The following is a 61,636-nucleotide window of genomic DNA, read 5'->3' as shown; positions in this document are numbered from 1 at the left end:
ATCAGTTCAAGATTTCTTTCAAGTTCAACACGAAGACATCAATAAAGAAGTGCTGAAAGCCCTAATTTGATGAGAGAGAGAGAGATGAGAAATGAAGCTTGCAAAAGGGTAATGGAGAGGAACAAAATGTAGTTAAAAGACAAAATGTAATAAATCTCAAATGGAAACTAGTATACATGTACTATATATATAATAAAAAAATTATATATATATATATATATTCCCATTAGAACAGTTGATATAATCCTAAGAATCAATTAGAGCGTGTTTTCGGCCAATGATTCTTAATTTGAGTGGTTAAGCTGAGGCACCTAAAGATTTCATATTAAAATTGAAGGAAAATGTCTTGAATTCAAATCACATGTGACAAAAAATAGGGGTTCCATCATCCATGTTGGGCGAGGGGTTTTCTCGCCCAAACGGTTTCCTCCCGAAGGTGGAACGAAGATGATCGGGTGGATCAGTGGCCTCGTAAGTGATCCAAATGGTCGTTAAAAAATGGAGCATGTTTCGGGAACGATACTTTTATGGTCACAACTAATTTCATTAGTAAGATATGATCGAAAAGTGTGGTCCCAAAAGTCGTTCACAAAGTTATTGTTGGATCTATATATTAAATTTCAATAAATAAAAAGTTTCGATTGCAAACCAGATTAGCCATGTGACACCTTAGGCAAATCTTAAATTGTATTGTTGTGTCCACATGAAAGATATAAGCCATAAGCAACGTCTGCCTCATGTATCACCAACTTGTTTTCATGCAATGGCCGTGAATAAAAGAACTCCACATGTAGTTAAGCTTGCTTAAGTGGGGTAACCCACGAATGAATGACTTTCTGAAAAGTCTCCACCTGAACAACAAACAAATCACTGGGTTCCTTGTAGGCAAAGCGCACAATATTAGTTCCCTATGAGGCGGTCTAGACCCCACTTATAGGCACATTCAAGCTCTTGTACGAGCATAGTTAGGCCCCTCTCATATGAGCACAATTTGGCAGCATCTTTGTTGCGCGTGTCAGTAATTGCAATTACATGTGTGGCTTTGGTCATGACATGGTCAGAATGGTTTGTGTAGTTCGTATGTTTAGATAGACAAGATTTGATTGATTTGCTTTACACACAATAAGGTAGGGTTTTATTTGTGCTTCGGCACATCATATACTATTGTATTTATATAATAATTGTCAAGTAGTAAGCTAGAACTGACTTAACGTGTAGCTGAATTTTGTACACACATAGATCTTGTTAGCAGGTTAAGGAAGGAATGAGAATTTGCTGGAACACCGCGTGTTATCCGGGCAGCTGGTAGCATCCATCAGTTTTGAATTTTGTTATATTTTTTTACAGTTATCATGATTTGATATTGTTTAAGACAAGACGTAAGCTTTTAATTTCATTGCGTTATGATAAATTCGATGTTCAAGAACTATTATGCATGTGTAAACTCAACTTTCGAAACTCCCTAGGTTTCGAGCGTTTAACAAATATGAGATCATGAGTTCAAATCCTTACACCTTAGTTTTCATTGTAACACATTAATTAATAATTCACATTATTCGTAAGTTGAGATATACCTCCATGACACTTGACTTATGAGCAAATATTATATGAATTGATTATTCTTACACGTTTATATAACCCTCAACAAGCACACATATAATATGTATATGCAGTGTACTAGTGTTAGTTCTACAATTTCAAATGCCTAGATGTGAGTTTTTATTGGTGATATCTTCACTGCTACTTAATGCTGATTCGATTGTCATTAAAAGCCTAATGTGTTTAATTTACAAGTAAAAAGTAACGAATATCGTAACTAAAAAGGAATATAAATAAAATCCCCCCATGAGAATCCGTATCGTATCTATATACTAGATATCATTTATATTATGTTTAATTTCCACACGTTGACCATAATACCTTTTATTTTGAAAGGTTATTTAAAGTATTGACGAGACAGTAAGTCAGTGACTCACCCGATCATCTTCATTCCACTTTCAAGAGGGAATTCACCATATGTTAGATAACTTCATAGCTAAATCTAGAACCCCCTTTTATTTGTCACATGTGACTATGTGAAACTAGAACACAAAACCACCTCCTTTTTTAAATGAAGTCCTTGGTAACTCACCCCCAACCACTTTTAGAATCATTGGCCCTTGACCAGAATACCTAGGGTTGGAATTTTCAAACACTATTATATATTTTAAAGTAAATTCATAAAAATAGGCAATTCAGCAGTAGTATTCGTATATTTTTGTTTGGAATAATTCGATCATTATGTTGGATGATGATAAATGCGCCATCTTTCTTTTCCTTCTTTTTTTTTTCTTAACTTATTGTACGGTTTTTAAACTTGTAAATTTATTTCTCTGTTTCTTGTTTTTTTTATCATTACTTACCCAATCATCTACATTTCATTTTTAGAAGAGAATTCACTATCTATTAGAAAACTTCATGGCTCAATCTAGAACACCCTATTATTTGTCATATATGATTACGTGAAACTAGAACACAAAACCTCCCCGTTTTTAAATGAAGTCTTTGGTGATTCACCTTAGCTACTTAAGAATAATTTATTCTTTGACTAGAATACCTAGGGTTGGAATTTTCAAACACTATTTATTTATTTATTTTAAAGTAAATTCCAAAAAGTAGGAGGTCAGCAGTATTTATTATTCGTATATTTTTTTGTTTGGAATAATTCGATCGATATATTGGATGATGATAAATGCGCCGTCTCTTTTCCTTCTTTTTTTTTTACTGTACTCTTTTTTAAACTTGCAAATCTATTCCTCTTTTACTTTCTCTTTTATCATCACTACCAATGTCTTTTCATTCTCTTTTATTTTTAATATTTTTAAACTTCTTTTTATAAAAAAACTTATTTAAAGTTAATGATAATTCCATAAAAAATATGAAAGTTTTTATATAACTTTCTAAAAGATATGACAAGTATTAACTAACTGATTATTAAACATAACTACTTTATAACAATCTTTTATGGGCTGTTTAACAATTTGGTTCTAAATCATTAAAAGGTGGTATCTAAATAATTCAGCATATGTTTTTGAAACTTACGCATTAAGAGACTACATGAACAATTAAGATGTTTCGTTTAATGGATCAAATATATTTTATCTCTGACTAATTCAAAGATAGTCTCTTAATGGAATATACTAAACAGCTCCTTAATTTGTTATCAATCTATAAATTAATAGAATATATATCAATTGATCAAGGGTTAAAAGAGATGGATATAAGATCGTATCAAATCGATATTATTCTCAACACTTTAAATATATGCGGTCAAAAACGTCATATATTAATTTATTTTCTCCTTATTTTTTCCTTTTATTCTATATGTTTTATTATATAGTTATTTTAAGAGATGATTTTAGATGATCATGATCGATAAAAGTTAGCTTGAAACCTATACCTTATATAACATTTTTCTTGATGATTTAAACATCAGATATTGGCTGAAGTAAGTTAATAATTTATGAGTTACAGAAAGGGTATTACATTATTAGCGGCGAAAATTTGTCCTAATTAATAAAGGATTAATTATGACCGATTGTATGTCATAGAAATTTAGCTATAAAATTTTGTATTGAAAGAGGCATGTGGCAAGGGACCTCATAGATTAGCACCATTTCTCTTCATCATTGATATGGAAGCTTTAGGGATTGCCCCATCTAAGGCGTGCGAGCTCGGCATCCTTCACGGTATTAAGACGTACACCAAAGGAGGGTACAAATTTTCTAATTTGTTTTATGCCCAAATGTGCTTTTGTCCTTGCCTAATTTAGCAATAATCCTTCGGTGATTCTGGCTTAAAAGTAAACTTCAACAAAATTAAACTTCTTGGTGTGGGAGTTAATTCTTTTTAGATTAAAAGGATAATTAACCTCTATACTTCATTGTCAACAAGACTCCTTGTTTACATTTTTTAGGTCTCTAGATGAAAATATGAACCTATCAAAACATTGGAGTCCGGTTGTGAAAAGATTAAACGATAAGGTTGTGTGTTGTGGGTGTCGTGGGGGCGGTTTTGGTAAATAACTCTTAGATAATTCTAAAACTTCTATGATATACGTGCGGGTATCTTAATAAAACAAATTAATTCCAAGTATAACCTAGGTAAAAACTTATATTAATCTATTTTATAAAATAAACTTAGAATGGGACATTTGTACCTTTAAAAGGAACTTTCTATTAAAACTTTTAAACTTAGTATGTACTCTCGCATCGTTTCGGATTTTTTTTAACGGTGTGCCTAACTTCAACTCAATACAAAGTGCGTCAAGATCGGTGACGTACATTGCTGCACATATATAATTGATTTTGTTGGACGTATTTACCCCTTACTCCTTGGTATACGTGCCGTTTGTTTGTTTTTTTTCAACTTTTAACTTTTACTGACAATCGGTAAGAGCCGTGAAACAAGTTCCCTCCACAACTCGGAGGAGAGCAACCACGAACACACTACATAAAAATGAACTTAAACCATTTTTGTCAAACACTTGACGTTTTTATTTCACTTCTATATTGAAGTTTAAGTATTTTTTGCAAATGAAATTATCCGGGTCAATAACAAAAGATACAGTACGTATAAACAGTGAAGTTGTGCATGTCGACTGTGTAGGCTGCTAGACTTTTTGGGCCACATTGTAGCAGGTCTTCAGCCTGTAACTGTTTAGGCCCATTTGTCATTTTCTCCAGTTTTATAATTTTTTAAAGTTCTTTGACAATAATGAATTGTGATTTATATAATTCATTTTACAGCTAAAATAGAATAATGACCAAGAAACCATCCAGTTTCTAATTTATGCTACGTTTCATGTTGTTTGAAAAGTAATTAAAGGTTATAAATTTCTATTATAGATTTATACTATTTGAAATGAGAAAACATGTCAAGTTATGAGGTGCCATGGAAACTCAAGCGTTTCAAGGGGTGAACCCATAGACCATGGGGTTCCAAGGAACACGGCTCTGGCGAGGCTCGGGTCCTCAGTGACAGTGCCCCAATGGGTTCCAACGATGTCTAAAGGACTTAGCCTCTCGTGAGAGTCACGTAGAGGTCAATGGGAACTGAGACACCAGCAGATGTTGTCAGGGCTAATTCCGAAATACCCCTAAAAATTCCTGGTGACGACAAAGTATTGTACTATCCTTAAGTACCGTCTCATGATTTTTCTATTTTCGGTTGATGAGATATGTCAAGTTTGTCATAAGGTGTACGTGTTACTCATTTAGGGAGTCTGCGTACATTGTAGAGAGCTCCAGAGGTTCAAGTACCAACACAGTTTGGTTAGGAATGTTCTTTATGAATTTTCCAAACGCACCAGAATAACTGTTAAAAAATAAGCAGCTGTGTGTTTTTTTGAGTGACTCGTTGGAAGGAATGTCAACACTTTGACCAACTGATATTTTGATCTTTGGATAGATGGGAGGGAAACACTTGTGTGTAGATCTAACAAGGTTTACCCCTTGTGCGCTTGGGGAAGTAATGTTTTTTCACAGTGTGTCAAGCTATGTTAAAAGTTGCTTAATGGCCACAAAAGTGAGCAAACTCGAGAGAGCATATATTGACACTCAACACGTGTTTACACCATTGCATTTTATGCTTTAGGTTTCCTTGCGCCTGAGTTTGCAAAACTACTTAATCGAGTCCAACGGGCCATGAGTAATAATGTAATAACTCCAAGCTACTAATGTAACTTTTAATGACTTCAAAGATTAGGACATAACTTGTTACTCATTTGCCTTCTATTTTGATGTAAATACTACTCTTTGATGAAGCTTTAATGAAAGAACAAAAAAAATTCAGTTTACCTCATATGCAAAGAGCTGATCATATAATTACAAAAGTTAATGTTGTTTTCCGATAATTTGTATGTCACAAAGGGTGAAAGACATACTGTATAAAACTAAGATCTCTTTTTAAGCAATAAATAAACACCGTGTTGAAAATATAAGATCCACTGTGGCCAAAGTTCACCTTAATTACTACAAATAAGATATGTAGTTAATTAGTGTTTGACCGTTGAAGGTGACAAATTAGAGTATAGGTGCATGAAGGAAATCATAAGGAGACAAAAAAGAAAAGGAAGATATAAAATAATACTACTCCGGTCTCCGGTAGGTGGCACGTGATGTCCCGGCGGCATGGTGGTGACGGTGTTGGTTATTGAAGTGTGTCTACATGTTTACTCTTCTAGAAAGCCAAAATCTCAAGGAACAAACAACAAATTAAGGAAGACTTGTTTTTCAAGTCAATGGACTGACTAGCTAGTACTTTGATGACCCAAATCTCCTCTAAATTCAGTGGGACCCATCTTGTCAATCACTTCACTTTATCACCACCTGAAGATACATCATTCAATTTAGCGCATCTTGTTATCCGTTTATCTGTCACTTTATTGTAATCGTTTTCTAAAAATGGAAGTTATAAATGACGCTTAAATTTTCAAAAATTAAAAATTAGTGTTCGAACCGAATATAGTATTAGTGATGGATATTGACTTAGGATGACATTGGATAGGATAAGGTGTTCAAGTAATCGAATTTTTAGGCATTTGAGTTAATTGAACTGGATTAATAAAACAAAATAGATTATTGGATTTAAAAAATTTTAACTTTGACCTATTGGACGAGATTAATCACAACTGAAGAAAAGAAATGTTTTTTGACGATCCCAACTTTCAGGTTTTAATCTATTTTCTTCCGGCAACTGAAAAGTAACCTCATTACCTTTTGATTATTAGGTTTTCTAGTACGTCTTCTAGGGCGATTTCAAGACTGAGAGAACGTTGTTGAGAAGTGAAGATGAAAGCCTAGAAGTGTAGTTTTATTATTATAGTTGTTTTCAGAATCAGACGTGAAAAATATTATTTATAAAAATAAAATAAAAATAATTGAATTATATAACCAATTAAAAGTAAATATGTAATAGTGGGAAAAAGCTAATGTAACGCCTGACGAGCATATGTGAAAACTATGAGGAAACTTCCTCCGCTCTTACATATATATCTTTGATAAGGGAGAAAAAAAACAAATGACAAAAAGATGATATGAAAGTTCATGCAAAGATCTTAAACCTTGTACATGCCGACAAATCTTTTTGTCAAATATCATTTGACCAATTGATAATGTCAATCATTGTCACATATTTATACACGGTTTATCTCACACATAATTTATCTTATACAGTTATTTGCTTTTAATTATGAAAAAAAAAAGATTAATTATATTCTCCGATATATATAATTTGGTGTCACAAGAATAGGCACCTACTCAAAACACTAAAGGGCTGTTTGGCAAATGTTGAACCATTAAGTGCTGAACCAATAAGAGGTCTGAATGATTAAGAGACTCTGAATCAGTAAGTGCTGAACCAGCAAGTGTTGTTTGGTTAAACCTCTAAATGATTGTGTAGAATGACTATTTTACCCATCTGAACTATTTCATGTTTAATGAAATATATATATGTTTAGTCAAAACTCTTAATAACCGTCTAGAATACTTTCATTACAACCAATCAAAATACATTTTAAAAATAATGATTTTAAAAATAATGCACCAAGTCAACAAAAATATACCTATATAATAATTTAAGTTAGTAAACAATATGTTGCAGATTAACATAACTGTACCTATATAATAATTTAAGTTCGTAAATAAAAGTAAGATAAGACAACTATGACATTATTAGCACAACTCGTAAAACCTTTATGTCCACTTCAACAAAACTTTTCTTCAACTGAATGATGTGTATTCAAGATGATCCGAGTGCTTGATCTACGACTTCCCTATTTCCATTCTCGAGTTTCACCTAAGGCATGACACCACAATTTATCTTTGAAAACATACTGCGACAACAAATTTAAGACATTAATTTGACATTTTTAGTTGTAGGACATCATAATTCATAACAAATCTACAATTTGGACAGCAAACTGCAGGAACAAGTTTGACATTAATTCAATATTTCAAGTTATAATTCAAGCTAATAAACTTATAGCTTGAACAACAAACAGCAACAGGAAGCTTAACACATTGGTTCAACATTTATAGTTGCAAAACAACATAATAAACTTACATTTTAGACAGCAAACGCAACAACCAACGGGCTTTTTCGATAACTTCAACACTGCGTACGACCAAGGTCCCGATAACATCATCAGCTTCAGCACCAGGAACGTACCTTGATAAATATACATATGATCGATACAAGAAACCATAATTTATACATTCAAATTAAACTATTTATGTTTTCTATTCGTTTACAGTTTACTTAGATTGGGTCAATCCGAATTTTCTTTATATCTCAAATAGGTCGAATAGATATTAGCTAAAAGAAGGATGAATCAAATGGGTTTGAAGTTGACCAAAGTCAATCTTTACGCTTTCATTTCAAATTAATCCCAATAAATTCAAGTATCTTGCCATATCATCAAATGGTTAAAACATCAATTAGTTGTTCGAGATGTAATTTAGCTGGTGAATTAACTACTATAATACTCTTAATAAATGGCGAGCTCACAATTTGGTTCTTCGTATCATATTTGTGACCAATGATTTAATTCGTGTATTGTCAAAGAACTTGGTAATGTATTTCAAAAAAGAAAAGAAGAGAGTGAAGAGGTTCGGTTCTGATTATATATAGGTGTAGAAGATCTTAATCGGGTATATCCTATACCAAAATGCATATGAGTTTGTATCATGAATCCTTTGTTGTACTAGAATGTAAAAGAATTAAATTTGTTTCTAAAAATTTATTTTATGGATTGGGAAAGCTTACCTGCTCGTGTTCTAACTGAAGGCAAGCATATTTAAATGATCAAAAACCATATGTATAAGAAACAATTAAATAAGTTGTTTTTGTAACACAATTTTTTCTACCTTGGAATGAAAAGATAGTAAACTTACTGGTGATTTTAGCATACAAAGCAACAGTTGCACTTAGACATTTTAACAAACATGTGGTGTGCATTTGTTGATAATTGCAAAAAATAACTATTTGATATCCCTTCAGCCCCAAAATCCCTAATCACTAAAACTTCTCATGATGAATCAAATTGTCAATACAAAAGCAAGATCCAACCAAATTGAATATCAATTATCATAAATTAAACATCAATCGAACCCTAGCTTAGCTTCTAGTCCTAGCCCTTTAAACCCTAGAACAGAAATCGAGTAGGTAAACAAAATCATACCTGTTTGTAACTGGAATCGGGCTGAAATCGAGTAAGGATTGTGGTGTTGTGCTTGGTCGCCTGAAGGGAAGAAGAATGAAGGAGTGAGCGATGGTTGTGTGTGGGTAATTTGGTCTCTTTTCCATTCAGCGATATCTCAAATCTGAATCAATAAGAGCCTTGCTGAATCGCTTAGATGTAATCATTTATTGAAACAAACAAACTGAAGTCTGAGTGATTCAGACTTCAGAGCCATTCAGAGGCATTCAGAGATCAAACAAACACACCCTAAATTAAATCTTTCCAAAAAAATTAAACCAAAATGACAGGAGACACTTGCCATCTTAAACAAAAGATTAAGAAAGGTTTATGGAGTCCTGAAGAAGATGAAAAGCTCATCACCTACATTAACAGATTTGGTTTTGGCTCATGGGCTTCTGTTCCTCATCTTGCTGGTCTCTCTTTCTCTGCCTCTAGATATACATGTCATATAGATATGTGTATGTATGTTTTCAAACTTTTGATTTACAACCAGGATTGCAAAGGTGTGGAAAGAGTTGTAGGCTTCGATGGCTGAATTACTTGAGGCCTGGTCTCAAAAGAGGTAGCCTTTCGCAACAAGAACAAGATATCATACTTCTCCTTCATCGACTTCTTGGAAACAGGTATTTAGAAGAACGTTCAATGCATAATCAATTTTAAGTAAAAAGCTATGATAAACGCATAAAAATTTGCACTTGTTTGCTTTTAAGTATGATACATAAAACGGCTATATAACCATTTACCGGCTCCATTTCTCTACCAACAGTTGTGTAGTAAGGTGTTCAATACATTATCAATTTTTAAGAAAGAAATGTGAGAACCACATAAACATTTTTAATTGTTGTTTTAGTTATGACACATAAAGCGTTTATGTAACCATCCAACATAAAATTGGTTTTGATTTGAAAACAAATTTTGTGTTTTTATACTATCTTAAATTCTTGAATCTGAAACCACAGGTGGGCTCAGATTGCTAAAAACTTGCCTGGAAGAATAGACAATGAGAGATCAAAAATTTTTGGCACTCGTGCTTGAAGAAAAAGTTGATTAATCAAGGGTTTGATCCAAACACCCATGAACCAATTCCCATCCCTAAAGAACGTCACAAAAGCATTATCCCGAGTGCAATGACAGTTGAACTACAGGAAGCTATTCATACGAACAACAATGACGAGTTGACATTAGAAGATAATTTCATGAAAAATAACATGTTTTCAGACGAACTTGAGATGGGTATCGATCCAATGTGGTTTGATTGCAATCTTTTTGCTCGATATGGTCAAATGAGTAGTGAAAAATCATCACCAAGTTTTGATTTTTCTGATACTTTGGCTTCATGTACAATGATGGATATAAAAGAGGAATCGAGAGAGAGTTCAAGCTGTACCAACTATTCGAACTTGAAAAACCTTTCTGCAGAAATCTTTAAGCATGACGAATGGAATGCAAATAAATGGCAAGAATTGCAGAAGGTACAAGTTTCTGATACAAGAGATTCGGATACTTTTCTATCAGAAAATCTTTTAGAAGCGTTTTTTACTGATTGATGGATGACAATCACGAGTACAGTAATACTAACAGTTCCTTGATTGACATCAAGATATTAAATAAAACTCGTGTCGATGGGCATGAAGATTCTATAATATGTTTTGAGTGTGTTATTAATATTAACTTTTGATCTTGTTATAGAGCTACAAAAAGGAACTGTGTGTGATTGGTTAAAAGCGTTAGTGTAACATCTTCTTTGAAGGTTATGTATCGACTATGAATAAATATATCTTGATTGGTTCTCTTATAAAATAGTGGTTAAAAGGGGTATTGTAACATAATTGTGTTAAGAAGTATACATGTTTGACAACTTGTAAAGATTGGATGGTAGATTTAGATAATTGCGACAATATTAACGAGGAAAAGATAACGAATGTTATGTAATTGAACCATGATCTTTTAGTATTAGACAAAACTTTTACCTAGTACAGAACAAAGATTAACTGGTTTCCTGTTCAAATTCATCTCCTTCAGACTCTTCTGCATTATCAGCATCATCGTCATCCGCTTCATCATCAAAGTCTTCTTTGTCATTCTCAACTGTTGGAAACAGGTATTTAGAAGAACGTTCAATGCATAATCAATTTTAAGTAAAAAGCTATGATAAACGCATAAAAATTTGCACTTGTTTGCTTTTAAGTATGATACATAAAACGGCTATATAACCATTTACCGGCTCCATTTCTCTACCAACACTTGTGTAGTAAGGTGTTCAATACATTATCAATTTTTAAGAAAGAAATGTGAGAACCACATAAACATTTTTAATTGTTGTTTTAGTTATGACACATAAAGCGTTTATGTAACCATCCAACATAAAATTGGTTTTGATTTGAAAACAAATTTTGTGTTTTTATACTATCTTAAATTCTTGAATCTGAAACCACAGGTGGGCTCAGATTGCTAAAAACTTGCCTGGAAGAACAGACAATGAGAGATCAAAAATTTTTGGCACTCGTGCTTGAAGAAAAAGTTGATTAATCAAGGGTTTGATCCAAACACCCATGAACCAATTCCCATCCCTAAAGAACGTCACAAAAGCATTATCCCGAGTGCAATGACAGTTGAACTACAGGAAGCTATTCATACGAACAACAATGACGAGTTGACATTAGAAGATAATTTCATGAAAAATAACATGTTTTCAGACGAACTTGAGATGGGTATCGATCCAATGTGGTTTGATTGCAATCTTTTTGCTCGATATGGTCAAATGAGTAGTGAAAAATCATCACCAAGTTTTGATTTTTCTGATACTTTGGCTTCATGTACAATGATGGATATAAAAGAGGAATCGAGAGAGAGTTCAAGCTGTACCAACTATTCGAACTTGAAAAACCTTTCTGCAGAAATCTTTAAGCATGACGAATGGAATGCAAATAAATGGCAAGAATTGCAGAAGGTACAAGTTTCTGATACAAGAGATTCGGATACTTTTCTATCAGAAAATCTTTTAGAAGCGTTTTTTACTGATTGATGGATGACAATCACGAGTACAGTAATACTAACAGTTCCTCGATTGACATCAAGATATTAAATAAAACTCGTGTCGATGGGCATGAAGATTCTATAATATGTTTTGAGTGTGTTATTAATATTAACTTTTGATCTTGTTATAGAGCTACAAAAAGGAATTGTGTGTGATTGGTTAAAAGCGTTAGTGTAACATCTTCTTTGAAGGTTATGTATCGACTATGAATAAATATATCTTGATTGGTTCTCTTATAAAATAGTGGTTAAAAGGGGTATTGTAACATAATTGTGTTAAGAAGTATACATGTTTGACAACTTGTAAAGATTGGATGGTAGATTTAGATAATTGCGACAATATTAACGAGGAAAAGATAACGAATGTTATGTAATTGAACCATGATCTTTTAGTATTAGACAAAACTTTTACCTAGTACAGAACAAAGATTAACCGGTTTCCTGTTCAAATTCATCTCCTTCAGACTCTTCTGCATTATCAGCATCATCGTCATCCGCTTCATCATCAAAGTCTTCTTTGTCATTCTCAACTGTTGTTTTCCCAATCACAATATGGTTGTTGTTTATCTTCCTGATGTCATTGTACTGCAATAATAAATTCATCACACATATTATTAGTAATATTATACGTGTGACTGATCTAAACACAAGGCCGATTTGAGGCATCCTCAAGTTATCATTTTGATTAACTGCGCACTGCGAACAATTATGAGTTATTTGACTTATTTAACAGATGATTCAAATTTACTCTTGAAACACATTATGATTTAACTCTATTATCAGCAACCAGGATTCAAAAACCTACTACATGATTATCTGAAACGGGGAGGTAAACAAGTCGAGCCACCATGGGTTTGAGCTTGGGCTCAAAATTAAACAAGGCAGCTTGGCTCAGCTCTAGCTCAAGCTAGGAGTCAAACGAGCCTAAGACCGAGCCACGAGCCAAACTTGGCTCGAGCTCGGTCCTGTTACAAATGAGGCGGCTCAGTTTAGATCGTTTCAAATCAAGTTTTTTTAGCTAGCTTTATTCAAGATTTTATCAAACGAGCTACGAGCCGCGAGTTTTTTGAGCAGCCCTAAATTCTGAAACCTAACTAAAAATACAAGTATGTTATATACATACATATTAATCCAATACCAATTTCAACATACTGATTACTCAATTAGGTTATTGCACATTAAATTGAATCAACACTTGCCTAAACCCTAAGTCATAAAATAACAAAATTTATCAGATAAACACACTCATTATACTAGTAATTCACTAGAAACCTGTTATTAAACCTAGATATGGTCAATCTGGACTTCAATTTCGCTTTCAATAACAGTTCAAAACACAATTAGGTTTTCGCACATGAAACCGAATCATGATGATACAGCAATTGAACTAAAGGAAGATCGAATTCATATCTAAAATTCAGGAAATCGGCAACTTATAACACGACATATACATGACTGATTGAATTTAAGAAATTAGACGGTTAAGATGTACGGATGGACCTTTTCTTCGAGTTCAGATTCTTCAATAGCAAGGAGTAGTTCTTCACTGTGTGGTTTAGGCCACTGCGGCGTAAGGAGGTGCGACGTCGGAATGATCCTCGTCGCCGTCGGAAACTGCAGCATCTTCAGTGGGTTACGGTAGAATGGTAGAATGAATAGGGGTGATTCAAATTTCAAAGGCACATAATATATAATTTTATGTTTATTTAGAATGACTAAATTTTTTTGATTTAAAATGAGACGAAAACACGGGTGGACGTATGATTTGAACTAAAAATTTTATAAGATTTAGCTCAAATCCTTTATTGGTATAATCCACCAAAAGTCACACAGATGAAATCGAACTTCTCCATAGGAATACCCGAGTTTTCCTATCACTAGACCACAGGTTATGGATTATATATAATTTTATGTTGCTTGTTAAAATAATTATTATTAACCTGTTTTTTGATAAACTAATAACATACCGAGACAACTTGTTATTTGTTACCGATAGATAAAGCTTTTACAGTTGAACTAACTTGTTATTGACCTTCAGTGACTTGGTTTCTAACAAACCTGTAGAACTAGCTATATCGATCAATAGCAATTCGCTATTTATTTCCAGTCACTTTTAAAGATCATTTCCCGTGCAACGTTTAGTCATTCATGCCCTACCCCCAACCACTTTTGAAGATCATTTTCAATTCTTGCCGATCAACGTGGCCTCAACCAAGGGCGTTTGCTCACATGGACTCCACGAGGGGCCAACCTCTTGAACCCGTCAAAGTGGTGCCCCTTAGAACGGCCGTAGTTTAGACGCTTCACCTTTTATAACCTTAGAAGTTCCTTAGCATCAAAATCATAAAAAGTATTGAACGTAGCGTTTATTTCACACATGCTAACTTGTGGCAAATGTTTATTATGATTTATTTATTTGATTTACAAATAAATCTCGATTACCTAAAGTAGCTAGCTTGAAGACACTAAATTTAATTTTTTCAAAAGCATAACTTGATTTCCACTGTCTCATTTTCTCTCGACCTCAATCCCTCACGGATTTATAATTTTATAGTAACTCATCTGGCCGTCTCAGTTCTTATCTTTCTGTACTACTCGTTCTAGGTCCCCATGCAACTTTAGAGAGCTTCATCGTGTCATTAGCCACTTTTATTTGTAAGCACTCGTAGTTTAATCGATTCATGTAATTAACAATACTTAAACGGATCCCATGTACACTTTTATTGTTCAAACTTGGTAGTAAACCTTGTGTCCTTGTCCAAAAATCTTTATAGTTCTCAATAGTCATATATCCCATCCGGTAAAGTAACCTATCAATATGTCTCCTAACCGCGTTCATCACAGAATCATCACCAACTCTAATATGTAAATTTCATGTAATTAATATGTATTGAAATCTATAAATATATATGGTTATTCGACGGCCTATCCCGACTCCATTTATTATCTGACCCGAGCCTATCCCGACTCTACACAAGAAACTTAACACGCATGAAACGTTTTCACATAAAAAATAAAAATATGATCATTCCATAAAAAGATTCTAATATATATATATATATATATATATATATATATATATATATATATATATATATTTTCTATACATTCATAAAGATACTTTATACTTTAATTAAGAGAAATTCATTAAACAAATGAAGTTGATTGTGTTATTGCCAACCAGTCCATGTGCAAATAACCCTCTAGCACATGCATTCCAATTCCCACATCATTCATCGTCCAAAGGATCAAAACCAATAATATTCTCCCATTTGAACAATATGATCATATCAATAACCAATGCATCATGCTTGCTCTTGATGCTTCTTTCATGGTTCATGTCTTATGACAACCACCACATGTGGTCTGTCATTCGGGTTCTTGGGATAGTGTTAATTTTAGGTTTGGTGGTGGTTATGGTGCTAACCACCATTGTCACATATATCATGGTGTTGGTGATGCTGGCCATCGCAGGGAAGCGCCGCCGTGTGCTGGTGATGGAAGGGGGGAAGATCACCGGAGATGTGGCGATGCATTTGTTGAAGGTTATGCTTAAAGAAAGAAGTGTTGTTGCGGTTGCTTGTGCTACTGTTTTTAGCTCGGTAGCCATGGTTTGGGTTGCTTAAAAGTTAACTGTTAAACCATAAGTTAACAAATTTATACTTCTGTTCATATATATTTGAGATTGTAATTTTGTATTGTTTTCAGAGTAAACCATCAAAATCATCCTTGTGCTTTAGTCACTTTTGTCATCTCTGTCTAAAAAGTTTTCGTTTACCATTTCCGTCATCGTGGTTTCATTTTCTTGTTATTTCAATTCAATTCACTAACTCCGTTAATTACTTTTGTTAAGTTAACGTAAAAACTACCAAAATCATCCATGTGGTTTGAACCCTTTTGCCATTCACTTTTGATCACTTTAACTATTAGTATTAGTTTAATTATTAATATTAATATATATTAATGTATTAAAAAAGTGAATGGTGTATGATATGTATAACATAGATTGAGAGGGTGAGATGAAAAATGGAGAAGGTTGTGATGTCATGAGGTGTAAGCGAATTGAGAATGATGAATGGCATATATAACACATAGCCTAATACTAGCTACTGTTGTAGTAATCATTAGTCGGGTGGTAGGTTGAGGACTAACGATTAATCAATGCATAGTCGAGATTTTTACAACCATACTAAGCCAACCAACCCAATAGCATTTCACCTAGATCTAACATGAATAGCGACGACATATTAGCACCCCTAACCAACTTAATTACGTACATTTGGCCTAGATCTAATTAACAATAATACTAACACATCGGAATGGGACTGACAAGAAACCTAACGAGGCAAAGCATGTCCGGGCTTAGTCAAGATTTTCTTCATGTTCTCGGTTTCAGAATATATCATTTTGATTATTCATAGCATTCTTCTTATATGGATAACGTATCATGTCTTTTGTCAATATCAATTCTTCTTTTAGACAAAATTCAAACTTTGAGACTTATTCATCATTTTAAAACCACGAATGTCTTAAACACAGGTTCTTGTACATATCATTAAAATTGAACTAATCATTAAATTTTCACTTACTTTGGATATTTAGTTCATTTGCCTTTGATAAATGACACTACCTAGCTAGCATCTAATCACCATTGCCTTTTGTTTTGTTGGACTCAACTGCATTAGATGCCAGAAAACATGTCAATATTACTTAAGACCCACTTTCCAAAACTGTTTAGAATGATCAGAATATTAATATTTAATAATAATTGAAATAAAACTTGTGATACTCAGTTATCTTAAAAAGTCAAAATAGTGGGACTTTGTTACATATTTGTTGGTTACAACTTACAACGTGTGTATAGTTTGCAACTTTGCATGAATAGTTACACACATCAATATACAAAGTAAAAATCAAACAAACACTTCAACCCTCGTGGGCGTAGGCTAATCCGTCCTTGTATTCTAGAAGAACGTGAGACCCGTAAAATGGAAAAGATGTCACCTTATATGATTACCTAATTTAGACATCTAATTAACATGTTTTCTTATAGAGAAAACTAGTTCAACACCTAACTCGTTCACTTTTACATGCCTCGTGCTAAACATACATGACGCATTTATACTTAACGGCATAACTTATTGTAATCATTATGAATTGGTCGTTTAATGTAGAAACGATTACCAATCCATCTTTCAGTTATGACCATTACAAAGTGATTATTGGTTAATAACTACTATCAACCGATCATTTAGTCAATCATTTCATCGCTAAGAGAGTGATTAGTGGTCAGAAGAGATTAGAAGTTATGATTTTAACTGTTAAGAAATGTTGTTAGAGAAACTTTTGAGTAAACTTTGGATATGAAAAGGTTATATATATTATTATATCCTTGGTTTGTTGGTTATGTTGACGGAATGACGGGTCAGTGTAGAAAAGGTCCACTTGATTTTTCTTTATGGGCCCTCGTTATTTTTGGCCCACGTTTCCTAAAAGTTTTAGGTCCCAAGGCGTGCTGTTTGCTTATATGTGTAGTGCCTTTCATGCTACGTGGAAACTTTTGATTGGGCCAGACTCTTAAAATGACTAAGAAAAAGTCAAAGATAGTGTACCCTTTTTGCCTTTTGATATCTTAACATAAGTATTATGTTTTTCTTTAATACATGAGATCATGATACTAAAATTAAAAAGAAAATGCATGCTAACGTCATGTTAATCAACAAGATCATGTAATATAGTTTGTGTTAAATAATTTATTTTTGACGGGTTATAATGGAAAAACAATATTACAAGATTCAAACATAAAACGTTTGCTAAATAGAACTATGATGTTTATCAGCACATCACTTCTTAGAGTTTATTCTGTTTATTTTGTTTATGTATACAATTTCGTAATATAAATTTATATAAACTAGTTTCTATTATACAAGGAATGAAACTGCTTATCGTTTTTCTCTTTTTTTTAAAGACTCCTAAATCCTAATCCTAATTAAATCTTGATAATCATAAATCATTAATATTTGAGACTTGCAAATCCTCTGCTTTTAGAATAAAGGGAATGTACCTTAGCATCAGAATATCCTATGCATATTAAGGTAAAATACAAAATGATATACCATACCCACCTATAGTTTACACGTACTGAAGCATAGACTGACTTGTGATGTTAATTTACAATTAATTTTGAATCAGATTTTGATGTTTCATCTTTTCAAGCTATTTGGTGAAATAGTTGTCAAATATGTTGATTGTGACAAAGGTCGAGGCATATTATGTAGAATGGTTTACACGTAAAGATAGAGACAACAAATAAATCATGTCATTGATAATGAAGTACTTGTTTTATTTTCTGTATGATAGATCAGTTTCTGCATTATTGATGGTAAAAGGGAACATAAATAGATCCTTATAATTAAGGAGTCTTCTTCTTTTATCCGTGTTTTTCAATACATAAACGTGTAAGTACATTTGAAAACATAAAGTACTTACAAGTTAAAATTTGGTATAAATATAAAGTACAAAATTTGTAATTTATTCATTATTTTAGATTGAACATAATAGCAACTTAACTTTACTTTTTTAATAATGCAAAAAAAAGGTATACGGGAAAGAACATGTGTAAAAGTAATTAGTTGACTTATATGCCAAAAGATGATTAACCCTTGAGAGATCTGCCCAATCTTTGTCTATACTAACATGAACAATATTAACACCCTTTTTACAAAGTTAAAAGCCTAAAAATACATGAAGTACTACTTTAAACAAGTTGTAACTTTGGTCAAAAAGAACTTTATTTTTTTCAAATTATTTGCCATTGTTCCAATGCCACATATTTTCAATATATACTGACTTTCTAAATTCATCAAACGAAAATTTCTAAATTCGTCAGTGTGTTTAATACAGACACTAATTATATTTCGGTACTTTGGTTATAATTATTAAAAAAACATAACTAACTTACAAGCTTAAAAAACACAGACACACACATATCCACAAAGATACCCTTCATATTGTTTGTTCTTAAAAAGAAAAGAGTCACAGCTTTAGGGTACCATGCTTTCACCTCAGCGTGTGTTTTCTTTTCTTTCTCCTCTTTTCACTTTCACTGTCACTCTTAAGAACGTGCACAGAAAGCTCACTGTTGCACTTGCATGCGGGAATATAAATATATATGTACATATGCATACATATCATATATATAATATACACATTTACACATATATGTTATATATATATATATATTAACATTCTCTCTCTATAGACTACTGCTATATATATGCACACACGCATATATAACATAAGCCAGCTACACATTCCAAATGCCTTTGTTTGAAGATCATAAGATGTGGTTATTCAATGTTATGAAACTTTACATTCATGGGATGATCGGTCGATGCTATGATCGCAGTGACAAGGCTTGGAGATCGCATGTACGCGTGATAATATGAAAACGGGTATACTTTATCATGTATCCGAGATGGGGAATCAAGCGTTGCTGGTCCGATTATTACCCACCTTTCTAATATTATTGTTGTTATTGTTTTTATTACGTACTATATATAGAGGAATTAACACTTTTTTATCACGTGTTTTAGTTAGGGAGTTTGTGTTGCAATTTGCTTGTGTGAGGTGTTTTTTTGGTAATTATATGATGTAATAACTTTGTTTAATCGAAATAAATATATTTGATCTTGTGTATTCATTATATTTTCAGTTTGAGGTTGTCACTTTTCAAGCTAGCTACTTGTGATTAGTGAACCGTTACATATGAAAATAAATGGTTAGAGTTACTAGGTTACTTCTATAAGTAATTAAGTTTGCTGATTATGTGCCATGTTCTAAACTAATTAATTAGCCCATAAGCGAGCCAATGTGACAACAAGTTTTAATCATTTGGTAAATGTTTGTTTGCTTATATGGTCCTAAATCTAATATATACATCAACGATTGTTAACAAGAAATGGATCGAAGCCACGAGTATTGAAAAATTATTAGGGTTTCCGAGAAAAAGATATTTATATATGTGCCTTAATTGTTTTGCTTTGATTGCTTGATTTGTTGATATGTTTTGACTTGTGAGTAATACGTTGTTGAATTATATGCTTTAGATAAATTGTTGTAAAATGTAGTAAGTATCAATGTGTTACTCACCAGTCAAAACATATAAACAAATAGGTTAAATAGGTTAACACAAGAATGAGAGGATATTGTTTCTTTGTTTTGTTCACGTCACACAAAAATATTAAGAGGTCATATTCATAGGCTAAGATCATAACCGCTACTGACAAACTTACAAAACTAGTTCGAAAAACTAACCTACTTAACTAACTTGTAGTTATAGCACACGTGACATAATTCACTGATGGTTAGCTTCGACATCTTAATGGTTCCCCGCACAGTGCCGGCCCTATAGTGTAATGGGGTGAAGCTTGGGCTTAGGGCCACCCAAAAAATTAGGGCCACATTTTACTAATTTTTTATGATATATATCCAATTAAACTGTTGGGAACTTGCAAAATTAAAGGAAACACCTTAGAAAATGGAAAAAAAAATAGTGTTGTTCTTTTTGCAAATCAAAGCGTTAATACCAATTAGAATCGTAGCAGGCCCATGAATCTGTGCTTAATAATTAAATGAACTAATTGAATAACGAAAGGTATCAATTAGTATAGTGATATTTGCTTATCAGGAAATGTTTTTTTTTTACTTTAATATGTTTGTTTCTAAGCATATATCATGTTATCTTGATTAAAATTTTGCATGCCTTGGAGTAACTAAATAAACTAAGCACACTAATGTTAGCCATCCTTTAATCTACCTATTTTTCTTCATGATGCAATGCAAAACAACTTTTTTGCAAACATATATCAACATTAAAAGGTATTGTTTACATTGAAAAAAACGGACAACTTATTATATATTATTATTATTTTCTTGAAAGGCCCTAAATTTATCATCCGCTTTAGGCCTCCGTAAAGCTTGGGCCGGCCTTGTCCCCGCAAGCTCAGAGGCAAGATCGGTGTGTAGCTTGGACTAAATATAGGCAGATTTCGTAGAATTCAACCCCTTTGTCAGAATATATGCAAGTTGATTGGTTGTAGATACATAACCAAGCTTGAGATTATGAGTCAAGACCATGTCTCTAATGAAGTGTAGATCAATGTCAATATGCATTGTGCATTGATAAAGTAGCTCTAGTATTGTCACACTAAATATCAACATCAACATGATCTGAGACATGATCTGAATATCAACATCAACATGAGCTAGAGCAAGATACTCTCGATCAAACAACGATCATAAGGATTAAGGACAAACAACCCAATTAGCATTGAATATCCATGAAGAGTAGTAGATGAGCGACAAGTTGTCAACCCATAGGTTTCTAAGCAAAAGATGTTTACGAGCCACTGGTTTGCTTCGATTGCTTGATTTACTTAATATGCCTCGACTTGTCAGTAACGAATTGGTATACTGTATGCTTTGGATTAATAACTTCAAAACTAATCAACATCCTATATTCGCAAAAATCAATATTAATATCTTAGCAACGCAAAACCAAACAATCAAATGAAAATAAATTTTGGCAACCACCACAAACTGATAGAATAGCTCGAGTTGCCTAATATCTACAGAGTCCTTCAAATTTCATAACTAAACTCAGCTATCCAAAACATAAAATCAAACCTGTAATTGTTAACAAATAATCATAATCTACTCTTATATACATGCATTCACTCCAACTCTCTCCAAAACTACACGAAATATGCAATGGTTTCTATTTGAAACGCCTTTGAATGTCATGAACCCACACCATCATTTCCCAAAATTACAGCAATGCCCATGTTTGGCGTTGTATAATTGATCCCGGTTTTGAACTTGTGCTTGAATATTTTTCCAAGGTCGTCATGGTTTTCTGCTTCAGGTTGTTTATCTTCATCCTTCATAACAGTGTGCATGTCTTCGGCTTTTCTGGGAACAATTTGAAATCATTTAGCATTTATCATGAATGGGTCAATTTGGGTATGCAACTCACAACTTAAATGGATCAAATGGCACCGATAAAATGGATAGCCAAAATGGGGAACTTAAATGGATCAAATGGCACCGATAAAATGGATAGCCAAAATGGGAACTTAAATGGATCAAATGGCACCGATAAAATGGATAGCTAAAACGGGGAACATACTAGTACAAAATATTTGGATTATTACTATAAATGTAGTCGTGTACTCGTGTGATTACAAGTAAAGTATTAATAATGTTCTTTAAAATGCATAAAAGCACCACGCAAGTGGCCTTCATAGGATCAAGGAAGGAATTAAAAAACAAGTAGAAGTTGGATTCGAACATGAGACCTTTGCTAAAGAGAAATTCGTAGGGGTGTAAATGAGCCAAGCCGCTCGTGAGCTACTTGAGATCGGCTCACTAAAAGCTCGATTGTGCTGAGCTTAAATGAGCCCTAGCTCAAGTCTGAAAATAAGCTTTTTTAATAAATGAGTCCCATCAAGAGCTTCACTTATTGAGCTCAAGCTGGCTCGCGAACCTAAACGAGCTTATTATTAATATAACTTTTATTTGATGTATGGACTATAAAAAATTATGATAATATAACTAAATAATATAGTATACTATTAAGCTATATATAAACATAAAATAAAATAAAAATTATATAAATTAATAAATAGTTAAAAAAACGAGCCGAATCCGAGCATAGTCGAGCTAAGGCTTACCCCCCCCCCCCCCCCCTTCAGGCAGCGTTGACACGTGCCAAAGATAAACCATTTTAACCCAAACCCGTTCTGAGCCATGACCCAACCCGTCAATCTCAAGATTGAAAAAAACGAAAAACTTACGAGTCAAAAGAAGAGTCAACATCTGTACAATACATATCCAAGATGCACGCTTTCAAGATCTCAACTTTGTATGCGTTAAGAACTTCTTTTCGAGTTTCGGGAGGAAGCTCCATCAAAATATCATGTACTCTTAATCCATGTTGTTTCTTAAGTTCATCCAACTCTTTCTTCTGCTCCGTCATAATATTTTCAAGTTTCTCCATGATAATATCCACATCATCATTATCATCATGTCTCAAGATTTCTTCCATTTCTTCACTCGGGACACCATGGCTCGAGCCCTGGTCTTCGCGTGTGGTCTCGAGTGTCAAGCCATCGTTTTTGGGTGCAGCATTCCAATATTTTCGACCTGAAGGAAATTGTTCAAGGGATAAAGATCCATGAGAGTTGACTTTGTGATCTGTTGCTGACCAATCAGGAAAACATGATTGAATTTCTGATTCAATCATTTCAGAAATTGCAGTTACATCTTGATCTGTTAAATCCAGTTCTTGGACCATTTCTTTAGCAACTGCGGTTGGAGTATCGAGTTTGATATCAAATGGGAAATGAATCGTCCGAGCATGGCCTGGCCCACAAAACAAAATCTAAACTTTTATAATTGTAGAATCGGTAAAATAAGAAGGATGTGGTCAAACAGGCCGGATCAACCCGTTACTAAAAGATATAGGCAGATGACCTGTTGTATCTTCCATATGTAATTTCAAGAAAACTGTATTCGGGTCTCCCATTTGACCCTTGACCGTGAAATCCCGAGCAATGTCAAGATTCTCAATTTCATCATCTAGAAAATACATTAAAGAAATATCAAATAAAAAAAAAATCTTGGAGGTGGCTTGAAGATATTAATTACCTAGATATTCCGTGCAGAAACGGATCCATCAATAGATCCTTAGCGCTTAATCTATCCGAAACGTTGCAAATACATTTTTCAATTAATGATTTGACTTCAGGATCATTTACTTTTTCTAACGAAGCTGGTTTCACACCCTAACAGGATAGAAGCAAATTTTATTAAATAATCCAAGAAATTAGTTATCCAATACTTCACAAGCTTGTAATTTGTAAATTGCTTTTAGGCATATAAGGCATATAGACATATATCTCGCTAATTGTTGAATATAATATATGAGAAACAGAATAAAAGGAAAGAACAGCTAGCATAAATCACTTACTGATGTCACTTTCTTATATATTTGACCAGCATTTGCACATTCGACATATGGATACTCAAATGTAACCAATTCAAGTAGGCACATCCCAAAGGCATATATATCTACAAGTTCATTATAATCTTCTTCATGAAGCTCAGGTGCCATGAACTCTGGGGTTCCTAGATATACAAAACAACCATGGATGAGGTCGCAGGTTGGATAGCGCAGACATTTTTAAAAGCATAAACTCACCAATCACACTATGAGCAGAATGAGCTTGGCGAAGAATGGCAGCTAATCCAAGATCACCAATCTTTACCTCACCTTGGTTCCCGTTAACAAAAATATTGTCACATTTGAGGTCACGATGAATAACTGGAGGGTCATGACTATGAAGATACACTAATCCCTCCAAAATTTGTTTAGACCATTTCTTCAATGCCCGCAAATCTACATGTTTATGCTTCTTCCGGTACCTACCATATCTCTAACATGGTCTTTAAATATACAATTATAAATTCCTTAATGACTTTAGAGGTGTTCGGATTTTGTGGTATCTGATCATTTAAAGGTCAATTTCATACTAGCTGCAACAAAACTGATTCTCAAAAAGCAAAGTAAAAGAAACCTAATTTCATAATAGAAATTTACTTCCATCTCAAGACTCGTCTCGTTTTTCACAAGAACTTCCTTTTTGGTTATTATTACAACTGGTTATTCAAAATCACACGCAAAACGCACATCCAAACACCCCCTTTGTAACAAAACAGACGGTTGGAAGTAAATGAAACATACTGTCGTAATGTGCCAGATGTGAAAACCTCGGTGATAAAGTTGATATGCTCGTTCGTTGTATCGACCCAAGAATTGTAGAACTTGATAATATTCTTGTGCTTGAGTGTTTTGAGCAAATGAACTTCAGAGTATAAACGATCCAATTCCTCGGGGTTCCTCAAGAAATTAGAAAACTTTATTTGATTCCAAGCCACTTCAATTCCTTCCAGTTCATCAAACGCTCTGTATCTAAAATACGTGACATGTAATTAAGGATTTGATAACACTATCAATCTATTTTACAGTTCTCCTATTCTGTTACAACCAATAAAAGAAACAATTCAATTTGCATTTGCTAGCTTCATTTTTCACATTTCTACGATTTGGCCAAAATTGCTGTTATGTCGCGAACTATAATGTCCTATTTATGGTACTTTACCTAAAAATAGGTACTTGGCAGCAATAACCAAGTGTGAATGGTTCAAAATTTGATTTAATTAACTATGAACGTGAATGCACTGGTCTATGACAAGGCCACTTTGCAGAGAGGGGGGGGGGGAGACCGATCACCCCAATAGGCCCGAATATCTTTTTAAAAACTTATATATATATATATATATACATATACATATATATATATATATATATATATATATATATATATATATATTTGAAAAAAAACACACATTTTCTTAATGTTTAAACCCAATTACCCAATTCATTAAGCTCATTTTTAATAAAAATAATAATAAATAAATAAAAATTGCACAACCCATATCATAACCAGTAAGCTCATTTAAAAGTTTAATTGTTCTAAGACTTTAAGCCCAATAAAAAAGATTTTACTAAAACCAAATATTTTTTCGCCTTTCGGCCCAAAATTTTTTAACGATTCTCGGGGACGGTACTGCACCCAATGAAATTCAACTCAGGGGGTGTTTGGGTGAGCTTTTAAAACTTGCTTATTTGCTATTTATTTGTTGAAAAGCAAAAAGTGTTTGGAAAAGCAAATCTAAAAGCTTCAAAATGGAACTTTTGAAAAGTTGTTTTTTTTCAAAAAGCAAATAAGCATATAAGCAATTTAAAAAGCTCATCCAAACACCCCCTCAGTTTGCAATATTCCTTGTAAAAATGTGTAGAAATCATATCAATGATAATGTTAACTAGTAACTAACAATAACCAAGTGTGAATGATTCAAATTTTGTTTTACCTAACTATTAATTTTCCTCAATTAACCTAAAATTAATGAGATAAACTATAAATTTAGATGCACTGGTTTGAAATTATGAAATTCAGCTTAATTTGCAATAACATATCATGTTGAATTGTATAGAAATCATATCAATAATAATAAACGTCAACATATAAAAGGATACACTGTTTTGCAAACCCCCTTCCCCAACACTTCTTTATACTGCAAATCATACAAATACATTCATCCAAATAACAACAAATTAAGCTAATTAAATCAAAATATATATAAAATCGTATGAACATATAATTTGAAGTGTGTGAGATTCTAACCCGTCCGTAACGACCGGATGGATCGATCTCAACGAACTCGGGATCGGAATTATCGTCCGAGTCGTGGTCTGACGACGATTCCAGTGACATTTCGGTGTTGATCAAATCCAAATCGATGTGAATCGGGATGATTGATAATTGTCTCCGGAGAAGAGTTGCCGGACTCCGGTGACCGGAATATTATTATTCTGTTAGGGTTTTGAAGATGGTGGAATGCATGCGTGCGTGTGTGTGTATATAGACGTGGCGTCAAGAGGTTGAACACAAAATGTTTTTTTTATTATTTTTATGTAATAATACAATTTATAAATTATAATGACATCATGTTTTTATATAATATTGGGTTGATTAGATTGAGTAAACATATTAAAAATATATAAATTGCAACATCAAAGTTTAGTTTTGAAAGGTATTAAACTGAAATTGAAATATTTTAAGGATGGGGGGGGGGGGGGGTGGGTGGGTTGTGGACTTGTGGCATGTGGGACCACCCTTTTCATTTCCGGTTTCAATTTTCTATTGACATCAAACAAATATAGTCATCATTTCCAATTTGATAAATTCTTTGGGGGTGATGAAAAAAGTGATGTTACCCTTTAGGATAGCGTAGGGTAGTATAAAGTAATTTTAAGTAGTCATAATGTAAATGGTTAGGATAATCTGTTAATTTGGCTTTGTGCCCTCACCACCCTAACATGATATAAATTATTATTATTATTTCGTGAAGAGGTCGGAGAGGAAGAAGCATACATTTTTTTATTTTTAATATAAGAAAGTTTATAATGGCATAGATGGAGAAAACATACATTAAAATATAGTTTGAGCATCAATTTTTAGTTTTTGAAAAGTATTAAACTAAATTTATGAATATTATACGACATGATCTATTAGTATTATTATTCTTATTCTTATAATAATGTCTATAATAATATTGGGTGCAAAATGAGGGATTTGAAAAATGCTTTTCATAGCCATTTGCTTGATATATTGTGTTTTAAATTATGATTATTTTTGTAGCATTTTGACTTTTTATGTATCAACTTGTCCATGACTTTCTTAAAATAGGAAGAATATCTTGGGCGTATTCATCTCATACATGAAGCCTTGAAGTGCACGTAAATGAATCAAACAAGCAAACGTGATTACGTGAAGAAGTTGTTAGGATCGTTTAGTTGAATTAATTGGGAACACAAACAAACATATTGTTTGTTCATTTACATCCATAAACATTTGAAAAAGCTTGTATACGTATATTATACATAAAATATTTTATTGGTGTATATATTTAAACGAACAAAAATACAAGAACACAAAAATTATGTTTACTTAAGATCAAATACTATTCATGCTATATCGTGAAAATTTTCCAAGTATGCTCATTTATCTATAAAATTATGACTGCAAACAAAAAAAGTTTTTTTTAGTATCTGTGTCAGCATAAAAACCCACCTTGCATGTTACCCAAACCTAACACAAAGACCAATTGATCCAACAGTAGTTTCATGACTTTTCTCATGACATGTTGTGAGTAAAATAATTTGTTCTACTTCATTCCCAATGGTGGGTTTTATATATGTAGTATATGGATATGGATTAAAAAAAACCTTTTTCCTAAAAAGCATTACTCTTTAAATATATGTTATCTTTTCCGTACATATTATAAACAATTATAGATTTTGAGAGAAATTTAGTAGACTAAATCTTTATTATATACAAATGACCTTTGGTTAAAATCAATAGATACGTACTCATTCTAAAGTTTTTATTTATTAGTTTATTGCATAAAAGTAAAACAAGATGTCACGGAGATGTGCACGCCTCTTTTCTTCTTTTCGAAAAGCCTAAAGGGTGTTTTGTCAAACCGAAAAATTATATTAATTTGGTTAAGAAAGTAAAATAAGAGTATGCAGACTAATTGAACAATGAATTATTATATTAATACTTAACCGACCAATACATTCATTTTAAATAATTATTCAATTTTACCGTATCATATAAAAAAGAAGTACTATCTACAAATGTATAATAACCCAAATTGTGTATAAGATAAATATTTAAAATCTTTAGATTAATTCAACAATTATATCGTTAGCTCGTTTATAAGATAATAATAATTATAAGATAACAATGATAATCTCTAAGTTTAATAGAGATTGTATTTGAAATGTTAACATCATCATCATATTGTTAGTTATTAAGTCATATAAATAAACATATTCTAAAATTGATAAAATAAAGTATGCAAAGCAAATAGTATTATAGGATCAACACGTTTCTTTTATTCAAATCCTTAGCCGTCATCTACTGTTATAACAAACTTAACGGATCAGATGGAGATCCGAAGCCTTCGTTCATCGATCGCGATCGCTATTATAAACCCCTAAATCTGCAAATAAACTTCATAAAACCTTGCTGCGTAATCTCACTTCATCCTACCGCTCCGCGTGTGACGACTCGGTCCTGCTACAAGTTGGTCGCCGCAACTCTAGTGCCGACAACCACCACGACTCTATGGTAAACAGCTTCTGACCTCCTAGCAATCTGAGTTGTTTCGTCATATTAGTTTTACAACGTTCAGTTCAAATCCCGACGATCGTCACCACCGTCGAGTACCGTGCACCACCATCGTTCTGCAAACTTCCGGTAATACACCGCCGCTGCATCGATCCCCCCCGATTTAGTAAGAGACAGGTACTAACTCGAGTCAGTTTCATTCTTTTAATATCATATTTACGTGACAAAGTAGTAACTCATTCGGTTAAATACGCAGTCACCGTCACGCGTCCGGTTACTTCCACCGCCCTCGCTTTTAGATACGTTCAGTTTTGTTCGGCTCCGGAGGTAATAATTATGCTCTTGTTCACCTTTCATGTTCTTGTATAATCTTGAGTTCCGATTCGATTCCGGCGACTAAGAATACATGAATTATTATTTGGAATCACTATTATAATTTAATGGACTATGGAGACTTTATGGGTTTTTCTTTTCTTTTTGTTGACTTCACAGTTCATCGAAATCATATTATTATGATTATTATTATTTAATAAATATCTATATAAAGTTACTAAAGGTTTACGTCCATTTTTAATAAGCTAAAGTAATGACCCATGTTATTAACAAATAGTTATTATATCTACCCTATAGTTTTGTTATATATATTTTACAAGTGAAATTAGTTATGTTTTATGTATTTTAATGGAATACTAATACAAAGTCCATAAGACGTTAAGAGTCTAATACTAGTCAACAAATCCTAAAAATTCTTGTCGCCGGAAATTATTTAACCAACGGATCTAAGTTTGTAAAGTTTAATGGAGAAATAAATAAAATGTAGGTGTTAGTACAACTTAAAGCAACTTGATTTTACTTGCTTGCCCCTCGACTATTAAGGTAAGGTTCCTGGTTTCTGTCACTCATAGCATAATTTATATTCCGTTACTTCGTTACCATTTCCTTTTTCGGTTACTTATAGTATTGACTCTACTCCGTTACTTTGTAGTACGGAGTTTCGTTACGTGTCAGTTATATTTTGAGTTAAGTTGTTTTATATAATATATAGCATGCAATAGATTATTTATTTGTACTCTTTAGTACATGTTCCGTTTTAAATATATTTAGTTATATGCTTTTAGCTTTTGTACTCTGTCACCCGAGCATGTCTGAAATGTCGTATGGGCGTCAACGGCATACACTTATCGTGACAGTGTGTGATAAAAGTTCACGGCGTCTCTAGCTTGTGCTTTCGTAGCACTTTGGCCCCTAGAGGCGTATAGATCGATCTTAGCTCTGAGTTTGCGTTTGTTGTGTTGAGATGGAATAATGGGTGTACTGACACTCACCGTATCATAGGTGCATGGACTAGCTAGCTGTGTACCAGTCTGTTCTGTTTTGGCTTGTGGGTGCTACCGTTTCACGTGACTTTGAGTTTTTTTTATGTGTAGTCACGTGGTTTGATGTGTGTATATGTTATAATATGTTTCTGATATGTTTCCGTATGCGTTTGATTATGTTCTGGCCAAGTGTCGGATCATACCTCCGAATTTTATTAAGTATATGTTTTCGGTAAAAAAAGTTGGTTTCGATTTTGAATTGAAGTTCGTATATTTATTTTCTTACGTCTGTCCTTACTTTTACTATTGTTCTTTCCGTTACTGGGCAATTTTTGGCTCAACCGTATTTTCTTGTTTTGTTTTTCTTATTTTGTTTTCAGGTAATCTGGGACTCGGGAATACTAGTGATGAGAGAGAATAATGAAGTTCAAGTTTTTAAAAGTTAATTAATTTTGGTTTAATAATATGTGACATAGGTTGGATTGATTTTTGTTGTATTTTAGATTGTAGCGTTGATTAGATATCTGTAATAGTGACACGTCAGTCCGTTCTGGATTGAGGTGTTACAAAATGTGACTAAGATAAATGCCCATAAAACAAGCAAATCACTTTATGTTAAAATTTCACCAAATCATCTTGTTAAATCGTCCGTTTATTATGATAATGGTAATAATATCATTTAAGCAAGCATGATATACATAAGCAAGTCAGCCTAGAGTTGTGTGTATCGTTTAAGCAACCACTCCTTATTTAGCATTTTGTCTCGTCATCTTCATCTTTACGTCTTTTTTTCTGTATTTCTCATCGAAATCGGGAGGCTAGCCGATAATACTCACTCAAGGGAGAATACATACTAGTTACATTATATATGACCTCTCATGACAAGTCTTAACAACATTATTTTCTTTCAAAACTGATGAAATAAGATTCCATGACTATAAACGATGACTAAATGTTGTTATAACAATACCGAGAAAAAACTGGCAGTAATCTTGTTATCGCAGGGCCGGCCATAAGGTGTGGCCGGGTGGTCGTCGGCCACAGGCCCGACACCCCGTTGGCCCGATTTTTTATTTTTTTTAAAATTATATGTATCTAAATGTTGTTATAATAATACCGAGAAAAAACTGGCAGTAATCTTGTTATCGCAGGGCCGGCCATAAGGTGTGGCCGGGTGGTCGTCGGCCACAGGCCCGACACCCCGTTGGCCCGATTTTTTTTTTTAAATTATATGTATTTTTATTAAAACAATATGTAATTTAGTGTTTAAACACATTTACATAACCATTAGTTTGGTCTAGTGTCAAAGGGGTATTACTCCCAACTCAAAGGTTGCGGGTTCTACTCTAATTTCAGGCATGTTTATTCTTTTTTTATACAAAAGTTTTTTACACAACTCAATTATAACCAAATAAACCCATATAAAAATTAAATTGTTTATTCCCAACAAAATACTCCTTTATTTAAGGCCCCCAAAAATAAATTGGTTGTGACTCAATGGTAGAGCACTCACTTTACAAGTGAGAGGTAGGGGGATCAAACTCACTATCACCAACTTATATGGGAGATATGAGGGATGACCCTGGTTTGCCAGGGTTCGAGTCCTGATCTCAGCCGGTTTTACCGGCTCCTCGCTGTCGTGCCGTTTGGCGGGCGTGGGGGTCGGGTTTTATCCGGTGAATTCCTCAACAGGTGGACCGCTAGGGGCTCCGTCCGTCCGGACTAGTGGCCGGCTCGGGCTACCTTTAGCCATTGGGGGCCGCGTACGGGGTACCCGGCGTTACTTAGTTGGCCGTTCAAAAAAAAAAAAATTTAAGGCCCAAAAAAAATTTCGCCTTGGCAATGTGTTATCATAATGCTAACTGCTAATGAATCGTATTAAATGACGTTCTACCCTCGAAATCACTCTTGTTTGGTTCGACACTTCTGCATTATGCTTTGTTAGCAAGCAAACATGCACAAACTGACGACAACCAAGTCAGCAACGTTTGTATATAGATCACATTCAAGAATTTCAACAAATTTGTGACTCGATCAAGATATTATTCATAAATACAACAAAATGAGCTATAAACGACTTGATTCTGTATTCAATCAGGATGAAAAAGGTTACAACAAAAGAGCATACACTCGAACCACATTAATCAAAAAGTTCCACCTAATAACGCTTAAAATGATCTCTAGTGAAAAACAGATGTCTTAAAGCTTCTCGTGCTGTTAACCTATCCAAAGGATCATATCTCAAAAGACCTTGTAATAAATGAATAAGAATATGGAGATGATTAAGTTCTGCAAAATAAAAATAATAGTTAGGATAATGTGAAGTGTATGATAGCAGTATATGGAGATGATTACGGAGGAATTAAAATTTAAAACCTGAAGCCGAGGTAGCTTTTGAACAGCTTTAATACTTTCTCGTGAGGTATCACCCTCGGGCCAGTCCAACCTACCTTTTCTAATGTACTTATCTGCATGTCGACTGATGAGACGGTAACATTAATATGTTGTCAAATGGGTCAAAATCAAAAGTCAAAACGAGCCAATCAATTGTACTCACTCTGCTTTTCTCAACATGTGTTGAGGTAAAAAGCCTAGAACTCTTTCCATCATAGCAAGATGTTCGAGATTCTCATGTGTTTGGAATAAAGCTTCACCCTGTTATACACATGTACCAGTTAAATAAGGATCCTGACAAATGATAAGTTTACCCTTATGGTGCAAGGCTAAAAATGTCCACTTACAGAGCATAGCTCCACTAGGATGCAACCAACACTCCATATATCACAAGGGTAGCTCCATCCCAATCCTAAAAGAAACAATTGTAGTAAATAAACATGTGACTTTTATGGCATAAAAGTACTTATATAAAGTGATTACCTAATATAACTTCGGGCGCACGATAATGACGAGTTGATACTATATAATTCTGATCGGGACGATCATACGTAGTGCTACCGAAATCAATAACTTTGATTGCACTGCATTTTGGTATTCTTTTGGAGTATGAACTGTCTTTTGGTGACCTAGATGAGCCCAAAAACATCATATTGGAAACAAAAACCGTTAGCCATCATATAAACTAAATGTGGCAATTTTGATCATTGGTTTGGAACCGCCAAAACCAAGATCGAGTAGCCATCTTTGCAGGAACCAGAACCGACCAGAATAACAGCTTTACGGGTCGGTTACATATGGGTTCTCATGGTTCTGGTTAAAAAAAATACAGTTACTTCAACTGGGTCATCAAAAATTGTTCAAACCTTGTAATCAGGCACTTTGATGTATTCCGAGGACACAAGAAGCATGTTCTCGGGCTTCAAATCCGTGTGTATTAAACGCAGATCATGCATAACTGCAACATATTTAACAAACACTTGTTAACACTTTAACAGATTAATCATTTATTATCAACAGCAACAAGAGTCAAACATGGTCAACTTCCAAATCACACACATAGAACTAAACTACCCAAATAATATAAAAATAGCATCAAGTAATTACTACACACATGCTATACATTCCAAGAGTTGTCTTCCAATCTCACGAACTAGATCTATAGGAAATGAACGATAATTGTTTTTGCGAAGAAAATCATATAAACTTGGTCCAAGCTTCTCAAAAACCTGAATCCATCAAATAGTCTTAACCAAAAACATTTGATAAACTGGGGAATAAATCCACCATATCAGTTGTACTAAACTTACAATACAGATATTGTTACGATAAGTTCCTTATTTGTACACAACTGCAAGAAATAAACCATTTTAACAACGGACACAACCACGTTACTCACATATAAAATTGTTACTCACCGATTGCCGCCTTTATCATGTTTACCGAGTTGTTGAAGCACATCAATCTCGATCATGGCTGCCTCACGGTACTTCTTTACACCACGAACAATTTTAATCGCCACCATTTCCTTCCGTTCTTTATCCCAGCATTCCAATACTTGACCAAATGTACCTAAAATAAACAAGTATACATAATTATACTATATACCTCCATTATCAACAAGGGTTTGGATCTTTTAGAACTCCAAAAAATTCAAAAACTTCAAGTAGCCGATCATTTCTTTTTATCTATTTTATATCTTTAATATTATGTGAGGAGTTCTTGTCATTTATCATATGTAACTTTGTGCTTGCATACATGTGATGGTGACTTTACATATGTGTAAAAACTAATTTACATATATATAATCATAAAACTACATATGACAAATGACAAAACCACACTCAAATAATATTAAATATATAAAATTAATAAATAAATGATTGGTTGTTAAGAGCTCTTAAAGTTGTTAAATTATTTAAAAGTTCTGAAATATACCAATCCATATAATTAGTTAATTATTTATAAGCAGTTGTTTGGTAGATAATTCTTACCTTCACCCATTTTGCCATGGATCTTATCTGCAAGAAAGAAAAAGAAAGATATATCAGTACCATACAAGCATGATAGTACAAACATCAAGAAGCTATAAGCAAACTTTTTTTTTCACCAACACAGTATACAAACAGAGCAAAACAACCAACTTTTGATGTTTTAAAATTGTTTCATACTACAATACTACATTACCAAAAGATTTTGTAACCTATTAAGATTTCTAGATAGCAGAACCCAATAATATGTGCAAGGATAACATGGCGTGTTAAGTTATTTGTATGAAAAGTTTTAAAAACAATAAATAAAGATATGTTTCAACTAGGATACTATAATACAAAATTGACATAAAAAATCTATTTGATGGTGGTAAAGGGTAGTTACAGCGTGAAGTTAAATTATCTCCAACTGCAAACATATAATGCCCATCTTTATCATCTTCACGCCATGGTGGAGAACCATCGTGAGCCACACGCTTAAGATGAGATGAATTAGTATGGTCTTGGGGAGCCCCCGAAGGTGCATAGCTGGTTACATTTCCTACATCTTGTCCACAAAATAATGATAGCTGAGCCTACACACAGGCATCCATTCATGTTTCTTTCAAATAGAGATCATTAAATCTCCTTGAATTATTATATATCATAAATTTCAAAAACTTGTGAATATAGTCAGAAAAATAACCATGACATGGAAAATATGATCCCGGTAGTTACAACAAAAATAACCAGGATCAAATTCTTCTTTATTTAAGAATACAATAACCAATTAATTAAAATCCAGATCAAAATTCCATGATCACATATTATAATTCTTACCATGCCTTCTCCGGTTTACAGCAAATTATAAGATTAACCAAATAAATGATCTGTATTCTAGCCAAAATTTGCTTAAAATCTATAAAAAAAATATTAAGATTTTACATCAAATTCCAACACAGCTTTTCAACTAAATAGAATCATAACCAACTTGTTAAGTCTTAAATTAGGGTTTCACACATGTAGTATCAACCAAAATTGCTTAAAACTATAAAAAAAAAAATAAAAAAAAAAAGTTATCATCCATAATTATTTACCGCCAAAACATCATTTGTTATCCAATTAAACCAAAAAGTCATCTAATCCGCTAATTAGATCCATAATCAATTGTATGCAATCAAATCAAAAACACAAGTAATCGGCTAATTAGATCCATAACCAGTTATCAAATCAGAACAAATTAGAAAACCTAATTTCAATTTTACCTGGTCAACGATTCAGAAATCAATTAGATCTAGCAAAACAAAACTCAGAAAAACAACAAATTAGATAAATAGATACAAAACGAAGCAGATCTAATACCTTCTGTGGCGTATGAACAGCCTCCCAGCCAATTCTCTGCCGCTTTCTCGGTCCGATATCAACGTTACTCATCGGAAACTCGGTAACACGCTCCATCTCCATGATCTGATGCACAATTTCACGAATCTACGGTTGAATTTTTTGCTGATTATTATTGTTATTGTTACGATGAAGAGAATGAATAAACGATTTTTTGTGATGAGAAATAATATAATACCTAATCCTGATTTCTAACGCAAACCAGATATCCACCGGTGAGTTATGCAATGTGATGATCGGGCCGTACACGTGGTGTGTTTTTGGTGATGGTGATGTGCATTATCTGGTGGCATATTCCTGGAGGGTTAACCGTGGTTGGGTGATTGGAGTTGGTTGTTGACCGTGGTTAGGTTAGTGTGGGTGGCGTGGTGCTTTTTATAAAATAAAGAATTATTAGTGTATATTAAAGTTTAACTGGGTCCCATGCAGTTTGACTTCAAAGTTCAAACTTTAGTATTTTACTGTTTACACTTTAGGAATTAGGATTACCAATTTTGTGAAATAACTTTCTATGATATGTAACTTAGGGGTGTTTATTGTTTGGTTCGAAACCATAAAACCGTCTAAACCGGTTATTGGTTTGGTTTCACGGTTGGTTTTCTTTCTTAACTTTCGGTCGGTTGGTTTGAAGATTTTCAAACCGTAGCGAACGGTTTGGTTTACGGTTTGTATCAAAAACCAACCGTATAAAACCGGACCGAACCAATGATTTAATTATATGTATTTTGAAGTATTATATATTATATATGTATACAAATATATTACCAGAATTAAATAAAGTTCGTTTAATATACATATTAAATACCAAGTAAACTTAAAAAGGATGGGCTCATGGGCTGAGCCCAAGTCCAAAACACAAAAATGTTAAGTGGCCTTTCAAATTTCAGTTGAGAGCTCAAAATCGAAGTGTTTGTTGAACTTTGTAAATTATAATGAGTGACATATAATAAAATCTATAATATATATAAACGAAAACATAAAAATCCTATGCGTCGTGATGTGGTCGTTCCTCTTTTTTTGGAGTCACCAAATTTGCTTGATTTTTAAATGGAGGTTTCTCATACATTTGACCCGAATTCACGGATATGGGTCTTACCAAACCCATATATTTCTTAAACGAGTTATAACATCTCATTACATTAAAAATTATTCTCATCAAATTATTAATGTGAAAATCCTATAAAATAGGATATACTAAAATTTATTATATGATTTTTTAAAAGATATATATAATTAAGAAATAATTTTATAGTAAAAAAATAAGCAGGTCTTGGGTCTCACAAATTCCAAGTAACTTTTAAACCAGATTATAATTTTTAAAACCATTTTATCATCAAATTTTAAGTATAATATAAAATTTTTTACAATAAATAAAATTAAACTAAAAAAAGTGTCTTTTTCATCTAAAACCCATCAAAACAACTTCGTCATTTCTCATCCACCGGTCCTCAAATCAAGTACTCATCTTCCTTTTCTGCCGTCATTCTCCGACCTATGTCGACGGCGATCGCTGTCAGTTTACGCTGGTCTTGGTGTGTTTTGCTTCTTTTAATTTTTAGGGTTCTAAAATTTATTACTTGGGGTTCTTTTCTTCTTCCTTATGGCTTTTTGGATTTTTGGTTTTCTCAACAACATCGACTTGCGCAAGGCATCTGCACCTTCGGTATATATGCATTCTTATTATCTGTTAATCTTTATTTTTACATACTCATAATTGTTGTTTATGTTTTAACTTCATTTACAACGGTGTTCAAAGTGTTGTTTTTGTGTTTTTTTGCAGGTGGAATGTTCGTACGAGGTAACGGTTTTGTCTTCAGCTGTTACTGATTGTGATTGTGATTGTGATTGTGATTGTGATGCATACTGCAGGTTAGGCGTTGAAGACCTCTTTTGATTTTGACCTTTTGGATCAAGCGGATTCACTTTCGAGAGCTTGCAATATCTGAGTCTGACTTTTTGTTCGGTTTGTTGGGTGTATTCCGTTGAATACTCAACTGTTTGCTTTGAACCTTACTGACTTCGGTTAGTTCCGGTCTCCGGTTCCCCCAAATAGGTATTACAGCCTGAACAACTTATTTCGGTCTACTTTATTTTCCAAGCCTATTACTTTTATGAGCCTTCAAATGCTTATATTGTTTCGTTATATTTTCCTTTTAGTTTAGCTTGGTGTTTATTCGTTTGAAGATAATTAATTAGATAATTAGTTTATATGGAATAAGATGACCCAAAAATCTTGGAGAACTACATATATCATATCTCAGGGAACAATCTACATTAGATGTTTGGATATTGAGCCTGTAATTATTCTGCATAATAAATAGGTACATCCACATTAAACTTTTTAAAAATGTTGCGCTCATACATAAGCATATTTGAGGCCAACACGATTTCTTAAAACTTTATGTTCAAATCTCATTTCCTAAATAAACTTAACTTTAATTATTGGTATAATCAAATTTTAAATATGCTGTTATTTTCTTTTGCAGACTAAGACTTACTTTTGTTTGCTGAGATTATATAATATAGTTAGAAATGGTCTTAAGTTCGTTCACCGCAATACAGGGAAAAGGTCAGGTCCAATTCGATTTAATTGTTTAATATATTCATTTTGTGTGTTCTGTATTATTAGAATTTAAAACTAAATATAAGCTATTTTCTTCTAAAATTTATAGACTTTGTGTATAAGTTGGGCCTTATTTAGCGTGTAATCGGCTTCTAGGAAGGGTGTAAAGATCGGAGTTAAATTAAGGCGATCGGTGATCGAACTATAGAAGCACAGGGGCAAAGTAAACTTCAATAATCCTCATTTATATCATTGACCAAGAAATATGGTTACCTCACTGGTTTGAAGAGTTGTGGTATGTACTGCAACATGGTTTGGGAAAGTGAGGTTAAATGACAACAAGGAAATTGTTGTGTTGTAATTTGATTGTGAACATTGGTGTTTATTGGTTCGGATTTGGTTTTCTAATTGGTCGGGATTTGTAACTGTAGAGTGACAAGAATGTGTAAATTCGTTTTGAATTATAGTACCATTGCCGAAATTACATCTTCTAAATAATTATCATTGCAGTGGTGTATTAAGATCCGGATAACACAAAATAGCACCGCACACATCAACGCGCGGGTAAATAAACTTGTTATAAATTATTTTGGACTTTTTTTATAAAACACCAACGCGGTCAAACCGTGAAACCAAACTGTTACTAACGGTTCGGTTTGGTTTGGTTTGGTTTAAGAGTTCAACGGTTTGGTTTTGGTTTATGAAAATCAAAAACCGTTATAACGGTTCGGTTCACGGTTTGACCTAAAAACCGCGAAAACCGGACCATGAACACCCCTAATGTAACTTTCTTTGTGATTTGAAATATGGAGGGCAAGAAATAATAAGGTTTTCAAGATTACTTCAAGTTCGATCGATAAAGTGGTGAATAATCTAAATGCTATGTCATTTTATGGGTGAAGAATAGTGTCAAAAACAAACTTGGATTGAAAAGATTAGTGTTTGTTTAATTTGATGAATTATATATATATTAAAATGTAAGATTTTTGTCTTCTCACATTTGTTCACCCGTAGCATTTTTAATACATCATGTACAAACTTGTAATGCACAATAAGTTGGAGACGTTGTGTAACCCCATCTTTGATTCTCTACTTTCTCAATTATTGATGTTGACATATAAAGATATTTGATATCAACAACCTGCGTGTATTTGGCCTACAATCAACAACGGCCTAATTCACTGAATGGGTAAGAATTGCTTCCATATTTTCCTACATTTCTTCTTCGTTTGATTGATTAGGATGTGTGTATTTATCTGGCTGTTCATATGTATTTTGAACTTCGATAACCAACACAGTTTTTTCTATCCTTTTTTTTTACTTTGATTGTCATGAGTCGGTCAGAAAAATCAATCGCTAACAGAATCGAAGCTAGCATGTATGGTGTTAGCAGACCGGAGCTATTCTGATTGCCCATTTGACACCAACACAGACATCACCCATATTCTGATTTGGTTCCATTTTGACACCAACACAGGCATCACCCATTTTCTGATTTGGTGGTAGTTTTAACTATACTTATGACCCTAGCATAGTTTATTTAACCATTAATTTTTCTCGATTTACGGTTTTTTATATGCTTTATAATTCATCAATTTAACATTCAACACATATGCTTACTGTTTTAGGGTGTAACTTTGTTACCTTTGAAAGTCCCACTATTAATTATGTGAAGGAAGGGAAGAGGAAAGTTAAGCATCAAATAATATAACATAATTACTATAATTACTAGTTGAAGTTATATAATGTTTTGCTATATTCCTTGCTTCATAAAATGATTATGTTACATTATGGTATTCATTTACTTTAATAATAATCTATATTTATTTTATATATACTTAACATGCTCGTTTTCTCTTGTAGAGTAGCGACCTTATTGTTTTGCACTTTTGCCTTGTCTGTTTTTATTCATCTTGCAGCTTGTAAGTTGCTTCGATTTTTAGTATTGACATTTGGCCTTTCAAATAAACTCTTTCTTTTATTTTATTTATTCATAGTAAATGGATGTTCGGTTTTTAATATATATGCATCATGTTGGCTTGGTAGGAGGTGCTCTAAAGACTAAAGGGGTGAAGAAACACTAAAAGACCCCGGCAGATTATGGATAATCTGGGTAGCCTGCGGAAGCCTGTACAAGCGCTAAGACTAATTTTTCCAGGGTAGGGTACCGGGTTTCTACGTCTGTCAAGACGCGGCTAACATAGTAGATAGGCATCTGGATGCCTTTTCGTTCTACTAGTAGGACTGCCCCGGTTGCTCTGTCTGTGGCGGAGAGGTAGAGAATTAATTCCTCCCCCACTTCTGGTGCTGTAAGTGTTGGGAGTTCGATCAAGCGTGACCGAATCTCTTGAAAAGTTGCTTCCGCTTCTGGTGTCCAGCGGAAGTGCGTTTTCTTTAAGCAATTTCTCAATGTTGACACGAATGGGAACGACCTATCCGCATGGTTTGCCAGAAAGCGGTTAAGTGCGACTAGTCGTCCATTCATTGTCTGAGCTTGTTTAATGGTAGTAGGTGATTCCATTTTCATAATGGCTTCGACCTTTTCAGGGTTCGCTCTGAAGCCATCTTTGGTAACGATGACTCCTAAGAACTTCCCTTCTTCCATCTCAAAAGAACACTTGCTCGGGTTAAGCTTCATGTTTATCTTTTTGAGCGTGTTGAAAGTTTATTCGATGTCGTTCAACATCGCTTCTGGCTCAAGGCTTTTGATGACCAAGTCATCCATGTAAACTTCCAAGTTCCTCCCAATTTGGGCATGAAAGTCTTTGTCCATCAGGAGTTGGTATGTGGACCCGGCATTCTTAAGTCCGAATGGCATCATTTGATAACAAAATGTGCCATCGGGCGTCCGAAATGCGGTTTTGTCCTGATCGTCAACGGCCATGTGGATTTGATGGTACCCTTTATACGCATCAAGGAAGCATTTAAGGCGAAACGGTGCTAACGAATCTACCTTAAGGTCAATTTCGGGTAACGGGTAACAATCCCTGGGGCATGTTTTGTTTAGGTCTTTAAAATCTATGCACATGCGCCACTGTTTGTTGGATTTCGGTACCATGACGGGATTGGCAACCCATGTTTGATATTTACTAACGCGTACGATGCCTGCGTTAAGGAGTTCCTTGACTTGGGTTCTACACGCGTTAGCCTGTTCCGCACCCATTACGCGACGCTTTTGTATGACCGGCGTAAAAGCCGGGTCACACTTGAGCTTATGCTCCGCCTTACTTCGGGGTACACCAGTCATGTCAGCTGGTGTCCACGCGAAGATGTCAGCATTTTTTTGCAATAAGCGTTTGAGTAAGGTGCGTGTGGGATTAGTGATTGTTGGGCCAATGGTAACGGCCTGGTCAGGGTATTTGCCATTGAAGGCCCATTCTTCTGGCTCGGTAATGGTCGGTTTAGCCATCTTTGGTTTGGGTTTAGATGAGACAGATGCGATGCATACCTGGGGAATACCCGTGATCATCGCGACACCCTTAGCTGTTGGCCATCCCATCATGCCATGGACCGAAGACACCACGGCATTAAATCTTGTCATCCCATCTCTCCCGAAGAGAATGTCGTATGTGTGGTGTGGCTTCCTCATTAAGACGAAGTCCACGTCTTCTGTGCGTGAGTACTTCCCGTCCGTGAGAGTGACGGGGAATGATAGGATACCCAAGGGGGTGTTTGTGATGCCGTCAAACCCTTCCATCGAGGGGTAAACCGTTTCTAGGCGTTCTTTGTCTTCGTCGTCTAGCTTGTCGAAGAACTGCCAATACATGACCGTTGACGAAGCGCCGTTATCAGCAAGAGAGCGAGAGGTGATGTAGTGCCCCAGCTGGCTTTTGATGACTATGTGCCTTCTTTGTTGGGCCCCCCTGGCACACGCGGGAAGCGCACTTCAGCTTCCTTCCACGCACTTGGCTCTGTTCGTTGCTTTCTTCCTCTAACGTTGCCATGAACCATGTGAATGCTGATGTCGACGGGCTTTCGTCCGTTGCCCTTGTACCGATTGTCATTCCTCCCTCCGTTCTTGATTGACGCCACGAGGTGTGTAAGTTTTCCATCTTTGACGAATGTTTCGACAATATCCTTCAAAGATGTACATTCCTCTGTGGTGTGACCTTTTTGTAACACCCCGACCGATGGCGGATTATACATCGGGGCGCCACATATTGTTTCATTACTCGTGACACTATTTGGTGTCAATATTTATTAATACACATTTATCGCGCACGCGCAACGCAATCACAAGATAACATAAATCAATATATTAAAATTCAAAATATTCAATTAACATAAACTTGTCTCGTTACATTTTAATCTAGGTCCAAAATAAAAGCAAACATCCTATGTGTCCTCAAGCTCCGAATGCAGCTACTGCGAACCTGAACATGTGTTAAAATAAAACGTCAACACTTGCGTGTCGGTGAGAAATCAAGTTTAATAGATAATAATAGATAACAATAATCACTGCGCGCAACACGTGTATGTCTGGTGTTTAACAAGGGTGTAATCAGATTGTGATCAAGCCTAAATAGATCATAGTTCATAGTTCAATCCGTGCTCCCAAATGAGCACAAAAACAAGAAAACATCTGTGCAAGTGTAAACAAAAGAAAACCGTAAACGATAGGTCTCCCGTGTTCATCTAATGGATCCATGAAAACTTCGGAATAGGCCGAACAAAGCGGTTAATGATTCACACATACAAATAAACAGCCAAGTAAACGTCCTCAACACATGGGATACTGCGCGACTAAAGTTCATAAACAAGTTTAAGACTCAGGTTTGTACGAACACATGAACATCCCAAAACATTAAAAATAAAAAGGGATTAGGTACGAGATTACTCACTTGATAAACGGTGCGATGAAAGATTCAACTCTTAAACAAGCAAAGTTAACCTATAATTAAGATTATTGGTTTAACGATTGGTTTTAAGTCTTGAATATATGTAACCATTATTAATATGTAAATCAAATTATTATATATTATATGTTACCGGAAATCTGGGCAGAAGAGAGGAGAAGACGGGGGCAGAGAGAGGAGGCGGCTGAGGACAACGGCAGAGAGCAAAGAAAGATAATAAGTGTTTGTGTGTGTAGTGTTAAGAAAATAGCATTATTATTTATAGGGAAACCCTAAGGAACACAATCCCTAGAAAAGGGGGGATAAGATCTCCAAAAAGATTCCAAAAGCAAAAGATATCAAAAGATATGGCAGCTGCAGGGGACAAAGGAAAAGCTGACAGGGAACAGAAAACAGGCATGGGGGGGGGGGGTCAGATAAAGGTACTGGTCAAGCATGGAAAAGCAGATCTCAAAAGATAATGTCAGTCACTTTTTCTGTCAACCAATGGGGTTGGTGCGCATGCTGCGCCAAAAGTGGCTTTTCAGACAAGATAGGTCAGGTCAAAAGCTCAGAAGATAAGACATCACAAAAGTAAACGGCTGGATTAAACAGAAGAAAAGACTCAAAAGGGTTTAGCGCGAGAAGGCTCGAGCGCGAAGGCAGACACAGAAGGTCAAGAGTGCGCGAGCGCGAAGGCAGACAGAACCAACCTTAGCGCGCCGCGGGAAGAACCACAATCCTTAGCGCGCCGCGGGAAGAACTATATCTCTTAGCGCGTCGCGGGAAGAACTATAATCAGCGCGCTGCGGGGACAGTTCGCCTCGCGTGTCGCAGCAACAGATGGTCTTCACGCAGGCTTCCTTGTAAGGAGTCTGGCGCGTGGAACTGCGCAGACATCCTTAGGCGGGAAGAAACAAAGGACAAACAAAAAGTGTTCAAGGCTTAAGGGTTAAGCAGAGGGGCGGGACGGCGACAAGAGGGACAAGGAGGCGGAAAGAAAGAGAGAGAAAGGGGCGGGAAGGAAAATATTATTATTATTAAAAAGTAAAATATAAGTATAAATAAATATTAAATCATAACAGAAAGAGATCGGATCAGAAAATGGGTACCTGGGTCGGGTCGGATGGGGCAGATGTCACACTTTTGTCTCGTGGAAGTCACAGGATTTGCTCTGATCAACGTTATGGCGCTATCGGATTATTGGAGCCTTTGGCCATGGGAGTTTCTCGGTGGCAAATATCTCGGTGACGCTTTTGGTGAGCGGCGTCCATCTGGGATTCCGGTTCGACGAGTGTGTGTTGTCCCTTCCGCCTAATAGAGGGCGAGAGCTGGATGAAGTGTCAAAGTTTATCCTTGACTGCCAAATACCAAGCTTCCTCTTTTTATTTTGTCAGGCGGTACGGACGTTATTTTCTCTTGTCCTCTACGTGTAGAGGTTTGTGCTCTGGGGAAGATTTCTACCCAGTTGCTTCTCCGTCTCGGCGAAGCGTTTAGCTGCCGTCATGATGGCATCCCATGTGGATGGCATGCCATCTTTACCCGTCAACGTGCGGATGAGCTCTGGGTACTCGGCGCCCTGGATGAAAGCGGCGCGAACAAGATCTTCACTAATGGTGCCCAGACTTAGCTTCTTTGAGTTGAAGCGAGTGATGAAGTCTAGCAAAGACTCGTCTTCCTCTCTGACGCAGTTGAGGATCGTCCACTGCTCTTCAGTATATTTTCTTTGTTGACTGAAGTGCTGGCTGAACTTGTGCTGGAAGTCTGCCCAATCATAGATGTGGTGGACCGGTAGACGATCAAACCACGCTCTGGCTGCCCCGACGAGCGTCATCTGGAACATGTAGCACCATGTGGGTTCCGTCCAATTGCTGCCGGTTGCCCCCGCTATAAATCTGTTCAAGTGATCGTTCGGGTCAGATACGTCATCGTAAGTGCCTATGTTGGACATCTGTTTGGCACTCTTTGGAGCAATTGCTTCCGCAATGTCTCTTGCAAACTTGGACGTTCCCGCATTTGCAACAGTCGGTCTGCTTCTTTACGCTTCGCTTTCGCCTTATGACGAGGGTTTGCGTCACTGTCAGATTCTTCCCAATCATCATCCGAATACTCGCAATCATTGCTCATGTTGAGCTGTTGTCGAGTGCTTCCGAATTCGTCATTGGCCTGTTGGAGTGAACGTAAACGTTCATCCAACTCAGCTTGGAATTCTTTCTGACGTGCTTCCGCCCAAGCTTTAACTTGATCTAGTGTTTGGCGGGGAAGCCTCGTCTGCTGCTTTTCTACCTGGGTATCAATGAATCCCAGGGGAGGATTGTTTACTGCACTTGCCCCGGCTTGGGTAACCGGGGTAGTGTTCGTAAAAATCGTGTATTCACCGGTGTTCCCCCCGGTAGCTGGGGTTGTGGTTACCGGAGTTTCTTGGTCACTCGGTGGCCTCGGTATCGGAGTGACCTTAACCATCATTCCAGAAGTTTGAAAAAACTGAGAAAAAGAATTAGTTCTAGCTTAATGCACGGATGGCGCCAATGAAGAAACACTAAAAGACCCCGGCAGATTATGGATAATCTGGGGGTTAAGTAGATGTTTTCCACGAGGGTTAGGTCCGGCAAAGATGGTTATTCTTCTCGACCTGCAAAACAGACACCGTAAGCTCGTCACAAGGAGGAACCACGTCACTGAGAAGGGGAGGTTCCTCCTTGTGACCACCCTCCAGCGTGAGAATCAGACTAGATTGCTCTGAATATAAGTGTATATTGAGAGAAATAGCTAGAGAAGATAAGATGATATGAGATGATCATACCGTTCCAAGGTGTTGGGGTATTTATAGCCGAAGGTAGGTTTCCAAGCAGGTACGGCCAGCTGTATAATATTCCTTTTCCACCAACTATGGGCTATGTTCGTGCCACGATGGGAGTTGGTGGGTAGGCAGCGGCTGATAGTGACATTTTGTACTGGAGCGTGCTGCTCCTCGTACTATTGTCGGTGAGCTGTCACCCTGTGATTGGTTCATGGGTCGCTTTTACTAGATCTTGTCTATTTGTCCATACCTTGGTAGGTATAGTACAAAAGATATTCTGGAAGCGTACGGACTGGCTCTTTTGGGCGGGAATATTCCCGCCGTGCTCATTCTTTCTTCAGGTGACATTGCTGAAGTATAAGAGTTAGTGCCTTAAGCGTGTAGCTTTACTGTTAGTGCAGGTAGCCTTCCTTGGTTTGTATCCATAGCTGCGGGAACAGGCAGGGTACTGTACCAAGGGAGGCTTTCCTGCGGGAACAGCTGGCTTACTGCGTGTAAGGTCTTCATCTCTGAGCATGGTGGGTCCTGCGGATCCAGTTGGTCTTTGCGCAGACGTACCTCTTTAAGGTGAGTTGCGGGTCCAACTGGGCTTTGCTGGGACCTACCTCTTCAGGGGGTGTTATGGGCTTTGTTGGGGCTCTATGTGAAATGTTGTATTTATCATTTACGATTGGTTGGACTTAAAAAAATAAACACACAAACACATAATCTGCCCCCCACGCACTTCACTCACCCTCCGCTCTTTAGGCTAAAGCCCCTTCCAAGTCCCTATTTTTTTTCTAGTGTTGGGGCGCTAAAGTCTGATGTGGCATGTGGGGCGTTGTGGGCTAAAGCCACGTAACAAATAGCCTAAGAGTTAATTACACAATGGTTTGACAATTGTGGGACTAATTTAGAAGGTAGAGGTGCAAGCCTTTTAGGTGGGAAGTCTTAAACTCAATCCCAAAAGTAGTTTACATTTATTTTGGTGTAATTTGGGATCTAGTAGAGGTAGAGTAATATTCGTTGTTAAACAAAATTACACAATGGTTTGTGGTTTGCTCGGTTTAAGATGGTCTTGAAGTGTAAGCTTGCCTTTGTTAAAAAGTCCACTGAATTTTTATGAAAAGTCTATTGTTATAGGTCACCGGGATCTATAGCATGCTACCAAACTGAAACCGCGTAACCCGAAACACACGCCAAAGAGGTAGAAGGGCAAGCACGGGGCCATAATTGAACTATTTATTTCCTGTGCAGGAGCATGAGCAGAACAAAACGATATCGAGTCTAAGAAGTACGAGTAAGAATGATAAGATTTTAACTCGTTGCATTTTGTATCCAAAACAAATGCGCTACATCCCTAATCCCTCCCACCTTTTATGGCATGGGTATGATTCAAGCTAATACATACACACATCTTTTAAGCATACCCAACGGGTATGTGTCACTAATAATAAATATTTGTATGGAAAAATATTGGTTTACGTTCTGTCAGTTACAAACTTCACAAGTCATCTTTATCACACACTTCTTGAACTTTAAATTGTAACCCGTCTAAAGTAATTAAAACATGATATTTTGGTGGATAAGCATTAGAATATTTCATATCTTATAAATATATAAAAATTAAAGTATGAGAAGCCAATTTTAGCACGTCCATAGTTCCATGTTAAAATCAAGTGTTTTATCTGTTTTAGAAACAAGAATGTTATAACATGTTGGTTTGATAAAAGCAAAACAATTTCTATAAGAAACAAATTATGAAAGTTCTATTATATAAGTATAATAAAGTAACCATCTTATCTTTGTAGTTTTGCTCTAATATGAAATAATTTGATTACTTGAGAGCAGAGATGTTCAACGAAACCGGTTCCTGGACCCGAACCGGTGGACCCGAACCGGTTCCTACCCGTTTTTTGTAGGAGCCGGACCCTATCTGATTCAACCCGATGATCCGTGACCGGTTCTTGCATTTCTGAGTGGGGGCGGGTAGGAACCGGAACTGGTTCCTAACCGGTTCTAGCCGTTGGATCGAATATAGCCGTTGGAAATCGTTTTTTTTGGCCGTTTTTTGACCGTTGGGGTCAAAAATAGCCGTTGGATCGAACAGGAACCGGGTTAGGAACCGGTAAGAACCGGTTAGATAGGTTAGGGGTCCGAGGGTGGGAGAACCGGTTCGGTTCCCTAACCGGTTCGAGCCTGGAACCGGTTTAAAAGGGGGTTTTGAATATAGGAACCGGTTAGGAACCGGTTCCGGTTCCTAGTCCCAAACCGTTTTGAACATGCCTACTTGAGAGTCTCTATGCAGAATATATACGGGGCCATCTTTTCTGTAGAACTTTTAGTAGTGCTTTGCAAGTCCTCAAAGTCTAGTTTTGACAAAATATCTTCTTTTTTTTTCAAACGACAAATTTCATTAAAACGCATATTTCATTAAAACACAAGGGCTAAACAACCCGATAACAAGAAGCAATAAGGAGCTAGCGGATGAGGCTCAACAACCAAACACAACCCAAAACAAAACAACTACAAATCAAATTTCCTCCATCTATCCCAATCTATAGGCCAGCTCTTCAATCTGTTTTTGAGCCAAAGAAAAGCCATGGATTTGATCTTCACCAATAATCTTTTCGATCTTAATAGGAGTATTAGAAAATATTAGCTCATTAAGAGCACGCCATAAACTCCAGCACCCAACCAAAACAATAGATTGCATCACCTTTTTCCTAAAAGAGTGGCCCAGAATATGCATGTGAATGTTGGCAGATCAACTATGGAGAAAACAAAGGAGAAATTTTACACCAATGACTTAAATCTTACCATAACACCAATGAAACATAACATACCGTAAACAAGTGATCCATAGATTTCGCAGCAGATTCGCATATGCAGCAAATGTTTTTTTTTTTTTTTTTTTTTTTTGGGGGGGGGTGTGGGGTGTTAAAATTTTTCGTTCAATTAGGGCATCAAAACTTGGTAAACGGGATGATATAGCTCTCCACCCAAAAGTAACTTCAAAGGTAGCCAAGAATTCCACTCCAATATATTCTAGCCGGAACAGGGTCAACAAGATAAAGAAGTCTTTTGACCGACGCCACCGAAAACCAGCCAGCATTGACAAAATACCGTTACTAACAATAAATAACCCATACCTTAAAAAAAAATAGATAAAAGTGTGTTATCAGCTAAACAGGATCAATCACATACCTAAGTTTCAATATTTTCATCAATGATAACAAGTTACAACAAATTAAACATATATACATACAGTTTAGAGTTCACAACAAGAAACAAAGATTTCATCATATCATATCACAACCAAAGTTAAAATAACTTACTTTGAACACAATGTCTCACAAGAATTCCTAACATTCCCAGCCTCATATTGCTTCAGGTACTTCATCAATTAACACGGTTTTCAATCGTTTCGACACCATCGGGTAACATTTTCGTGACCCTTTCACGTTAAAAAAGCCCGTCTGCTTAGCAGGAACAGTTTTCAAACCATCCTCACCCGTAAAAACATCCAAACCGCAATCTTTACAAAAAGATACCACATCAGATTCCTCCATAAACAACCGTTTTGACACATCCACAACCGTATATGGGCAAAACTTATACCCTCCATAATTCAAACACGCCAACGCCAACACCCGAACCTCACAAAGGAACGGTTCAACAACATAATACTGTAAACGAGATGCTTCCGAATCTACGGTTTCAAAAAACCGTTTATAATTCCCGACACGTGAGTACCTTAAAAGCTTCCGTGAAAACGTCATTTCCTTTGATTTCATGACCGAAAACGGAACCTTCCTGAACCATAGAGATAACGACTCGCCCATTTGTTGGTGATCGGACCCGAGACGAAGAAGCACGTAAAACGAATAAAACTCGGGATTCGGTTTACGTGTTTGGTCGTATAGGTGATATAAAGATGATAATGCCTTTGTAAGTTGTTCCATGTTAAGGTGAAGCATTGGAGACACACTTGTATTTGAACTCATATTATTCCTTTGAAGTTTATAATCAGAAATAATATGAAACTTTACAATTCTTTCATATATTTGTATAACTTGATCTGTTATTACACCTTGCATACTTAAGTCTTGTCGTATAGACCGTGTTCGGTCAAACACGAAGTCATGGATAACATCAAAGTGTTGACTTTTTGACCCGAAAATGGTTAAAAGGTGATTCAACGTGTCTTCTAGCACACAAACGGGGCGTAAGTCAACGTCTCGCACGTCTTCCGTGGATATCGTTCTGCAAAACTTTTTAACCGCGAGCGTGGATGATGATTGAGAGGGGTTTCCGTTTAATCGTTCGAAAACAGCTAGATCGCGTAGTCGTTCGCGGCGTGTTCGTTCGTCAACTGGGCACATGTACGGGCATGATCCGGCTAAGTTGGGGAGGTTTTCGGGGTCGTTATTGTCTTGTTTGTTGTTAGTATTAGAACTGGTGTGATTTAAGGTTGTTTTTCTAGTGTTTGGATGGTTAAAGTTGTTTGAAGGTTTAAGGTTGTTTGGTTGAGTGTGAGATGAAGATGAATAAGTTAGTTTGCCTCTTCCTCTCCCTCTTCTTGGTTGCCATCTCTCCATAATAATATAAGATCTCTAAAAATAAAATTGTGACAAATACAGATTAATAATATTCATTTCTATTTAGGGGTGTGTTTGGGATTGCTAATTAAATTGGATTATTGAGATTTGGATAGAGGTTTCGATCGTGCCTGGTTAAATTGTTCAGTCCGAACATATTTAAAATCATGTAACCTGAACAAGACTTATTATCCTGTTTATAAAAATGTAGCAAACGGGGCCAACCCAACTCCTCGTGTTTGTGTTGGAAATTGCCACCCTTAGTTCCTTACATGACACCGAACATAACACGGATAATCAGGCTTTGGTTGTAATGTCTGGCCCGTTTTAAAAATAAGTCATGTTTGAGGTTGACCCGTTTAACCAGCTTTGTTAAATAGGTTGTGATCGGGTTAACCTGTATAATCAAACACGTTGACCCGTTTATATAAATTTTAAAAGGTCAACCCTCCAGCCCGTTTACGAAGCTTTTTACAACCCACTAACCCGTTTGACTTGTTTAGATAAATCAACAGGTTAAACGAATTTAAATCAGTCTGCATTCAAGTATTCAACACGAGCAATTAACATATGGTCTTGTTCAGGTTCATCAACTCAACCCGAAACCTGCCTCAATTGCCACTATTAGCTTTGGCACAATAGATAATCTGATTTGAGTGTTTGGATAGGGGCTAACTGATTTATGATTATCCAATTATTAGAGGTGGAAACAATCAGCTTCTAATAATCTGCCCGCAGTTGCTTACTCAAGCTAATAATCTAATCTAATCTAATTAGCTGAAGAGTATGAAATAAACTTACATGTATTTATTTATTTATAAATAATCCAGTTACTGAACCCGCCTTCTGATCACCAAATTAGCATCGATTGGCTTGAAATCTGGATCTCGTCAAGTGATTACTTTATTGAATTCAATAGAATAAAAGATCAATCATTCAATCGTGATAATTTTATTTTATAAAATTGTTTCTGAATTTTAAGGGTTTATTCTTCGTGGATCCCAGGTTTCTTTAGCCCGTTGACTGGGTGGTGAAGTAGACTACTAGCTATGTGTCTGTTAGCTTATTGGGCTCAAACCCTGTTTTATTGGTCTGGCCCAAATGACATGAGCTTCTCACAGTTTAAATTAGAGGTGTAAAAAAGAAAAACCGGTTTGGGACCGGTTCTATGCAAACCGGTTTGACAAAAACACCGGTTTCACCAAACCGCCGCTCTGGAACCGATTCCCCTTATGATATACTAAACCGGTTTTAAAACCGGACCGGATTGAGAAAAACCGGTTTAAACCGTTTCTAAACCGAACTGGTCTGGATCTGGATCAGGTCGACCTCTCTTGCTTCTAAACCGAACCGGTTTAGATCAAATCGGTTTTGACCAGGCTTTGACCAAACCGGTTCGGTTTGGGAAAAATACCGCTTTTGTGTGTGTATGTAAGTTTTTTAGAGTGTCTTACCTGGGGGATGTCAGACTCATGCTATGGTCATGTGAGTTTTTCAGAGTGTCTTACTAGTACCACTATGAAAAATGGATTTTCTTTATTGTAATTATTTCCTTATATGTGTGTGTATTCGCACTAATAAAAAAATAATAAAAACGCTATTCACTGACAACGCCATTTACTAACAACTAGGTGGAGTGGCGGCGCGTTGTGACGGTGAATTTGTTTTGGTCAGAATACGTTCGGTTCGTCATAATACATGTATGATAGCAGCACTCGTATAGCTTATTATAACTAAGTGGAGAGGTTGCGTGTTGCGATGTTGAAATTGAAGTGAGTCAGATTCGTCACGATACCACACTCAACATATACTATTGATGGTTTATATTTTGTGTGGCTGTGTGTGCATATATGTATTATTAAGCTTTTTAATCAATTTATGTGCTTCGCTTTCATAAGAAAAAGGATTCATCCAAATAAAGAAAATCGTTATTGAAATATCAAATTTAGATATTGTTCATGATGGAAAGTAATGTGTGTGACATCCTACCAACTACACATACCCATTCATATATAGCAACATTTTCATTTGCATTCATAAAAAAAATGGTGTATGATAGTAACTAATATAGCATAAACAAAACAAGATATGTTGACGCACAACTATTAGTAAATATATAGCAACACTATCATTTGCACGTTATCATACAAATTACAAGTTGTATTTATGCACAACTATAAATATATCATGCTTGTGAAGTTGTGATTGCAACAACTTAATTAAGCATTAAGCAATTCTCAGTAAAAAGAAGTTACAAAAAATTATATCAATGTTACACTCCATACAGACACCCCTCCTTGGTTTCACATTATCCATTTTGATGATTCCCATATTCTTTAAACAAATGTCGTCCAGAATAGCGCCCTGCCACCATCTCCGTCCAATTGATAAACCTCCACCAGCTAGGATGAAGCTTGTTCATGTTAGTAACACGAGTCTCTTCTGCTGATTGCTGAAGTAGCTCAAATATGATTTTGTGGATTTTGTATTTTGAAAGAGACTTTTATAAAAGAATCTTAACACCAATTTTGAAACAAGTCAACAACTATATTGATATATGTATATTGAACACACATTATTTATCGTTATATTAATAATCTTAATTGGGCTTAATCTAAGTTAAATTAAAGAGTTGTTTGATGACTTTGAGAACTCCCAATATCTTTTCCATTGAGGTCGTATTTCAGTGTTCAAATATCTCATTACTCGACATTTGAATTTTCAATTCAGGTTAGATCAGATCGCATAAAATATTATTAACTTGTCGTTTCAACCAGTAAACTTAAGAGTTAGAATAGACTTTTTTTAATATTAATCACCACTTAAAGATAATACACCATTCAAATCATTAAGAGAGAGTAATCGAAATTCTTAATTGATTTCCACGTTTTTTTTCGTTTTCACTTTGTTTTTAAAATATAACATATATAGATTATCTTTTTGAAAGCAAGCTAAAAAAAATCCTGGGACCAACATTAAAATATCTCAGAGTTTTGGTCCAATAAGCTATAACACATGTTATATATTAAGAAAACCACAAGGTCATGCAAGCTCCTCCTCCCCTCCCAGGCTCTGTTTAATTTGGATGTAAGGTTTTTGTTTTTATAATGCATTGTCAAAATTAGTACAAACGTTTGACATCATGTTTCACAAATATTCACTCGGGTATTGAGGATAGTTACAAACGCTGTTAAAAAAAGGATTGCTAAAGGTTGAGGATTAGACAAAAGAAGAATTAAATCATTAATCGTATAAAAAAAATAAAAGCATTACTGAAAAATCAAGTATTAGATTTTGTTCATTTAACTGACCATATCTATTATTATTTGCATATATACTTTTTATATAGTAATTTAGTAACGTTACCATTTTAATTTTATTAAAAAAAGTATCTAAAATAGTAACAAAGATTGCATGAAAGCAAACATGTTGCATTGATACACAACAACTATAAATACATGTATCTCCTACTTGTGATTGCAATAAACCAAACAATTCCCATTCCAAAAAAAGAGAGCACGTTACAACAATGACACACTCATTACAAACACCCATCTTTGTTTTAGCATTATCTATATTCTTGATTTTCATTTTCCTTAAATGGATTTCATCTAGTCCAAGAATCAAGAAAAACTTACCACCATCTCCTAGGAAGCTCCCGTTCATCGGAAACCTCCACCAGATTGGATCGAGCCCCCAACACGCTCTTTTGGACATGGCCAAAAAACACGGTCCACTCATGCTTGTCCACATTGGTAGCGTACCCATGCTTGTAGCCTCGACTGCTGAAGTAGCTCAAAAAATCTTGAAAACCCCATGATTTAGTGTTTTGTAACCGACCTATATTAAAAATCGCCAATACAATCTTGTATGGCTCCAAGGACATAGCATTTTGTCCGTATGGTGAACATTGGAGGCAGATGAAGAGCATTGCAGTGCTCCATCTTTTAAGTAATAGGCGTGTTCAATCATTTCAACACGTAAGGGAAGAAGAGACGGCTCTTATGATTAATAAGATTGGAGAAAGTAATGGCTCGTTAGTTAACTTAAGCGAAATGTTTGTGTCACTAACGAATAATGTAGTTTGTAGGGTGGCATTAGGAAAGACATACCGTGGTTTAAGGTTTAAGAACTTGTTGGAAAGGTTAATGGATATTTTAGGCGCTCTAAGCGTTGGGAGTTATATTCCATGGCTATCATGGGTGGACCGTGTGAGTGGTTTACAACGGACAACAGATGAAGTTGCTAGAGAATTTGATGAGCTTCTCGAGGGCGTCTTGAAGAACATATTGAGAAGAAAAGAGTGGCGGATGGTGGTGGCGGCGGATGTGATAAAGCCCAGGATTTGGTGGAATCTTGCTCGATGTTCAAAGAGAAAAAGCAGGAGGATTTATCATAGACAAGGATACCATTAAAGCAGTCATCTTGGTAAGATTTACAATACTACATTACACTTTGTTTTGAAACTACACACCAACTAATATTAGAAAAAAAATATAGGTTCTTTTTGAAACCCATAGGCCACAATAACAATTGTTATTTTCTTTAATTGATTTCTAAACTAGAAATCAAGCATCAAAAGCTACTATTATGGTTTTAAAAAAGGGATAATTACACAATATAGTAATCAAATTTTGAAAGTGTTCCAATTTGATCATTTAATACATCAAATACATTTAAAACTTGTTACTATTCTAAAAAACAACCCATCTTAGAAAACCCTCGTACATCAATATATCAACTTATTTATATTCTGGTAATTTTAGTGTTGTCGTGTCCTATTAATTTACTTGGATTTACTTGAATGCAAAGTGGAGTTATAACCAGGGCCGGCTTAACGAATGTGGGGGCCTAAATCAAAACAAGATTTTGGGGCATTTTCATAACAATTGTTAAGAAAAATAAATTGATTATTACACGTTTTGAACTTATAAGCTATACTTTAGTATCAACCAACCTACCACCACACCAATACATTAATTTGAGTTCACTATACTCATTATAATATATCTATATATAATGTTTTTTTTTAGATTTGGAGGCCTTAATTGAGTGTTGGCTTAAAGCCCTAACTTGTTTTTGCTGTCCCACGAGCCACCCCTGGTTATAACAAACAATGATATTATGAGAGTTACACTTATTCAAAACTATTATGACTTTTACCATCAACAAAACCCCCTCATGACGAGGGGTTACGAGGAGGCATCACCCTTTAGCATGGACTAATTGGGGCAACATCCGGGTGGGTCAAGGGACATATTTGCATGGGTACAAGGGCAATGCACCAAGCGGAGTCAATGAGAAAAATAAATAAGTCATTAGAAGTGGCGTCGAATTTGAATGATACATGTAAAGTTGCATGAATATTGATCGTTGTTAGGAAATGATTATGAGTGGTAACAAGTCATTACCGGCCGTCCAATTGGAAACTGGTCGTAAGTAGTAACCATGATAATAAATAACTTGTTCATTAGTGGCAGTTACGCTATCAATAGAAACCACTAACAATACTAACTGATACTAGCGGCAACAACTTGCGATCAACAGTCACTTGGTCATCAGGGCCGTCTCTGAGAATCCTTAAAAATTCGAGGGCCTGGGGCGAATTGGAAAATAGGCCCAAAAATAAAATTTCAATAATTTGTATATAAAAAGCAGACATTACAACGCTAATTCTGATAACAATTACCAAAAGAAATTTATTCTATCAACGATCTATTTGAATACTTAAAAGAATCATGAGTCTCTTCAAACATTTTTTGTTTTAAATAAAAAGTATTTTTGATCTTTAAATATAAAAAATTTAATAATATGACAAAGAAAAAACATTAACAAAACATGAAACTCATTAGATGAAAAGGAGGGGAGCTTAACATGAAACTCATTAGATGAAATGCAAGGTTCGAACTTGAGCATTTTTTTTGGTGTAAAAGTAAACTACCAGTGGAACCAACTTCCTTTTAGTTAATTAAGTATGCTTTCTCTATTATTAATAAATGCCAGAATAATATTATGGGCCCTAAAAATCGATGGGCCTTGGGCTGTAGCCCTCCCTGTCCACCCTATGGGCCGGGCCTGTTGGTCATTGTTGGCATGCTAATCATTAGCGGTAACTCAGTTAAATCAAAAGGAGTTTCTATTGAATGTTTTCTATTGATATAACTGAAAAACTGTCAATAAGTTTAACGTTAACTAACACTCTTTCACGAAGAATTGTGAAATTTCAGCAAAACACTGTGATTGTTTCATAACTATATAACTAAAAGGTCTTTGGTCATTAAAAATTAACAAACTTATATGAATCGGGTACACATTTTTTAAACAGGAAAATATACTCATTTTTGTTACTTGTTGATTAAAGATTTAGAGACCACCAAAATACTTAATTATGAAAGTCATCAATAGACGATTCTAAGGTATATATATCCATGCCATTTTCAAACTACACGTACATGATATGTATGCACACACTCATTGCGGACAACATTTTTTTTACTATAATTTGAAGACTCTTTAAACTTTTACCTTTTCTTCTAGGACATTTTTGCTGCAGGAACAGATTACAACATCCACAAGCATAGAGTGGGCGGTTAGCGAGCTGGTAAAACATCCACATGTAATGAAAAAGCTACAACAAGAAGCAACATCAATAGCAAATGGAAGATCCATGATCAACGAGGACGACTTGGAGAAAATGAAATATCTAAAGGCAATCATCAAGGAGGCTCTACGACTTCATATTCCACTTCCACTACTTGTTCAACGAGAATCGACACAAGATATCAATCTACTGGGGTATGACATTCCGAAAGGCACACGAGTGGTTATGAATGCTTGGGCACTAGGACGAGATCCATCATTGTGGGAAGAACCTGATGAGTTTAAACCAGAGAGGTTCTTGAATAGTTCAGTTGACTACAAAGGGTTTCATTACCAGTTCATCCCCTTCGGTGCTGGTCGAAGAGAGTGTCCGGGAATTCAATTTGCTATGGTGATTAATGAGCTCGCGATTGCGAATTTAGTTTACAAATATGATTTGGCATTGCCAGATGGAAAAGGAGGTGAAGAATTAGATATGAGTGAAGTCACGGGGCTTACCACACATAGGAAGTCCCCGTTACTTCTTATGGCGTCTCCTCGAATTTAGTTATTGCTTATAAGTTATAATAATTTGATATAACCTCACTTATCGTAAAAGTGTGTTATATATGATGTTGGCTTACTAAACAGGTAATACTATATGTAATTATGTAATAACGGGACAGTGTTCTAAAATAGATTATTAAATAAACTTCTTTTTGCTTGAAGTTATACTTACAAAAATATTGCCACATCACCCTACTTTTCACTTTCTTCCCTTTTTAAGATGACCAGTTTTAACATAAAACTCATTTTACTCAAAACTTATATTCCCGTCGCTCAAGCCCACATGTCCCACAAACTTTAACGGGTTTAGTTAAATCAGAATAGAAAGCACCACGAGTTTATTTAAAAATTTCGCATCTTAAAACTTATCATATTTACAATACTAACCCATGCGCTTTCATGTACCCGTTGATGCCATTATTCCGCGAGAAAAATAAATTTTTATGAAAATAATAGTAATAGTAGTAATAATAATAATAATAATAATAATAATAATAATAAACTACAAATGTATACTTTATATCAATATTTGTTGTCAAAATGTAAAAGACCCAAAAACGAATCTTTAAGATAACGACGTTGGATCCACCACTTATTTCAATATGATACCGTTTTGACTCGAACAAAATTTAAACTCTTTTAAAAGGACCCTTTTTGAGATGTACTTATTTTACTTAGAACATGTTTTGACCTGAACCAAATTAACATTTTTTTAAAAAATAATCAACTTTAATATAAACTCATTTTACTTAAAACTCGTTCGGATTACTAACCCATTTAGACACGCCACCCAAAGTTGCACGCCCCACAAACTTTAACATGTATAGTTAAATTTGCATAAAAACACGAGTTTATTAAAAAATTCACATCTTAAAACTTATCGTGTTTATAATATTTACCGCATTTTCATGGTCCCGTTGATGCTATTATCCTGCAAGAAAAACAGATTTCAGTGAAAAATCATAATAATAACAAACCACAAATAAATAAATATAACTAATTTTCCATGCTGCATTTTAAAAATGCGCATATTAAAATCCCTAACCAAACATGTACGCACTATACAATTCATACGTGAGCTAACATCTATCAAGGGTAACAATGTATAATACCACTTTGTGTATATTTGTAAGTTTGTAAAACTTTATATTTTAAAATTAAAAAAGAAAAATTAAATATGAGTAAAATTAAATTATATTATATTATATACAAAAATTTCAAACTTTAATATGGGAAATCGTTCGTCAACGCAAAGGTTGAGTTCAAATAGGCCGGGGTCGACTTCTTTTCTTCAGATGGACTTAAAATGGTCGGTATAGACATAGTTTAATTTTATTTAAACTTGTTCAGGTTTCTCAGAGTTTTTACACGTAGAAACTTATTAAAGGTTAAAACCGTCGGCACGATTTCAAAGTTGTCGCCCTCTTCCATTTTCAAAAAAAACAATTGTGGAATATTTAAATAAATTGGGTTTTCTCTCTCCTATTTTGGTTATTTTAGGAATTTGCCATAGATTGTTTCCTGTTTAAGTCGTATAAAAGTTGGTGAATTCTAATATTTTCAACAATTTCTTCCTAACATGCATCATTTTCTTCGTATTGGTATCGATCTTAGAAAATATCATAACCAAAAACATGATCTTAACTTATTGCAAACACATACTACGAACAAAAAACCATCTATCAGAAAATATATGATCATAACCAGCTTACATATATAAGATGACACACAAGATAACCTTAAGTTGCATTCGGGTTATTTCCGATTCGCGATATAGTTAAGCATGCAAGTGAAGAGGAACATTAACTAACATAACCACATATATATAGTTCGTTTGGGTGGTTCAATTAACATATGGAGTTGCCACCACTCATAAAGGCAATTTCTTATGAATTGTGATCCCAGTAGTCTCACTCATATCTAAATCCTCAACCTTTTGTCCACCAGGCAACTTGAAATCAAACTTATGCACCAAACTAGCCAGCACAAGCTCATTAACACTCATAGCAAACTGTATTCCCTGGGCATTTCCTTCGTCCCGCACCAAACGGTGTCAACTCAAAATGAAGCCCTCTATAATCAACCGAACTATCCAAAAACCTTTCAGGCCGAAACTCATCAGGGTCCTCCCATAACGAGGAGTCTCGACCAACTGCCCACGCGTTGATCAGGACTTGTGTCCCAGCTGCGATATCGTGGTCACTACAAATAAAAGGCCATTTAGTGGCACACGTTTTTAATGACATTTAGCTCTTGTGCCACTAATTTAGGTTTTTAATGGCACTTGGTGTATGTCATCTTTGCTTATAACACATTTTTAGTGGCACTTAGTTTTAGTGCCACTAATTTATGATTTTAGTGGCACTTTACGTATGCCACTAAAAACCAATCACACACGTTTTTAATGGCATTTAGCTCTTGTGCCACTAACTTAGGTTTTTAATGGCACTTGGTGTATGCTGTCTTTGCTTATATCACATTTTTAGTGGCACTTAGTTTTAGTGCCACTAATTTATGATTTTAGTGGCACTTTGCGTTTGCCACTAAAAAACCAGTCACACACATTTTTAATGACATTTAGCTCCTGTGCCACTAATTTAGGTTTTTAATGGCACTTTGTGTATGCCGTCTTTGCTTATAACACATTTTTAGTGGCACTTAGTTTTAGTGCCACTAATTTATGGATTTAGTGGCAATTTGCGTATGCCACTAAAATAACTGTCACACATGTTTTTTTAATGGCATTTAGCTCTTGTTCCACTAATTTAGGTTTCTAATGGCACTTGGTGTATGCCGTCTTTGCTTATAACACATTTTTAGTGGCACTTAGCTTTAGTGCCACTAATTTATGATTTTAGTGGCACTTTGCGTCTGCCACTAAAAAAACTAGTCACACGCGTTTTTAATGGCATTTAGCTCCTGTGTCACTAATTTAGGTTTTTAATGGCACTTGGTGTATTTGCTTATAACACATTTTAGTGGCACAGTGCCACAAATTTATGATTTTAGAGGCACTCTACACATGTCACTAAAAATCTAGTGTCACGTTATTACTGGTATTTAGCTCTTATGCCACTAATTTAGATTTTTAATGGCACTTTACATATGCCATCTCACTACTAGAAAACTGAGCAATTGCCACCAAAATTTGCTAAAAAAAAATGGTAGCAAATTTTGCGATTGATTTAGCAAATTTGCTACAGAAAGAGAGAATTACTTGACATGGTGGCTAAGCGGCCGAGCTTTGGTTGAGAAGATCGTTTGTGCTCGTAGAACCTCAATAACTGTAGTGTAAAGCTTGAGCTTTAGAAATGCGCTCAAAATGAGTCATGCTCGAGCCAAGTCACGGTTCGGCTACACCACTACTCTTGTCCAGAATCCAGATCTGCTGGGTTTTTGACTTATCAGATTAGGTTACAATATCTGCTAAAAAATTAGAACGTCTGATGCTGCTAATAGGACTCGAGCACAGGTGCTAACCGCTAAGGCCTACAGAACGGGGAAGTGACAAGTACGCCACAGCAAATGAAT

At 35.2% G+C, this 61,636-nt stretch overlaps 1 long non-coding RNA gene and 6 pseudogenes across 6 annotated transcripts; 2 read left to right on the top strand and 5 right to left on the bottom strand.

Moving 5' to 3' along the window:
- Window positions 1-9,511: 9,511 nt before the first annotated feature.
- Window positions 9,512-10,788, top strand: LOC143554178 (transcription factor MYB8-like; annotated as a pseudogene).
- Window positions 10,789-12,569: 1,781 nt separating this feature from the next.
- LOC143554177 (uncharacterized) lies at window positions 12,570-13,976 on the bottom strand. Its single transcript, XR_013138947.1, has 2 exons — window positions 13,778-13,976; window positions 12,570-12,862 (listed from the first exon to the last, which is right to left on the bottom strand). It is a non-coding gene; the product is annotated as an uncharacterized LOC143554177 (long non-coding RNA).
- A 7,897-nt stretch (window positions 13,977-21,873) lies between these two features.
- LOC143554204 (putative serine/threonine-protein kinase WNK3) lies at window positions 21,874-26,818 on the bottom strand (annotated as a pseudogene). Its single transcript, XR_013138957.1, has 8 exons — window positions 26,587-26,818; window positions 26,439-26,476; window positions 25,083-25,310; window positions 24,540-24,763; window positions 24,309-24,466; window positions 23,813-24,123; window positions 23,134-23,701; window positions 21,874-22,249 (listed from the first exon to the last, which is right to left on the bottom strand). The product of XR_013138957.1 is annotated as a putative serine/threonine-protein kinase WNK3 (transcript).
- A 5,624-nt stretch (window positions 26,819-32,442) lies between these two features.
- On the bottom strand, window positions 32,443-36,505 carry LOC143554203 (serine/threonine-protein kinase AFC2-like; annotated as a pseudogene). The gene is made up of 12 exons (XR_013138956.1): window positions 36,143-36,505; window positions 35,187-35,376; window positions 34,805-34,831; window positions 34,229-34,382; window positions 34,121-34,161; window positions 33,925-34,039; window positions 33,678-33,768; window positions 33,294-33,451; window positions 33,158-33,222; window positions 32,974-33,071; window positions 32,793-32,895; window positions 32,443-32,705 (listed from the first exon to the last, which is right to left on the bottom strand). The product of XR_013138956.1 is annotated as a serine/threonine-protein kinase AFC2-like (transcript).
- A 12,857-nt stretch (window positions 36,506-49,362) lies between these two features.
- LOC143554202 (SAC3 family protein C pseudogene) lies at window positions 49,363-51,891 on the bottom strand (annotated as a pseudogene). Of its 2 annotated transcripts, none has more exons than XR_013138955.1 (2): window positions 51,799-51,858; window positions 49,363-50,974 (listed from the first exon to the last, which is right to left on the bottom strand). The product of XR_013138955.1 is annotated as an SAC3 family protein C pseudogene, transcript variant X2 (transcript). The 2 variants fall into 2 exon arrangements; XR_013138954.1 differs by having other exon boundaries at window positions 49,364-50,974; window positions 51,761-51,891.
- A 2,514-nt stretch (window positions 51,892-54,405) lies between these two features.
- Window positions 54,406-58,149, top strand: LOC143554201 (cytochrome P450 Tp4149-like; annotated as a pseudogene). The gene is made up of 2 exons (XR_013138953.1): window positions 54,406-55,387; window positions 57,497-58,149. The product of XR_013138953.1 is annotated as a cytochrome P450 Tp4149-like (transcript).
- A 1,826-nt stretch (window positions 58,150-59,975) lies between these two features.
- Window positions 59,976-60,351, bottom strand: LOC143554219 (cytochrome P450 71A6 pseudogene; annotated as a pseudogene).
- Window positions 60,352-61,636: the final 1,285 nt, after the last annotated feature.

The sequence above is a fragment of the Bidens hawaiensis genome, unplaced genomic scaffold, assembly GCF_021521415.1.
Source record: "Bidens hawaiensis isolate Kalapana, Puna unplaced genomic scaffold, B.hawaiensis_p1.1 tig00017565_1, whole genome shotgun sequence".
Lineage (NCBI taxonomy): Eukaryota > Viridiplantae > Streptophyta > Magnoliopsida > Asterales > Asteraceae > Bidens > Bidens hawaiensis.
This window is presented reverse-complemented; position numbering and strand designations above follow the sequence as displayed.